The 72,089-nt window shown below is 36.3% G+C and overlaps 1 protein-coding gene across 3 annotated transcripts; it reads left to right on the top strand.

Annotated features, from left to right (window-relative positions):
- The first annotated feature begins 37,583 nt into the window (after window positions 1-37,583).
- Window positions 37,584-60,848, top strand: LGMN (legumain). 3 transcript variants are annotated; one of them, XM_051977354.1, is made up of 14 exons: window positions 37,584-37,752; window positions 41,056-41,212; window positions 43,252-43,349; window positions 45,368-45,449; window positions 48,258-48,343; window positions 49,373-49,448; window positions 50,194-50,256; window positions 54,448-54,514; window positions 55,059-55,177; window positions 55,268-55,357; window positions 57,024-57,224; window positions 58,774-58,944; window positions 59,330-59,397; window positions 60,237-60,848. In XM_051977354.1, the coding sequence occupies exons 2-14, from the start codon at window positions 41,075-41,077 to the stop codon at window positions 60,277-60,279; spliced, it is 1,302 nt and encodes a 433-aa protein (XP_051833314.1). In that variant the 5' UTR covers window positions 37,584-37,752; window positions 41,056-41,074; the 3' UTR covers window positions 60,280-60,848. The 3 variants fall into 3 exon arrangements, with proteins under 3 accessions (XP_051833314.1, XP_051833313.1, XP_051833315.1); XM_051977353.1 differs by lacking the exon at window positions 50,194-50,256 and adding an exon at window positions 52,356-52,418 and having other exon boundaries at window positions 37,585-37,752; XM_051977355.1 differs by lacking the exons at window positions 37,584-37,752; window positions 50,194-50,256 and adding exons at window positions 38,101-38,316; window positions 52,356-52,418.
- Window positions 60,849-72,089: the final 11,241 nt, after the last annotated feature.

The raw sequence follows: 72,089 nt of genomic DNA, 5'->3' as shown, positions 1-72,089 counted from the left end.
ATTCCCTTGAAATTCTTGACCTTTTATTCTTTCAGAAGAACTTTGTTATTATTTTTTCTAGGTCTGTAAAATAATTTTTGGGGACTGTGTGAATCAGAATGGTGAGTGACCACCATATAATAAAAAAAGCTGGAAATATCTCTAAGAGAAAAACAAAGATTTATTATATGTTCTTGCAAGAAACAGGGATCCCTCCAGTCCAGTAAGTAATCGAAAGAAGGAGGCACTTTTGGAGACAGGTCAGCAGTTTAAATATCCCCTAATGCAAATACCCTTCCCACCATAGATCCTCATTCTCATTGGCTGAGGGTCATAATTCTAAATGAGGGAACTATCCTGAAAATTGAATTTTGGCCAATAGGTACAAAGCTGCCCATATTTGATTGAAGTAGAAAGAAAATGTCATGGAAGAGTAGCAGGAAAGGGAAGTAGATATGTCCTTGGGTCAGTGCCCAAAGACTACCTTCAGGCCTACTACAGCTCTGGGATAGATGAAGCCTTACTCGATTTTCACAACTGTCTTCTTAGAGTTCTCACTCCATCTCGTTCAAGAATTTAATTGGCATGATACTAAATAAGTAGATTAATTTAGGTAGTGTCATTTTTTATTATATTCTTTCAGCCTACCCATAAGCACTTGATATTTTCCCAACTGATTAAAGCTGACTTTATTTATGTGGACAGTATTTTGTGCTTGTGTTCCTGACTTTCCCTTGGCAGAGAGATTCCCAAATATTTTATATTATCAACAGTTATTTTTAATGGAATTTCTCTTTGTATCTCTTGCTGCTGGACTTTGTTGTCAATATATAAAAATGCTAATGATTTAGGTGGATTTATTTTGTATCCTGCAACTTTACTAAGGTTGTGAATTGTTTCTAGTAGTTTTTAATTGATGCTCTAGGGTTCTTTAAGTATACCATTATATCATCTGCAAAGAGTGATAATTTAGTTTCCTCATGACCTACTCTAATTCCTTTAATCTCTTTTCTTCTCTTACTGTCAAAGCATTTCTAATACAATAATGAAAAATAATGGTTATAGGGGGCAACTTTGTTTCATCCCTGATCTTATTGGGAATGGTTCTAATTTGTCCCCATTACATATGATGCTTGCTGATGATTTTAAATAGATGCTACTAATCATTTTAAGGAAAAGTCCATTTATCCCTATATTCGCTAGTGTTTTTAATAGCAATAGATATTGGATTTCATCAAATGCATTTTCTGCATCTATTGAGATAATCATGATTTTTGATAGTCTGGTTATTGATATACTCAATTATGCTAATAGTTTTCTTAATATTGAATCAGACCTGCATTCCTGGTATAAATCCTACTTGGTAAAAGTTATCCTGAGGATGACTTTCTGTAATTGCTTTGCTAATATTTTATTTAAGATTTAGCAACAGTGATATCAATAAGAAGTCTATTATAATATTTTTAAATGTGCAAAAGAGAACAGAAGGAAGTTCACAAAGAAGCACACACAAACAGCACAGAATTGAAAGTAATGTAATATAATCTGTTACAGATTATATTAAAAAATCTTATAAAAAAATGAAATGTTGAAATTTATATGTGTAATTTGAAAAAATAAAATATTATTTACAAAAAGAAAAAGAAAGAGGGGCAGCTAGGTGGCGCACTAGCCCTGAAGTTAGGAGGACTTTCAAACATTTAACACTTCCTAGTTGTGACTGGGCAAGTCACTTAATCCCAATTGCCTCAGCAAAAAAAAAAAAAAGAAAGAAAGAAAGAAAAAAAGAAATATATTTTATATATTTATGAAAAGCATACTTTTAAAAAAAGTGAATAATATAAATGGGGATTCATAATTTCATAGAAACATCTTTTTGTGTTCTGCTTAAGTATATGGAGATGCTCTTTTTTGGAGTTTAAGTTTCAAATTTCACAAGGAAAATACCAAAAAAAAAAAAAAAGAAAGAAAGAAAGAAAGAAATAACTTCCCAATAACAGTCTCTTATGATTTTTCTAAAATGCTATGTAGTTCTGGCAGGTTCCTATTTCTGTGTGCAATTCTCCTTATATGACAGCAGATGGCATCCAATACTGTTAGATGCTTATTATTTTACCTTCAAATCCTATTTCAAGTAAGAGTCTGTCAGAGAACAGAAGCTTCTAATATGTATTTGAATTGATTTTATATAGTATTTTAAAAGATCCACAAGGATAACTTTTTAAGTTCTTAAATAGACTCATCTTAGATATCTTCTCATACACTTTGAATTATTTGAAGTTCAAAGAAATCTTTGCTTTTTCTGAGACATTCCTTTGAACTTTTGGCCATTGTTTTACTTATACTAGCTTCACACCATGCTCAGGAAAGGGGTCAATGTTCTCTTTATTTGACCTTTCCAGAATCGATTTCTGCTCTGGAAAGAAAAACACTGAACAATCTCTCCTACTCTGAGGTTTACTCCATCCATCTATATCCAAGCAGTCCAAGGATCCTTTTTGTCATTACCCGATCACCTGTTGGTTTACAAATCATTCTTTCTCCTTTCTTTTTTTTTTTTATAATAATTATAACTTTTGTTTATAAAACATATGCATGGGTAATTTTTCAACAATGACCCTTGCAAAACCTTTTGTTCCAAATTTTTCCCTCCTTCCCCCCACTCCCTCCCCAGATGGCAGGTATTCCAATACATGTTAAAATATATATATTAAATTCTTTCTCCTTTCTAAAAGTTAGGTCAAAACTTCTTCCTACTCCAATCCCTGCCTTTTGTATTTGGTGACTTCAATACTCATCTTGAAATTTCTCCAAAATAGCTTAGTTTCCCAATTCCTCAATCTCTTCAACTGCTATTGACGAGGGGAACCCAGAAACTCTTTTTCTTTCTCTTTGACTTTGGGGGTGAGCCATGAGGTAAAACACTTGAGAAGCTCCTTGAAGAAGAGATTCTCTTTGAACCCTGCCTCTGGGAAAGACCTACCCCAGGGAATCAAGCATTCTGTTATCTAGGTGGGACAGTTGAGTACCAAGCCAAGTTGGAGATTCTAACCTCATTGAATTGGAGATTAGTCCAGAGACACTCATTCAATTGCAAGATTTTCTATTCTGATTCCAGCCCAGGCTGCATCAGCCCCAATCAAGAATTGCCCCCAGCTTCTAGCCATAAAATAAGCCAACTTGGGGCTCAGTCCTTGCAGAGGACATACCAAGGAACTTTTCTCTCCCTGGCATAGCAGCAACCTCTGTCCACTGAAATGATATTCTTTTTCAGCATTACCCTCTCTTTTATCTCTTTCTCACCTATTTCCCTAATAAGACTTTATACTTCTCTGTCTAGATTTCTCTGCTAGAAACTCTCTCTGTCAGGACTCCTCCAGTAGAAACTTTACTTCTCTGTGGGACCTTGCCACCAAGGAATTCGATCTTTCTATTCATGCATAGCAAAGGCTGACTTCTCAATGCCAATAGTAAACTTTTTTTTACCCCTCTTGCTTTTTAGGTTAATAAATTCCTTTACGAAGGACCTCTGCATTGCCAGAAACGGGTTCCCACAAATCCCTGACATGCTCCAAATCCTGGGGGAATCTAGGTGACCCAAACCTCTCCATTTGGTTCCCTGAACCCCGAACCTGCTACTATCCTCATCATTTAACTCCCTGACCACCAGGAACCCTAACTTCATCATTTGGTTCCCTGACCAGGAACCCCGAAATCTGGACAAGGTTAAAAAAAAAAAAACATTGCTTGTTGCCTATTCTCTAGCTAGACACTCAAATTTTGAGTTGTCAGGAGCCCCAGAATCGAGCATAATTCTTTTATGGGGATTCCTGTGGTCTCTCTCTCTCTAGACTTATTGTCTACTCTATAGCTAGGACACTCAAACTTTGAGTCACCAGGAGTCCTAGGCTCAAGCAGCATTCAGATTCAAGAATGCCCGCATTCTCTGATACTTCTCCCTTGCTCAGGGAGCATTTTGTTGCTCTCCTTCTCTAGAGAAGGACAAGGAGCTGTAGAATCAGGGACACTCTGTCTAGAGTCAGACAAGGAGCTATTGAATCGAGAACACTAAAGCTTTTTTTTCCTAGAAAAAATGAGGCAGAAACCTAGGAATTCAGTCTTTCTAGTAAAAGCTGATTTCCCATTTGATAGCCCTCTGCTGGAATCCTGAGAGAGAACCTGGCCAACTGAGATAAGCCTCTTCCCCCTGTGATCCTTTCTATATTGGAGGGCAGCCAAAAAAAATTTGGATTGTCTGGGGCTCTATGCCCAAGTAGAATTTTTGCTTGAGGACACTCGGGACAGAAAACTCCTGTGAACTGACAAAAAAAAATTAAAGTTTTTGTCATATCTTTCTCTCTCTTAGGGATGCCTATAGAGAATGAAAAAGCTATAGAACTGGGAAAGCTTGGGGTCTGTGGCAAGAATGGGACAATTTATTTCTTCTATCCCTAAAGATTCACCTTTAGACTGTCTTTTAAAAAAGCAGACATTTGACTTGAGAAAAACCTCAAAGCTTGAAAGCTTAAGACACTGTTTAGATTAGTTGAAAGGGAATCAGACTCCCTCCAGCCGTTAGCCCTCTAGAGTAGAAGGAGCCTTTGCATCTCAATGCACTCCTAAGAAGTGCCTTTTTTCTCTCAAATCCTGGGACTGATTTTGACCTTTACCCTTGGGCAGAAGAGGCTGGCCCAGACACTGTTGAGAGAAAGTGCCTTTTCAAAGCTGGACCCTTATCAGCCTAAGGAGAAATCTGGCTATTCTGGGGACCCAACTTTTTCAGGGGTCCAATTTTGAGCCTTCATGTTTCTCCCACTTTGCTGTTACAAACAGTTCTTTAATTCTCACTTGAACTAAAATCTGAGACTCCCAGTTCTTTTCTTCTCCTCAGGGCAATTTCTATCTCCTGGGAAAGACACTTAGAGCAGAGGTGCCTCTTAAATGCAAATCCCTCCCAGACTGAGTCTGTGAACCCCAGAGGTTTGTGCTGTAGGGGTCATGGAAACTGTCGGAGGAGACCCCAGTCCCTGTCCTGAGTTTGAGCAGGAGGAGCACTAGAGGGACTGTCTTTCCAGCAAGACAATCAACACCTGGTGGCTGCTTGGTACAGGGGTCAAGCCACCCCTCTCCCCTCTGCCCTCTTCGACATCTTGCCTTCTGGCAGGAATATGGGGCCTGATCAACTTCCCCTTTGCTCCACCAGCTGGACACCTGGCAGCTGGTAAAATGGGTGGGGCTTCTCCTGCACTCTCCCTCTGGCACTCTGGTCTCTCCATTCCTCCCCCATAGAGTGGGGATGAGGGGGAAGGGGGGGCCAGGATCTTGAGATCTCTCCTCTGTCTAAGCCAGCTTGGTAATTTTATGGTGAGATTGAGGACCCTCTCTCTTCTCAGACTTTCAAAGGAATTTTTATTTTAAAGTACAAACTTTTAGACAATTAAGAGATTTGGAGAAGCTTAATTGCATTCTTATCTTGATGTGGCTTAGTAAGAAACCTAATAGCCATCAAAGCCTCCTACCTGACCTGACTGTCTGGGTCCATCACACCCTTAATCTCTCCACCTGCTCCCTGACTCCACCCCAGGAGAAATCAGCTTTCCTGAAAATGGAAAGAAAAGGTGGTTTACTCAGTGGTGGTTTTCAATGACACCCTAGACTCTGGGCTACTTAACACTTTTACTATAGAGAGAACTTTTTGCTCCTAGCATTTTCTCTCCTACTTTTCTTTGATTGGCTTCTATACCCCTGCCAGCAATTAACTCCTTAACTACCTTCAGCTGGGGAGCTCTGTGGCCGTGGGGGCATTCAGTGGTGTTAGGTGGGCTTTCGGCATTCTTAAGGCAGCCCACAGACGAGAGCTGATGCATTTCCTGCTAAAGGCCCCATTCTCAAAAGTCATTATCCCAACCCTGGAGGACACCCCACTTTCAATCTGCTCCTGACATCTCTTCTTTCTAGGCTTCAAGCTTCGGATTTTCAACTGTCCTTCAGCCTGAAAAATATGGGACGACTGACTGGGACAAACACCTCTTAAATAGCCTGCTGCCGGTTTCAGACCTCACACCTTCCCTCCTGGCATGAACCCCAAAGGAACTAGGAACATCTCTATGACCCTTGCTAGCTTGAAGCAGTTTTAGAAGAAGAGACCTTCGCCCTTTATCCTAAATGAATTTGGGGTGACTACTTGAGGGGAGAATGATGAGGGGAGCCTGAAACTAAAGGGAGACCCCAAAATTCTCTCTCTGAAACTCCTTCAAGAAGAAAGTCTCCTTGAATCCTGTCCTCGAGGGAAATAGGACAAACAGCTTCATTTTGTTATCCTGAGAGACGGGTACCTCCCCCACTGATAACACTCACTACTGATTAAGTTCACTACTGAAAATTAGCCCAGAGACACTCATTCAATTCCAAGATTTTCTCTGATTTCAGCTCAAACTGCACCCAGCCCCCATCAAGAACTGTTAGTCAAGGCTTCTATTATAAAATGAGCCAAGGACTCAGTCCTTGCAGAAAACCTAACCATAGAACCTCTCTCTCTCTCTCTCTCTCTCTCTCTCTCTCTCTCTCTCTCTCTCTTTCTCTCTCTCTCTCTCTCTCTCTCTCTCTCTCTCTCTCTCTCTCTCTCTCCTTGACATAAGCTGCAACCCTCTGCCCGCTGAAATGATATTCTTTTTCAGCGTTGCCCCCTCTTTATCTCTTTCTCACCTATTTCCTTAACAAGACTTTATACCTCTCTGTCAGGATTTCTCTGCTAGAAACTTTACTTCTCTGCTGGGATCTTGCCCCCAAGGAATTCAGTCTTTCTATTCATGCATAGCAAAGGCTGACTTCCCAATGCCAATAATAAAGTCCTTTTACCAGTCTAGCTTTTCAGGTTTGTAAATTCCTTTATGAAAAACCTCTGTGCTGCCAGAAGGGATCCCCACAACTCCCTGCACTGAGTCTTACGGGAATTGAGGGAACCCTGCATTGAACCTCTTCATTTGGTTCCTTGAATGCTGAACCTGACACTAACCTCATCACTATAACTCATTTTTAAAAAATAGTTTTGCTGATGCTCTTCTATTTTCTGTCATTTCCCAATGACCACTGTCTCCAATAAAATGCTTCCTTGTAATAAAGTAGAGTTAAACAAATCAACACATTGACCATATGTGATAAAACTGTCTCTTTCCACACTTGTTTACTATCTCTGTGGCAAAGGGCAAGTTTTACCATCAGCCCTTTGGAATTATTACTTGTCACTTTATGGATCAGAATCCTGAAACTTAGATTCAAGAATGTCTATTTTTTTGGTCTATTCAATAGTCAGTGGCTATAATAAAATGTCAGTGCGCCAATTTTATTTTGGGTGATAAAAATCTCAGGCTAAATGGAATCTCTTCTAAGAAAGTGACTTATAAATACAACAAAAGGCTCATCTGCTATAAGTATAATAAGAGAATTGTGTAGAGTCTGGATTCATTTACTTCTACTGTGCCTTGAGAAATGGAAAAAAATGAGAGAACTTAACAAACAATAATTTGAGGAGAATGGACTTTATCTAGGATGGTCTTGTTGTTTTTATACTTTCTTAGATAGCTTTTAACAATGTAATAGACATGTAAAAGGGATTTTCAGTCCAGATAGCAAAATGAGAAGTTTCAAAAGAGCCATGTGACATATGAAAAGTTCAAGAGATAATTTCTGAATAATTAATCACTTTATTAATTCTAGTTAGCAAATAATAAAAGGATAGTCATTTAATGATCTCTCTTGAACCAAAGACAAATCTATGCTTATATAATGTTGGAAGGGTTTTCTGAGAGATATCAATTAACTCTGATTGGTTAACAATGAAAAGAATGAATGTTATAATGATAGATGAGTTCATTCTAATGAGGGCCTGGGGATGAGATTTTGATTATGCCCCTCCTTTTACCAGATTACCCCTAGCTTTGGGCAATCTAAACAAAGGAATGACTTTCTACTCATCCTATCCCATCTCACCCAAACCTGAGGAGAATACAATATACTTTCCCAGTTGAGTGAGCTCTGAACAAAATTGAGGAGAATGTTAAAACTAACCTCATTATTGGCCCTATTCTTCCAAAGCTAATTTGATCTAATAGAGAATGAGAAAAAAAGGAAGAAAAAAAATCCTGAATGTCTCCAATATCAGCAATGATTATTAAGCAAGAAATAATTATTTCTCTCAGCCAGGTTCCTCATCTATCTTTCAAAATAATCAGCAAATGCCAAAGAGAAAGAAACAGACAAAAATATTTCAAACTCCAATGGAGGTTACAAACAAAACAAAGAGATAAAATAGGGACTAGAGAGCATATAGTTAGCAAGGAAAGAGGTTTTAACAATTTTTTTTGTTCTTTTTTAAATTAAATCTTTTTATTTTAAAAACATATAGATAATTTTCAACATTTATCCTTGTGATGAGGTTTGGCACAGGGCAGGTTGTTGCAGGAACCTCCTTCTAGTCAGTGCAGATCCTTTGTTATATGAATTTACAAACTCGAAAAGTTAGACTGGCAAAAAAAGAAGTTTATTGGCATTGGGAAGTCAGCTTTTTCTAGGAGGCTGACTTCCAAGTGACAAGATCCTGCAAAGAATAAAGGTCCTAACAGAGAAATCCTGACAGAAAGGTTAAGAGGGGTAAGGTCCTGTTAGGGAAATAGGTGACAGGGATAGAGAGGAGTTAATGCTGAAAAGAAAATGTCTTCTCAGCGGGCAGAGAGTCCTCGAAGGTAGCAAGGGAAGTTCCTTGGCCTGGCACGATTCCTGCTTTGGCCTCTGCAAGAAGTTGAGCCCAGTTGCCTCTTTTTATAATTGAAATTTTGGCTAGAGGCTGGGGCAGTTTGAGTTGAAATCAGACAGAGATCTTTGGGAATTGAATGAGTATGTCTAGACTAATTTTCAACTTAATAGAGGCGTGATCAGTAGTGAGTGTTTTCATTGGGGGTGTGATGATCTAACAGAATGAAGCTACTTATCTTGATTCCCTGGGACTGGTCTTTTGCAAAGGGAAGGGTTCCAGGAAAGTCTCATGCCCCACTGCCTCAAGTCAGGATTCCCTCATCATTTCCAAAACCTTGTGTTCCAAATCTTTCCCTCCCTTCTTCCTATCCCCTTCCCTAGGTGGCAAGTAATCCAATATATGTTAAACATGTGCAATTCTTCTATATATATTTCCAAAATTATCAGAGTTTCATCAATTAATGATAGAAAAGACAATTCCCTATTGGGACTCACCATTAACCTGGAGAAAGGGAATGCCCCGTGAGGCTGGAGTATGCCCTTACTTAAGTCTGTAGAGGAATCTAGCACCTTTAAAAAGTTAGTTAGCTATTAGGAGAAGGACTAGAGGTATGGTGGGGGAATAGAGAGAAACCATGTGGCATGGGGAAGGGAGGAGGAGAAAGACACCAGGTGGCAAAGGGAGGGGTATAATCCAAAGGGGTTCAGCAAAGATGGTGTGAGCCACGGAGAGATTTATAAGGGAAATGTAAGCTCGGGGTTTGACATAAATCGGATTTCTGACATAGCAATGTGGGGCTATCCACGGCTTCCACAGAGGCTACGAAACCAGACTGATCCCCATCAGTGCCCTTCCCTGCTTGCTCAGGGAGTAATTCAAGAGACTACTAGTCTTAGTCTACTACTTAACCACCTACACTTAGTTACTTAGGACCTCATCGACTGCATTAACAACCACTGATAAGAAAGTATACATTCCCCAGTTGGGTAGGAAAAAACACTCATATTTTCCAAAGGATCATGATCCCAGTGATATGGGTGTCCCTTATGGTCCTGATGGATATGCCTGTGTTTACAGGGACTCTCTGGCTCTCCATTCCTGAGGATCTGACAGAGGCAGAAGAGCTCAGATTTGAACTAGAGATTGCCACTCTTTTCAAGTCACGTCTTCCCTCCTCAGTCTACCGTCAGCTAGGCAGGGCCAGCTCTCCTTATCTCCTTATGGATGAAGATATACCTTATTTTCCCCTTCTACTTCTTTCCCCCTCTACTCTAAAATTCAGAAAACAAGAAAAACAAAATACCTATTACAAAAAATGCATAATCAAGCAAAACCAATTCTCATATCAGTTATATCTCAAAATATCATCTCCCCTGAAGCAGCTCCAGAAGATGGGATCTTTGTCTCTTTGCCCCAAATGAATCTGGGTCTCAATTGCTTAAGAGGCCTTAGAAATACTGTAGTTCCACTAACTATGCTGGCTGTCATATGACAATCTGTTGGCCAATAATAACAAAGTTTCTGAAAAAAATCCAAGTCATAGAATTCAATAATGGAGTGCATATCAGTGACATGAAGCACCTGATCTTTCTTTTCCCTAGAAACTTATCTACTTGCTCCTGGTTCTTTGCTAAATTCTTTTGGAACTTAGCCCGCTTTTATAGGCATACAATTATAATAAACTTTGCCTCTTGACTTGGAGATGGGTCTGAACCTGTAAATTCTTTTGAGACACTTCTCAACATCAGTCTGGAACCCCAAAAGAAAGAAGTATAATTATGAAACAAACTTTTAAAAAAGTGGTTTCTTTTCTCTTCCCTCAATTTCTGAAAGCCACCTATAAGTAACCTAGAAGTGGACTAGTTTGATTTCCCCCCCCCCCAAAAATGATTATCAAGATATAAAACTGTACATTTTTCTGTGTCTTCTTGAAAGAAGGTGCTAATTAGCAATTGCCTAGTTGTTACACTAATGTTCAAGTTTTAACAAAACAAAAATCTTTACTTTTTATTTTTATTTTTAAAATTATTATTATAGCTTTTTATTTACAAGAGATATGCATGGGTAACTTTTCAGAATTGACAAATGCAAAACCTTTTGTTCCAACTTTTCCCCTTTTTCCCCCCACCCCTTCCCCCAGATGGCAAGTTGACCAATACATGTTAAATATGTTAAAATATAAGCTAAATACAATATATGTATACATGTCCAAACAGTTATTTTGCTGTAGAAAAAGAGTCAGACTTTGAAATAGTGTACAATTAGCCTGTGAAGGAAATGAAAAACGCAGGTGGACAAAAATAGAGGGATTGGGAATTCTATGTAATGGTTCATAGTCATCTTCCAGAGTTCTTTCTCTGGATGTAGCTGGTTCAATTCATTACTGTTCTATTGGAACTGATTTGGTTCATCTCATTGTTGAAGATGGCCAGGTCCCTCAGAATTGATCATTATATAGTATTGTTGTTAAAATATATAATGATCTCCTGGTTCTGCTTGTTTCACTCAGCATCAGTTCATGTAAGTCTCTCCAAGCCTCTTTGTATTCATCCTGCTGGTCATTTCTTACAGAACAATAATATTCCATAACATTCATATACCACAATTTACCCAACCATTCTCCAATTGATGGGCCTCCATTCAATTTCCAGTTTCTAGCCACTACAAACAGGGCTGCCACGAACATTCTTGCATGTACAGGTCCCTTTCCCTCCTTTAAAATCTCTTTGGGATATAAGCCCAGTAGTAAACTGCTGGATCAAAGGGTATGCACAGTTTAATCTTTACTTTTTAAATGCAATGGGTTTTAAAAAATCAAAATGAAGCAAAGCAGCTTTATCCTTATATTAGGGAAATATCATCTTTAATTTCTGAAGCTGAAATGCAAGGCTTACATTACCTTACGCTTTACTTGTTAACAATCTTTTCTTTTAAAAACACTGAGTAAAGTTGAGTTTTGAGCACTATGTGGTTTTGCATTTAACCCTTGCGGTAGCATGCCTATGCCAATTTGTGTGTTTATTTAGCTCACTTTCTAACTTCATTTGAACTTACAAAACTTGCTTCCTCTGTTCTCTGAATTGCTGCTGCAACTCCTAGCAGGTTCCTTCCTTTAGCCAAGCAACTCAAAGACTTGTAGACAGCAACTAGATGAGAGATAAACCTGTCCTTTTTTTTTTTTTTTTTTAAAGCAATTTTTAAGTGACAACCACCAATCTCTCTCTCCTACTGGCTACTCTACTTCTGAATAAATTCAAGTGATTGATTATTATTGGTTAATAAATCTGAAACTGCCATTGTTTACAGTAGATGCAAATGCAGAAAATAGACAATGCAAAGAGGACTGGACTCTCCTCCAAGACAGCCAGGAGATGGATGAGAGTTATTTGGATTAACAGGAATCTGTTTTAGGATTTTTTTTTTAACTTCCTAATATCAATATTCCTCAGAAACTTTGAAACTTTTTTCTCATTTTAAAAATGATGGCATTTGGCATTATTTCTCATGGCAATTACCCTGCCGAGTATGAAGCATGATTTTGAGGATAAAGTTTTGTGCCTTATTGGTTCTCAGCTGTAGGAATAAAATCTCAGTGCCTGAAGGAATACTCCCATCAGCCCAAGATGACTAATTTTTTTCAGCTTTAATGTTCTCCCTACTCTACAAAAGTAAGTTCTGATATACCAGTATCTATTTATCAATGCTAGGGAGTGTATTCCATTCAATGTAAGAAGACAGATGCTGTATGAAATATACTGTGTAGTATTCTTTTACCAGGTTTCATTATTTGAGGTTGAAAATTAGGTATCAGTTATTTGCTAATAAATTACTCTTTTCAGGGTAAAAACAACAACAACCCAAAACAATATTAGCAAAATGTTTTTTATTTTTAAGATTTTCAACATTTACCATTACAAAACCTTGTGTTCCAAATTTTTCTCCCTTTCCTTCCCCCCTGTCCCCCCATTAGACAGCAAGTAATCCAATATATTTTTGTTGTGACACAAGAGCCACCTGACTTGCAGAATTGATCTCCTCTTATGAGAGGATGATACAAGGAGACTGAGAGGCTATTGCTGTTCTCTGACCTCTCTGACTGAGAGGTCATTGCATTATCTCTCCTCTTCCCTCTGCCTCCAAGTTATCTGTTCTCTGTGTCAGCAAAGACTGCCCTACAGTTCCTTCAGATGTTATGATCTATAGATGTGGAGGCTCCCAGAGAATTGACCTGCCCCTTAACAATAGGCTAAATATGGGCAATTCTTCTAAACATATTTTCACATTTATCATGCTGCACAAGAAAAATTAGATCAAAAGGGAAAAAATGAGAAAGAAAAAAACGCAAGCAAACAACAAAAAAAGGTGACAATACTATGTTGTAATTTACACTCAGTGCCCATAGTCCTCTTTTCTTGAGTAATTGCTTCTCTATACCTGGATATAGTATTTTCTCTATTAAGTTAGTAGCTCTGCATTGAAAACACATGGTAGATAGGGGTAGGAAACAGGAGAGAGAATTTTTCTGTTCTCCTCACCCGACAAAATTCCTTCTCAGGGGCCAACTTCTTCCTCCATTTCTGACTCTCAGTTTTGACTGCTCCAAATTGAAGAGTTGTCTTTTAAGGGTAGTTCATTTCCCACCAATGAGAAACTATCTCTCTTATTCTAAGATCGCTTGCTCACTAATAGTATCTTTTTTTATATAGCTTTTTATTTACAAGATATATGCATGGGTAATTTTTCAGCATTGACAATTGCCAAACCTTTTGTTCCAGTTTTTCCCCTCCTTCGCCCCATCCTCTCCCCCAGGTGGCAAGGTTGACGAATACATGTTAAATGTGTTAAAGTACAAATTAAACACAACATAAGTATACATGTCCAAACAGTTATTTTGCTGTTCAAAAAGAATCGGACTTTGAATAGTGTATAATTAGCCTATGAAGGAAATCAAAAATGCAGGTGGACAAAAATAGAGGGATTGGGAATTCTATATAGTGGTTCATAGTCATCTCCCAGAGTTCTTTCACTGGGTGTAGCTGGTTCAATTCATTACTGCTCTATTGGAACTGATTTAGTTCATCTCATTGTTGAAGAGGGGCCACGTCCATCAGAATTGATCATCATATAGTATTGTTGTTGAAGTATATAATGATCTCCTGGTCCTGCTCATTTCACTCAGCATCAGTTCATGTAAGTCTCTCCTTTCTGAAATCATCCTGCTGGTCATTTCTTACAGAACAATAGTATTCCATACCATAATATTTACATACCACAATTTATTCAGCCATTCTCCATTTGATGGGCATCTACTCAGTTTCCAGTTTCTGGCCCCTACAAACAGAGCTGCCACAAACATTTTGGCACATACAGGTCCCTTTCCCTTCTTTAGTATCTCTTTGGGGTATAAGCCCAGTAGAAACACTGCTGGATCAAAAGGTATGCACAGTTTGATAACTTTTTGAGCATAGTTCCAAATTGTTTTCCAGAATGGCTGGATGTGTTCACAATTCCACCAACAATGTATCAGTGTCCTTGTTTTCCCACATCCCCTCCAACATTCCGCATTATCTTTCCCTGTCATTCTAGCCAATCTGACAGGTGTGTAGTGGTATCTCAGAGTTGTCTTAACTTGCATTTCTCTGATTAATAATGACTTGGAGCATCTTTTTATATGGCTAGAAATAATTGATCATTTATCACTTGGAGAATGGCTTGATTTCTTATAAATTAGAGTCAATTCTCTATATATTTTGGAAATGAGGCCTTTATCAGAACCTTTGACTGTAAAAATGTTTTCCCAGTTTATGTTTCTCTTCTAATCTTGTCTGCATTAATTTTGTTTGTACAAAAACTTTTCAATTTGATATAATCAAAATTTTCTATTTTGTGGTCAATAATGATCTCTAGTTCTTCTTGTCATAAATTCCTTCCTCTTCCACAGGTCTGAGAGGTAAACTATCCTATGCTCTTCTAATTTATTTATAATCTCATTCTTTATGCCTAGGTCATGAACCCATTTTGACTTTATCTTGCTGTATAGTATTAAGTGTGGGTCAATGCCTAGTTACTGCCATACTAGTTTCCAATTTTCCCAGCAATTTTTGTCAAAAAGTGAGTTCTTATCCCCAAAACTGGGATCTTTGGGTTTGTCAAACACAAGATTTTTAAAGTTATTGGCTGTTTTGTCCTTTGAACCTAACCTAATCCACTGATCAACTAGTCTATTTCTTTCACTAATAGTATCTTATAATTACATCTTGGAATAGTACATCTTTCAAATTGTTTTTATGACTATATGAATAGCCAGGTGAGGATGGAGACACAAAATCTTTCATATGTCTCTACACACACACACAGACACACACACAAATATATATGTATTTATTTGTATGTATATAAAACTCTAACCCAAAAAGTTTCCAACTTACACCTCTAACTCTCACATGGGTGTGTGTGGATGCTACTCATTCTCTGGGATGGCTTGTTCATTCCAACCTACATCCCGTGACACTATGAGAGTGATTTCTTGTCTCGCACATGAATTGGATTTCAGTGGTGCAATACTATGCAACGCTATCACTCTCTCTTTCAGAGTGACCAAAATCCAGTTTCAAGACAAAAATCAAGATGACTGAAGATAGCCTGGGAGGACTGCAAAGCATAGCAAAGAACTCCTCCCAAAGCTTTCCCAGAGGTTTCTCCCAAACCTCCTAAAGGTTCCCAGACTACCCAGCTCTTCATTTCTCAAATAGCCATGCTCCTTAAAATGGACTCTACCATGCTCTCCCTTTCTCTTTCAGCTTCTTTTTGTATCTTGTTTTCTAAGTTCCTTGAGGGAAGGAACTCTATTTTCTTTTTTTTTTTAATTGTAGTAATTTTATTTATTTTTAATATACATTACTTTATGAATCATGTTGGGAAAGAAAAATCAGAGCAAAAGGGGAAAACCATTGGAGAGATTAAAAAAACAGAAAAAAGAAATGAACATTAACATGTGTTGATTTACCTTCAATCTTCTTAGTTCTTTCTCTGAATGCAGATGGCATTTTCTGTTCAAAGTCCATTGAGATTGTTTTGGATCACTGAATTATGAGAAAAACCAAGCCTTTCATAGTTGATCATCGCACATTCTAGCTCTTATTGTACAATGTTTTCCTGATTCTGCTTGTTTTGCTCAGCATCAGTTCATGTAAATCTTTCCAGGCCTTTCTAAAATCACTTTTCATCATTTTTTAATAGACTAATAATATTCCATTACTTTCATGTACTGCAACTTATTCAACCATTCCCTCAATGAGCATCTACTCAGTTTTCAATTCTTTACTACCATAAAAAGGGGTGCCACAAACATTTTTAAGGGTCCTTTCCCCTTCTTTATGATTTCCTTGGGATACAGACTCAGTAATGGCATTTCTGGGTACACACAGTTTGATAGCCCTGTGAGCACAGTTCCAGATTGCTCTCTAGAGTGGTTGGATCATTTCACAACTCCACCAACAATGCATTAGTAGTACTATATTTTCTTAATTGTATCCTCAGCACTTAGCACAATGCTGACTCATAATAGGTACTTAATAAATATTTATTGACTGATTTACTTATCATTAAGGCAAAAGAGATAATAATATGTTTAATAACATATTAAAGCATATAAAACATTAAAACACATAAGCCTGGATCACATTCTCCCCCCCATGTATTAAAGTATCCATGAGAAAGAGTGAGTACACAGAGAAACATCACAGGGAAGCATATGTAGGAGGAAAACCTATGTTTTCTGGGAAACCTCATGTGCTCAGATGACTCATAACTATGGCCTATAGACTTGGGCGTTCTTGGTTCACTCAGAAACCTACTCAAAACTGCTTCTCTCTGTAGGCCTTCCTCACTCCTCAGCTGAGCATATTTCTTCTCTTCTATTTTTAAATCCATATAGCATCTACAAGATTCTTCAACTTATAATCCCCTTAAAAATCCATTAGAGAAGTATTGCCCTATTAAACTGGCTAACAATTCCCTTTGAGCCACAGCACTTTAAAGTTCCACAAAACCTTTGAGTTTTACAGACCAACTACTCACTCACCAAGATGTTGCATCATTCAGTGAGAACTAAACCCACAGAACAACTGAGATGGACTTTTTGAATAAGGCAAATTAGTCCTGGCAGCTTTTCATTCACTACATTTTATCTAGATTTTAGCATCTCTTCTTAAGCTGCAAAAAAGTCACCCAAACCTTTTTGTTTTCCCTTCTTAAATCAGAGAGGGGGAAAAAAGTGAGTTCTGAGAAACTTCTTTCTTAAACTCTAGCTGATGCTATTGGGCAATAGCTGGTATTGACATTATTTTCCATTGACCTTAAACTTTATTTCGCCAATTAGAACTAAAAGCTGAAGTCTTCTTGTTAGCTGAGTACTCCTCCTAATTTCTTCAAATAGCTCCAACAAAGTTTTTTTTTTTTTTTTCAAGCCCCTGCTGAATCTTTTTCTGCCCATGTGTGTCCATGTGAGTCTTAGCCTTAGTCTCCTATAGATCCTCAATGGCTAAAATAAGACCATCTTGATATCTAGGGACTCCACTTTCACTTATTTGTTAAGAATTTCTCTTATACATTCAATAGTCCTTATTTAATCATCCTTCAGTTTCAAAAAAAAAAAAAGATTTTTTTTCATTTTTTTAGTTTTATCCTCAAAGTTTAAAATAGCTATGTGCAAATGAGCTGAGGAACCACTTTTAGCTTATATGTAAACACATGCATAAAGACATAAATATTTACATGTATAAACACACAAACATAAAAGAGGAATGTGAAAGTATTTGTTGATTGATTTAGAAGATCTTATTGAATTCTCTGTAGAATTTTTATCTATCTCTTCATCATTTGCAAAACATTTGGGACAAATTACAGTTATTTTTATAGAAGTCTTTTTGGAAATATTTATGATCCAAATACTAATACTACATGAGATAATTTCATGCTGACCTTGAACAAATGACAAAACATCTCCTAGGAGAACTTGTGAGTCATTTTCCCCTTTAGTTACAAGTTCCTTATTCTTTGAGTTTAATTTATAGAAAGATTGTTAAATTGATATGTCCAATGATATTCCACTATTGGTCATTTGACAAGGATCTCATATTTAAAATACTGATAGCCAATTTAGATAGATGGTCTAATAGCTGTGATTCTTAGCATTCTGTCTTGCTGTTGTCACTGCAGAAGACAGAAGATACACAGCTCTTAGGACTATTTTGTATTTTTCTTTACTTTTGGGCTGCCAAGACCAAAGAATTTAACAACAAGTATCTAGGCTGCTTCCCCCTATTTAGCTAGACCAGTTTTGGAAAGCAGATTCTATTTCTAAGCGTGATCTTGAAGCTTTTTTAGCATTGAAGAAACCCAGAATATCAAGGTCACTCCCATAACATAATAAGGCTTCAGAGTAAAATTTTCATGGAGAAGCACTAGAAGAATATTCATGATTAAAATACAGATGTGTCAGGGAATTGCTCAGCATTACTGAAAGCATTGTATAATTTCTAATATACTCTGCTACCATTTATTTTTCCCCACAAGATATAATGTGCTTTAGATTGGGATATCTAAAGAACTTTCCCCCTCTTTCCCTGGAATTTAAGCAACTTCGTTTTGGGACTTACTCTGAGGTATTACTATTAGGATTACAAGGTAACCAATTCAGTCTTCATCTCAGTTCTATAGAGTCAGTTCTAAATTCTCAAGTCATACTTCAATCTATGTAATCATCCACCGGGGCCTAGATCTGACCATCTTGTTATCTACCATGATTACCTGTGACTTACTTTATAATCACTGTGATTACCTAGGTCAGGGGCTCTTAAATAGATATCTGTGACCTTGTTTATAATTTTTTTTTAATATTTCACTGTAATTGCTTTTGTGTATAATTCGATATATTTTATTAATTTAATTTATCATTTGAATTATTTAAAATCTTAATAATTAAATTATTAATTATTTTGATAATGAGAACATAAAATCTATCAGACTGCCAAAGAGATTCATGACACAGAAAAGATGAAGGATCTGCACCTGGTCTAAAGCAATGTTCTCCTTCCTGATAACTATCTTAATATAAGTATAATATAATTTCTCCTTAGCTAAATGTAAACTCTTTAAATTCTCTAAACTTTCAAGTGAATTACAGATTCCTAATTTTATATTCTTATAACTCTGTTTCAAAACCTAAACACAAGTGCATATTGTATTCTTTATATCATTCAATCAATAGTATAACTGAAGAAGTAGTTTGATGTAGAAAAGAGTTTGTGAAGTTTTCTTGCTTTTTGCTCACATTATCTGTAAGAGACCATGCCATATGCCTTAGGGCCTTCTTCCTTCTTAGGCCATGTGGTCCTGAGAAATAGGCCTTTGTTCTTAAATTTTTTGTTTGTTCATTTCCATTCTAAAGGAAGCGAGGGGAGTCCTAGAGACTTGAGGGATCTGGAGGCATTCCTGGCTGGCTCTGCAGCCAGCATCAATGCCCTGAGTAGCAAAGAATAACCTTCTGGACCTATGTGGAGAAGCTGGGGGACTTCCAAAGCTGCCTTTGGATGTGTACTTGGTGGGACCAATGTTATATAAGAGCTGTTTTGAATTTAATCCTCCCCAGAGATTGAGTTTTTGTAGGGGAGATCATTTCCCTGAGATGTTGAGAAAAATATCCATATGTTTGTTCTTTCTATATTTTTGAAGCAAATATCTTTTATATAAGATAATTTATGCTAAGTAGTTAAAGGGAACTGAGGCATAAATTACTGGCCTCTAACAATGGGGGGAACACTATAGTTTGTGTATGTCTCTATCCTATTGTTGTAGGTTTGTGGCTCTAAACCCATTGCAATAGGATAGAGCTATAAACAAACTCTTTAGAGTAGTCTATGTTTGTGAGAAACAAACCCCAAAATATAAAATAGTTTTAGAAAGAAATTTATTAGGTTATTTGCTAAAGATAAGAACCTGGAAAGAAGGGATAGCTCCTTCTATAAGTTTTTGTGAGGTTATACTATATAGAGTTCTGACAAGGATATCTGAACATTTGCCTGACTGGCCTCCTGTAGACAGTAAGTAGTCTCCTAAAGAAGGGCAGTTTGAGATGTATATAAGCAGGTAAGTCAATCTAATTAACAGACCCCAAAACACAAGCGAAAACAAGCACTGGGTGAGAGCTGAGCATTTATTATAACCATTTAGTTTCTCTGGAGCTGTCTGACCTCCAGTAAGCTTTTAGGGATAAATTATTTTCTAGCCACATAAAACTAAATTCAAACAATATTAATAAATGATAAGTAATCCCTTTTTTGGACTTAAAGCCCAACAATCTTATACTACTGAAAATATAATTACAGAAGCAGAAAACTGGGTTATGGTGTTTTAAAGGGATTTCATTAAAATAACTAGAATCAATGGTATCCTCCTCACTATCTAGCTTATCTAGAACTTGATAGAATTCTTTAAGGATGAGTGGTAGCCATATTGGACACTAACTTTTATCAGTGTTTCTCAGTCAGAAGGATCAATCTTGAGTAAGTCTCAGAAGTAAGTCAAGATAAACCCAAAGATTCTAAATTTTGGGATAAGATTTCATTATTTGATAAAAACTGCTGGGATAACTGGAAATTAATATGGCAGAAATTAGGCAAGGACCCATACTTAACACCACATACCAAGATAAGATCAAAATGGGTCCATGACCTAGGCATAAAGAACGAGATTATAAATAAATTAGAGGAACATAGGATAGTTTATCTCTCAGACCTGTGGAGGAGAAAGAAATTTGTGACCAAAGATGAACTAGAGACCATTACCCATCACAAAATAGAAAGTTTTGATTATATCAAATTAAAAAGCCTTTGTACAAACAGAACGAATGCAAACAAGATTAGTAGGAAAGCAACAAACTGGGAAAACATCTTTACAATTAAAGGTTCTGATAAAGGCCTCATTTCCAAAATATATAGAGAACTGACTCAAATTTATAAAAAATCAAGCCATTCCCCAATTGATAAATGGTCAAAGGATATGAACAGACAATTTTCAGATGAAGAAATTGAAACTATTACCACTCACATGAAAGAGTGTTCCAAATCCCTATTGATCAGAGAAATGCAAATTAAGACAACTCTGAGATATCACTACACACCTGTCAGATTGGCTAAGATGACAGGAAAAAATAATGATGAATGTTGGAGGGGATGCGGGAAAACGGGGACACTGATGCATTGTTGGTGGAGTTGTGAACGAATCCAGCCATTCTGGAGAGCAATCTGGAATTATGCCCAAAAAGTTATCAAACTGTGCAGCAGTGTTTCTATTGGGCTTATACCCCAAAGAGATACTAAAAAAGGGAAAGGGACCTGTATGTGCCAAAATGTTTGTAGCAGCCCTGTTTGTAGTGGCTAGAAACTGGAAAATGAATGGATGCCCATCAATTGGAGAATGGCTGGGTAAACTGTAGTATATGAATGTTATGGAATATTATTGTTCTGTAAGAAATGACCAGCAGGATGAATACAGAGAGGCTTGGAGAGACCTACATGGACTGATGCTAAGTGAGATGAGCAGAACCAGGAGATCATTATACACTTCGACAACGATATTGTATGAGGATGTATTCTGAAGGAAGTGGATTTCTATGACAAAGAGACCTAACTGAGTTTCAGTGGATAAATGATGGACAGAAACAGCTACACCCAAAGAAGGAACACTGGGAAATGAATGTGAACTTGATTTTCTTCCCGGGTTATTTTTACCTTCTGAATCCAATTCTCCCTGTGCAACAAGATAACTGTTCGGTTCTGCAAATATGTATTGTATCTAGGATATACTGCAACCTATTTAACATATATAGGACTGCTTGCCATCTTGGGGGGGGTGGAGGGAGGGAGGGGAAAAAACGAAACATAAGCGAGTGCAAGGGATAATATTGTAAAAAAATTATCCTGGCATGGATTCTGTCAATACAAAGTTATTATTAAATAAAATAAAATTAAAAAAAAAAAAAAGAAGTAAGTCAAGAAACTTAATCTTGTACTAGGAAATGAGTACACTGTGGCCACGAATATAAAAGAAATCATTAACTCATGTTTCTTTCAATGTCACAAAATTTGAACAAACAGTAATAATCATACATCCCATTAAACAACAATCTTGGGAGGTAAGTGCCATTATTAATTCATTTTACAGATGAAGAAACTGAGGAAAGCAAAGGTTAATGTGACTTGCTCAAGATTACACAACTAGTAAGCATTCAAGACCATAGTTGAACTCAGATATACCTAAATCATGCAGTTTCCAAGCATATTACCTTTATGCCAAATAGCAATATATTTTGCATTATGTTCTGATTTACCACTATTATACTGATCGGAGAACACATCTTGCTTTAAAAAAGAGCAATTAAAACTTACTTTCAGCACAAATCTCAACCAAATTAAATCTGAATTTATAATAATAAATGATAACAGAAAAATCTCAGTTTTCCCTAGGCCATTAGCTGCCAGCACCTCAAATTATTGAACATGATGCTTTCAGTTAGTTCACTTTTAAAAATTCCTGGTGCTAATCTCATCTTTCCATCGCCCTTGTTTTGGATCCCATGATGTACCCAATAATTCTAAATAATCTTTCAGATGGAATTTTAAGATGTTGTACTCAACTAATTCCATGCTGTGAATTTATTTCTATAGTTTCCATTTAATACATTTTATAATTTGATAGAATATTGCCTGTATGAAATTGCTAAGAGGAATTTCTCCAAAAAAAGTTTCTGTTATCCTTCTTATCTCAATATGATCAAGTCAATGTAATAAAAAAAACCTTCTCCATTTTCTTTCCAAAGTTCCAAAGTCTTACTTCACATAAGTGAAGTGCAAAGGGGTTCCATCTTTCTTTAAAATTCTACCCATTCTTTTTTAATCTCTACTTTCTTAAACCTTCTCTGTTGCAGGGTTTTTATTTCTTATATAATACTAATTTATATGATACCAATTAATTCTTAAACTTTTAATTCTAGAGTTGTATAGATTACTTCAATTCAGGTGACTTTGCTATTTGTTTATTTAATTCAATTCTGTTCAGTCATTTTAAAGTAACTTCAGTTCAATTATTTCAATCATGTCTGATTTTTTGTGACCTCATTTGGAGTTTTGTTGGCAAAGACACTGGAGTAGTTTTCCATTGCCCTCTCCAGCTCATTTTGCAGATAAGAAAACTGAGGCAAACAAGATGAAGTGACTTGCCCAGAATCACACACAAAGTATCTAAGGTCAACTTTGAACTCAGTTCTTCCTGATTCCAGGCCTATTGCTCTTTTTATTTCCTATCAAAGGACGAAACCAGCCTAGTTTTAACCAGATTCTTTTTAGAAGCTACTTACCAAACCTTTGAGTGATCAAGTTAAGAGGATTAACTGTTGGAGGACCTTTGAAGTCAGCTTAACTTCTACATTAATCTTTTTTTTTTTTTTTAATTAAGGCTTTTTATTTACAAAACATATGCATAGGTAACTTTTCAACATTGATCTTTGCAAAGCCTTTTGTTCCCCTCCTTCCCCCCCACTCCCTCCCCTAGATGGCAGGGAGTCCAATACATGTTAAATATGTTAAAATATATGTTAAATGCAATGTATGCATACATATTTATACAGTTATCTTGCTGCACAAGAACAATCAGATCAAGAAGGAAGGAAAAGAAAAACTGAGAAAGAAGAGTCATAGATTTAGAACTAGAAGAGACCTGTCTGGAATTGTATACTATCCCCCAAACCCTTACATTTAAAAGACAGAGAAGATATAACTTCTCTTCTCACCCCAAACCTAACAGAACTTGTTCTGTAATGTTAGAAAGAATATTTGAACCCTGGCCTTTCTGATTGTAAACCCTGCACTTTAGTCCATTACCACACACTTTCTTCCTTGCTTTAAGAGCGGTTCTCTATCCATTACTCCTCCCAAGCCTCATGAGCTGTTATTATATATATATATATATATAAAATTTAATATTTATTATATATATAATTTAATATTTATTATATATATAATATAAAATTATAACTTCTAAATTAAACAATGTAAAGAAAGGTTAATAATCTTGGGGGCCCCTAGTGTTCATACAATAAAGGAACAGAGGATGTTTTCAATCTTAAAAGAAAAACTAGATTGCTGAATAGAGTCCCAGAATAATGCCATTTACCGTCATATCCTCTATAGAACTTTGGGGAAGTATTTACTCAGCAAATTCTGTTTCAGTGTTGTAAGCACTTTTTAAGTCACTTTGCACACATACTTTTTCTTTTTTTTTTTTAAACTAACCCATGACAGACTGAGGGGACTGATTTGTCATATGACTAGCTATATTTTCCTCTTTTATTGTTAGCATTAACTCTGCTGAGCCAAGTTCTTTCCTGGTGATTTTTTTTTTTTTTTAAATAATACCAAGTCTATCAACCATTTACCTGCCTGGAATGTCTTGTTTTACCTAAGAGCACTTATCTTGCCTGGACCTTCTTAATTAAATAGCTGACTCTTTTTTTTTCTCCTTTATTTTTAGGAAGGATAACTATGGCCCTAAATCTCAACAGATTAAAAAAAATTATACTATGGCTATACTCATTCTCTTTTATCTGACTCCAGTCAATTTTTATTGATATCCCAAAGGATGCTTATTGAATTAGATGAGATATTGTTTTGACTAATCACTCAACTTCTCTGTAAAAAGGTACTTCTAGTTACCCCAACTTAGGCCCTTCATTATTACCTGTCTGGAATTGTATACCCTCCCTCCAACCCTTACATTTAAAAGAGAGAGAAAATGAAACTTCTTCTTGCCCCATCCCTAATGCCAAATTTTTACTCTTTCTTACTTTTCTTTTAACCCCCTTTTACCTATACATCTAATTTAAAAAAAATGTCCTTACCCTTATAATTATGGTTGTGCCTCAGAATGACATTTATCTATTCTTTCTCTTAAACACCTTTTTCTCTCCCCCACCCTTGTCTCTATCTCTTCTATTTCTTTTTTGAGTTTGATATTTCCTTGTGTATTCATACTGAAATCTCTATATGTGAATGTGTGTGCTCAATATTCCTTTACTCAATTCAGATGAAAGTGAAGTTATGGGAAGTTACCTTATACACCTCTATTTTATAATAATGATTCCTCTCCCTTGTCTTCTCCTTTCTTCCCCAGTATTATTCTGCATCCCTACAATTTTCATCTTTTCCTAAGACCACCAAAACAACAAAATCACCTCCATTCTATCACTTTAATTTTTTTCTATGATGCTTGAAGCTTTTAGAGTTCTGAAAAAAACATTCATAATTCAACCTCTTATTAATATGTAAATAATTCATCTTCACATTTCCTTCCGATCAAACAAATATGTGTAGCTTTCTACGTCCCTTTTGACATCTGCCTTTTTATTTCAAAATGTCTACTCAGTTCTGACCTTTTCATTAGAAATCCTTAGAAATCTTCTGTTCGTTAAATATTTATATTTTCTATGAGGGATTATACAGTTTTGTGAAAGAGATTATCTAATATTCCTTTTTACCTTCATTTTCGTCCCTCTTCAAAGCATCTTTAACCTGCTGGAAAAGTAATATTTTTTAATGAATATGTAAAAGATCTGCTGATTCCATAGACCTGGGTACCCTCTCTCTCAAGTACTTCAGTTCTAGTCTCACATGTTTTCCTTGGGAAATATGAAATCTAAAGAGAGCTGTGAGGCTTTTTCTTGTTATCTCTGGCTAACTATACCTACACTTCAGAGTAGACTTCTGGGACCAATCTTTAAAAAAAAAAAAAAAAAGGCTTAAGCTTGGCTCATATCCAAACTCTTCCTCAAAAGTCGAAGTATGGTGTCTGGTACATAATAGGTGCTAAATAAATACTTATTTCTTTTTCTTCTCTTCCCTTCCCTTATGAAGTAGATCAATTATAGGACACTATAGATTATAGGACAATTGTTAATTTCTTCCATCACAAAAGAAATGCTTAAAACACACACAAACTCCCCCCACAAGTGTGAAATGACAAATCCTTAAATCATGATATAGTTAACTCCTAAGACCTATTATATTCTCCTGGGAGGTTTATCTTTAAAACATAAAACACTGCTGAACAGACTTTTCATCTTGTCTCTATATTTCCAGGCAGCTCTCTCACTGTATGTTCCAGTAATTCTGGGCATGGTTTCGGGCTCATCCTCCTGGAAGGGCTTCTCTGAGTTCTTCCAGGGATGACCTCTTTGTGGTCAATCAGGTATGCAACCAGACCTCCCCCTCATACACACAAGCCCCTCTCTGGGTTTTTCTGAGATCTGTGAGCAGGAAAACAAACACAAAGCGGGCCAAGCCAACAGAGCTTTGACGTCCAGGCTCAGGTTGTCTAGGCCAGACACATGTTCTCACTGCCACAGATAAATCATCATAGAGGGCTGGAGAGGGCCATGTGATCTCTGCCCTCCTCATGCTCTTGGTCTGAAGGAAAGGCTTAGAGAATACCAATACCCTCAACACATGGGAAGAGGGCAATACCAGAAGTAGACTCTCTTTTTAAAGTCTATTGAGGGAATGTGGTTCTTCCTGACTAACTGTCAATTACTTCTGATAAAGTTCCTTTATCCCATTATGTGTGTAGGGAAAAGGGGCCCGTGGGGACAGTGAGAAATGAGATCTCTGGAAAGGAGAGGTTCCGGGTCTCTCAGTGGGGCTCAGGGCACATGTAGACCTGGAAGGGAAATAGTTCCCCAGAAAGATTGGCCACTTCTTGTTGTTCAGTTGTTTAAGTCATGTCCGACTCTTCCTGACCATATTCGGGGTTCTCTGGCAAAGATACTGGAGTTATTTGCCATTTTCTTTTACAAATCATTTTACAGATGAAGAAACTAAGGCAAAGGTGGTTAAGTGAATTACCTAGGGTCACACAGCTAGTGTCTAAGGCCAGATTTGAACTCACACATAAGTAAGTCTTCCTGACTTGAAGTCTAGCATTCTATCTTACTACCTATTACAACATAAATCTGGTCCTGTCACTCATTCTCCTCAAATTATTAAATGGCTCCCTACTGCTTAATGAGTGAAATTTCAATTCCTCTGCCTGGCATTCATGTCTCTCCCCAATCTGTCACCAGTCTCATGACAGTTTTATCTCATAATACTCTTTTCCATGCCCTATTCTTTATGCTTCCAAATACTTCCTATACATTCTTGCTTCACCTTTACTATGCTATTTCCTATGTTTGTAGTGCAGTGCCTTTTTTCCCCTTCTTTGTCTGTTGAATTCTTACCCATATTTAAAGCCTAACCCAAATACTACATTCTCCATGAGGCTTTCCTTGGTCCTCATCAATTAATCTTCCTTCACATAAAACCTCATATAATGTTTTGTTTAGTACTGGAGAAGTAGAATTATTTTTTCATGTTGAGTGTTATATTTGTCCATAACTATATCCTATATTTTAATTCTCGGTTGTGGCTGTGTAACTGTAGGTATGTTCACTCACTCCCATGTGCCAAAAAACGGCAGCTCACAGCTGAAGTCAAATCTCTTGACTTCATTTTCTTCATTAGACCTGGGATTCTTTTTTTTTTTTTTTTTTTTTTACATTTTTAATTATAGTTTTTTATATACAAAACATATGCATGGGTAATTTTTCAACACTGACCCTTGCAAAAACTTTTGTTTCAATTTTTCCTCTCTTTCTCCCCACTCCTCTCCTAGATGGCAGGTAGTCCCATACATGTTAAATATGTTAAAATATACGGTAAATACTATATATACATATATATGTGTGTGTGTGTGTGTGTGTGTGTGTGTGTGTATACACACACATAGTTATACAGTTATCTTGCTGCACAAGAAAGATAGGATTTAGAAAGAAGGTAAAAATAACTTGGGAAGAAAAAACAAAAATTTAAGCAAACAATACAGAAAGAGTGTAAATGATATGTTGTGGTCCATACTCATTTCCCAGTATTCTTTCTCTAGGTGTAGCTGGTTCTGTTCATTACAGAACAATTGGAACTGATTTGGACCCTCTCATTGTTGAAGATAGCCACTTCCATCAGAATTGATCCTCATATAGTCTTGTTGTTTCTGTGTATAATGATCTCCTGGTCCTGCTCATTTCACTTAGCATTAGTTTATGTAAGTCTCGCCAGTCCCCTCTGTATTCATCCTGCTGGGTTTCTTATAGAACAATAATATTCCATAACATTCATATACCATAATTTATTCAGCCATTCTTCAATTGATGGGAATCCACTCAGTTTCCAATTCTAGCCACTACAAAAAGGGCTGCCACAAACATCTGCACATGTGGGTTCCTTTCCCTTCTTTAGTATCTCTTTGGGGTATAAGCCCAGTAGAAACTCTGCTGGATCAAAGGATATGCACATTTTGATAACTTTTTGAGCGTAATTCCAAATTGCTCTCCAGAATGGCTGGATGTGTTCACAATTCCATCAACAATGTATCAGTGTCCCTGTTTTCCCACATCTCCTCCAACATTAGTCATTATCTTTTCCTGTCATCTTAGCCAATCTGACAGGTATGTAGAGGTATCTCAGAGTTGTCTTAATTTGCACTTCTCTGATCAATTATGATTTGGAACATCTCAATTTCTTCATCTGAAAATTGTCTGTTTATATCCTTTGACCATTTATCAAGTGGAGAATGGCTTGATTTCTTATAAATTAGAGTCAGTTCTCTCTATATTTTGGAGATGAGGCCTTTATCAGAACCTTTAGCTGTAAAAATGTTTTCCCAGTTTATTGGTTCCCTTCTAATCCTGTCCACATTAGTTTTGTTTATACAAAAGCTTTTTAATATAATTGAAATTTTCTAATTTGTGATTAATAATGATCTCTAGTTCTTCTTTGATCACAAATTCCTTCCTCCTCCACAGATGTTAGAGATAAACTATCTTATGTTCTTCCAATTTGTTTATTATCTCATTCTTTATGCTGAGATCATGAGCCCATTTTGATCTTATCTTGGTGTACAAGATAATGTGGGTCAATGCCTACTTTCTGCCATACTAATTTCCAATTTTCCCAGCAGTTTTTGTCAAATAATGAATTCTTATCCCAAAAGCTGGGGTCTTTGGGTTTGTCAAACACTAGATTGCTATTCTTATTGACTATTTGTCCTGTGAACCTTATTCCACTGATCAACTAGTCTATTTCTTAGCCAGTACCAAGTGGTTTTGGTGACCACTGCTTTATAATATAGTTTTAGATGTGGTATATAGCTAGGCCACCTTCATTTGGTTTTTTCCCCCTTGAAATTCTTGGCCTTTTGTTTTTCCAGATGAATTTTGGTGTTATTATTTCTAGGTCAGTAAAATAGTTTCTTGGGAGCCTGACTGGTATAGCACTAAATAAGTAGATTAGTTTAGGTAGTTGTTGTGAGCTTTTTCTTCTTAAGACGCAGCCAGGTGATAAAAGTTCAGATCTTTTATTATCTCCAATATAGCCCGGTTAGCTTAGAGGCCTATCTCTCTGCTTGGTTCCAAGAGCTCTCTCCAAATGTCTTTAAATCCAAAGGTCTGGTCCTTCAGCCTCTGCCTCTGCTTTCTTCAGCCTCCAGCCAGCTCCAGTCTTCATGTCATTCTGGTGAAATCTCGACTTGTAGCGTCTTCCTCTGAAGAACTTCTTCGACTGGCCCATTGGCCTATTTATGCTCCTTCCAGAGAGAGGGATTATGGGTTTCTCTCTGGCCCAAAGCTTCAAGGGAGGTGTGAACTCATTGAACTCCAATGAGTAAAGGTGTGAACACAAGCCTTGTATTAATTAGTTCTACTTAGTACTTTGTTTCAGGTTCTGCCCAAAACATCTTCTTGTAAGATTAGATCAACTCTAATCAGTTAGCAGTTAGTAAGGATTCCAACAGGTAGTGTTGTCATCTTTATTATATTTGCTTGACCTATCCAAGAACACTTGATATTTTTCCACTTGTTTAGATCTGATTTTATTTGTGTGGAAAGTGTTTTGTAGTGTTGCTCATATAGTTCCTAACTTTCCCTTGGCAGAGAGATTCCCAAATATTTTCTACTATTGACAGTTATTTTAAATTAAAGTTTTCTTTGTATCTCTTGGTGCTGGGTTTTGTTAGTGATGTATAAAAATGCTGATGATTTATGGGGATTTATTTTGTATCCTGCAATTTTGCTAAAGTTCTGGATTATTTCTAATAGTTTTTCAATTGATTCTCTATGGTTCTCTAAGTATACCATCATATCATCAACAAAGAGTGGTAATTTGGTTTCTTCATTACCAGTCTAATTCCTTTAATTTCTTTTTCATTTCTTATTGCTGAAGCTTGTGTTTCTATTACAATATTGAATAGTAATGGTGATAGTGGGAAATCTTGTTTCACTCCTGATTTTTTTGGGAATGGTTGCAGTTTGCCACCATTATATATGATGCTTACTAATGGTTTCAAATAGATACTACTGACCATTTTAAGGAAAAGTCCATTTATTCCTATACTCTCTAATGTTTTTAATAGGAATGGGTGTTGGATTTTATCAAATGCTTTTTCTAGACCTGAGATTTTTAACTCTTCAGATGACTTTTTTGGCAATCTAATGAAGCTTATAAATTCCTCAAACTTTTAAAAATGCATAACATGAAACATAGGATTACAATGTAAATAAATTATATTAAAAATAGTTTTAAAAATATGCACATTTTAAAAAGTTCATGAACACAAAGTTAAGAACCTTTGATTTGACCATAAAGCACTTGAACATGGGGATATCTCCTTTTTGTTGTTGTTGAGGCAATTGGGGTTAAGTGACTTGTCCAGGGTCACACAGTTAGGAAGTATTAAATGTTTGAGACCAGATTTGAACTCAGGTTCTCCTGACTTCAGAGCTGGTGCTCTATCCACTGCCCCACCTAGCTGCCCTGGGGATATCTTCTTTTTCCCCAAAATGCCTTACATAGTTCTGAGCACACTAGGCACTTATTAAATGCATGTTGAATGATTGAAAATCTTTTGAAATAAACGAAGAAATATTCATTGCTTCACAATCTCCTTGACCTTCATCTAACTTAATTACTCCCTTCTTCCTTATCCACTTTTAATTATAGTCTCTATTTACCATAGTATAATATTCATACCTGATATGAATTCTACAAAAAATTTGTGGTGTGCCATTCCAGTCAAATCCCATAATGTGTCATTTCTTATGAAAATTCTGTCCCTAGGAGACAGCTTAACACTTAACATTTCCTAACTGTGTGATCCTGGGCAAGTCACTTAACTCCAATTGCCTCAGCAAACAAACAAACCAAAAAATATGTACCTAATACTTAGTACTTCTAGGTAGGCACTTATTCTTCTCATTAGAACAGTCAATGTCATTTTATCACCCCCTGTTGCTCTTTCATTCTTGGGGGTGGAATAACTATTAAGTCTCTTCCTCATTTTCCTGTGTTCTGAATTTTCTTTTTAAAAATTATTGGTTTTGAGTACTTCTTTTTTTTCTCAATAGTATTTTATTTTTTTTAAATATAGGTAAAGATAGTTTTCAACATTCATTTTTGTAAGATTTTGTATTACAAAAATTTTTCCCTCCCTTCTTTACTTTCATTCTCCCCAAGACAGCAAGCAATCTCCATAGAGATTATACATAAACAATACTTTTAAATACATTTCCATATTTGTCATGTTATACAAGAAACATCAGACCAAAAGGGAAAAAACATGAGAAAGAAAAAGCAAACAAATAAACAAAAGGTGAAAATACTATGCTTCAATCCACATTCAATCTCCATAGTTCTCTGGATACAGATAGCATTTTCTATCGCAAGTATATTGGAATTGTCTTGGATCAACACATTGCAGAGAAGATCTAAGTCTATCATAGTTAATAATCACATAATCTTTCCCATTACTATGTTCAATGTTCTCTTGGTTCTATTCACTTCACTTAAGATCAATTCATGTAAGTCTCTCCAGGCCTTTCTGAAATCATCCTGCTGATTGTTTCTTATAGAACAAAAATATTCCATTACAGTCATATACCATAACTTATTCAGCCACTCTTCAATTGATTGGCATCCATTCAGTTTCCAGTTTCTTGACATCACAAAAAGGGCTGCCATGAACATTTTTGCACATGTGGGTCCTTTTCCCTTTTTTAATGATCTCTTTGGGATACAAATCCAGTAGAGACACTGTTGGATCAAAGGGTATTTTATAGCCTTTGAAGCATAGTTCCAAATTGCTCTCCAGAATGGTTGGATCAGTTCACAACTCCAGTTGTATCAATGTCCCAGTTTTCCCACATATCCTCCAACATTCATCATTATCTTTTTCTGTCATCTTAGCCAATCTGAGAGGCATGAAGTGGTACCTCAGAATTATCTTATTTTGCTTTTCTCTAATGCTCTCTGAATTTTTTTTATCTCTAGCCTTTTCCTTTTTTGACAGGCATATTCTAGAGGTCAGAGACAGTGAACTGTCTTCCTATTTACATATAAAGATCATAGCCAATTATAGAGAAATGAAGGCATACTATAGACAAAAATAGCAACTTTTGAATCTTTGGTCTTTTGGCCCTAATTAGACCTGAGTTTTCTGAAGAGGAAGATTCTCTATTTAGGATTTTTATAGGAAACATAGAGAAACTGAGGACCAAATTAGGAGCAGTGACTTGCCCAGGCTCACTATGATCATCTAGTCGGAAGAACTCTGACTAGAACCTAGGATTCTTTAGACCAAAATTGAATGTACCATTCACTATACAACCCCCAACGTATTCCCTCTGACCATATCTCCCCTATTATGCTTCCTCCTCCACCAAGCCTCATGTACAGATAAAATTATTAAAATTAAATGAATAAAATATTTTAAAATATTTTTAAAATCAATCAATCAATCAATCAACAAACATGTGTTAATTGCCTGTTATGTGTAAGACAAAAAAACCAAAAGAGTTGGCTTCTCACAAAGATGCAAATTCAAGTTCCTTCTTTGATACCTATGGACTTTGTAATCTTAGATTAGCAAACCACTTCTTCTTTCAGTAACACAGACAACTTTAAAACTAAATGGTAGAAGATCTGTATTTGTGGGAGATTTTTCCTTCATGGACTGTTTTTTTACATTGAAGAAATTTTAGATCACTCACTCAGAGCCCCAGGCAACAACCAAGAGTTTCTAACCTGGGGACTGCAAACTTATGTTTTTTTTTTTTTTTTTTTTTTGTTTTTTTTTAGTAACTGTATTTTAATATAATTGGTTTCTTTTGTAATCTTACATATTTAGGATCCTCTCTTTCTAAGCTTACCAGTACTAGGCTCCTATATTTCTCCACAGGGTTTCTAAGAAGGTAAAATGTTTTTTCTCAAATGCCATCAGCTTGAGCCAACAGAAACTATATTTCCTCCATTTTTAGGGACTTATAATTAGCATTCCAGTTTCATTTTAGGGATTTATTTAGGAATTTCAATTTAGGAAATTCAACTTACCTTGAATTAGATTTTTCAAAGAGATATTTACTTCAAAGATATAGCAAGGAAAAAACCATAAACACTTCTCCTTAATATTTCTAGAGGACATCTTGTATATATTACCTTGGTCTCTAAGAGAGTAGGTTCAAACTTAGCTCAGTTTCTGCATTGTACTGGTTCCACCAAGTTTATGTCCAAATGGGGCATGATGTCCTCTGAAATTAAAAGATCCAATCTTTGCTCTTTAGGGCATTGATATTATTTTAAATGTAAAACCTTACATTCACTCCAACTCCTGTATTCCTGAGGTTGAATTTCCTGATCTTTGAAATCTGATATCAGAGACTTCTTTGAGTCTTTCACCTAAAATGAAAAAGAATAAATGAAAAGACCTAGGACTTAAGGTTCATTTCTTGGGGAAATTATTGCCTACAAGGAGCGAACGACTTGAAACATTTTCCCTTATAAAGATGAGTTAAATTAACTTTGTATTGGATAGAGCCAATAGAAAAAGAATCCTGCAAACCATATGCTGAGTCAACAGAAACCAGTTACAGAAAGTCTACATACCGTCTACAGTATCTCCAATGACACTATCATAGTGCCTCAATACATCCGCAATCCTGTCTGAATCACCTACTGTGTGGGCAAAAACTGTTAGATGCTGGAAGAGATGAAAAGTCTAGATAAGTCACAGTTTTTCTGTTATGGTATTTACAAAAAATAGATTGGGAGAGGAACCAGCCCTGTGATTTCCCTGGTAAAAGAAACTCCCAGATGAGGAAACTCCCAGATGAAGGGTTATCTCCAACAAGTTTCTATGATATCCAGGCACATTTATATGGGTAGAGAACAGGAGAGGTAAGAAGTACTATAAACAGGTCTTGGAGTCTAAATTTGAAGGCTGCCTTTAACCCATCCTAAAAAATTTTTTCTCAATTTAAAAGTCATCCCATAGATATAATTTCATGTAACCTAATCAAGAATTTCTTTGAATCTCTTCATAGTTAGACAATCCACTTTCTCTGCTGTACTCCATCAACGTGAAATTAATTGTTCATCCTGAGACTGAAGAAAATTTGGTGTTATGGAGAAGATGCCAGGTATAAAGATAAGAGATCCAGTTTGAGTCCTGGTTCTCACAATAGGAAAGTCTTAAGTGATGGCAACCGAGTTTACACCCAGAGAGTCTTTAGAAGTTCAGGACTCTGTTGTGCTGAAAAGCAATCAGATGGGAGAAAGGGATTACAATTGGAGAAAATATGAGCTTTTTAACCAGACAGAAGGGCAGTGTCCAGCAGGAGCAGCTGTACTATCTTTAGATAATCGCCAGGTCATGTGGAGAGATCCAGAAAGTGATGAATGGAAAGAATCAGATAGGTTAACTGCCTGGGGCTCAGGCTAGCTCTCTTGGGGCCCTTCATACGGGCCTTCGTCTCAGTGGACGGACGGGCCAGCCACCATGAGGCTGATGAAGATGGAAAGAATTTGGCTCCTTGGCTCCAAGAGCTTGAGCTCCCACCTCCAGTCTTCTTGTCTTCTCTGGCTCTGATCCTGAGTTTGTTCTAATTACATTATCATAGGTATGAATCTTTAGTACTATACTAAGTACTAAATACATGTAATGAACTAGAGAACTATTAATCACCATGCTAAACTAGATCACCATTGTCTTACCAATTCCATTGAGTTAGTATCTTGTAAGAATCCTTGTTTCAAATACAGAGTTCTGGCCCATAATATTTAACCTCATTTAGCTTCAGTTTTCCCTTCTGCAAAATGGGAATGTATAATTTGCATCACATCAGGTTAAAGAGGTTTTGCATAAATAATGTAATTGAGATTAGAAGCTTCTAACTTCTGAGAGAAAAAAAAAATTACAGGACATTTCTTTGAAGAAGCCTCATTTTTCAAATATATAGAGGATTGAATCCAATTTATAAGTATATAAGTCATTTCCCAAATGGTAATGTTATGCTACAGTTCTCTTTAACTGTTCTGACTCAGTTTCTCTGCACTAGTTTCCCTTGTCTCTTTATCTGTTATCTCTCTTATCTGTTCTGTGTCAATCCCCTAAACTGTAAACTCCCCTCTGGTCCATTAAGACTGAGGACCATTTGCTCTAAGGTTATAAATTGTTAGCAAGATAAACAAGAGAGTAGACCTCTTGACTCTTTTCTGTCCTCAAGAATTTACAATATCCCTCTAAAATATTCCAAGATACTTCAGTGACATCTTTATCTCTGTATATTCAGACATCCTGTTTTTGGGTTTTTAGGATTTATGGCCTCCCCCATCCTGACAGAAGTTTTCCGACACTTCTTACCCCTTCCTTTGTTTAGAGAAAAGGTATTTAAGAAGTTGGGGTTCCTCCATTCATTGTTGGAGGCTGGCAGCTGGATGCTGGATGCTGGATGCTGGATGCTGGATTCTTTTGAGATGACAGTCTCCTCCAGTCCTGGGACCAACAGGGATTCCTTGGTTCCAGTATATCTTTATCTCTGTCTGACTGGATAATTTGAGACAAGAGTCCTGTCCAGTCAATTTTACTCTCCCATTAATAAAATATTAAAAAACTCTCTAATCTCTCTCCTGCCTCAGTTTCCCTGGCATTACAGTAAATGGTCAAACGATATGAACAGGCAATGTTCAGAAGAAGAAACCAAAGCTATCAGGAGTCACCTGAAAAAATGCTCTAAATCACTATTGTTCAGAGAAATACAAATTAAAATAACTTTGAGATACTACCTCACATCTATCAGATTGGCTAATGTAAAAGAAAAAAAAAGAAATGTTAGAGAGGATGTGAAAAAATTGGGACATTAATTCACTGTTGGTGGAGTTGTAAACTGATCCAAACATTTTTTTTTAATAACTTTTTATTGATAGAACCCATGCCAGGGTAATTTTTTACAGCATTATCCCTTGCACTCACTTCTGTTCCGATTTTTCCCTCTCTCCCTCCACCCCCTCCCCCAGATGGCAAGCAGTCTTTTACATGCCAAACATTCTTCAGAGCAATTTGGAACTATAACTAAAGAACTTTAAAATTATGCTTACTCTTTGACCCAGAAATACCATTACTAAGTCTGTATCTCCCAAAAAGATCAGTTAAATTTAAAAAAGGGAAAAAAAGGAAAATTAAAAAAAAAAGGAATGCCCAATATGTACAAAAATATATAACAGCACTCAGACTCTCACATGATCAAACTGTTGACCAATCTTGTCATTTCTACCTTTGTAATATTTCTCGCGCATACCTTCTTTCCATTCACATTCACTTATAAGATATTCTCAGGCTTGGAAACTTCGATGGGCAGTTGTCTCTTCTGACTTATCTCTCCATATTCCATATCATCATCCTGCATTGGACTGGGATATGTCGAGTAAGAGATAGACTGGGATATGTCGAGTGAGAGATAGACTGGGATATGTCAAGTGAGAGATAACTGAACTCAGGACGGTAGATGAGATATTAAGAGAAAGGCTAAGAGAAAGAAAAGTGCCCAGGACAGAGTATTAGGGTACAGTATGATTGGGAATTGAGAGATGGCTAGTCATCCAGCAAAGGAAACGGAGGATAGTCAGATAGAGGAGAGGCTGGATCAAAACAAGAGGAGCACTGCCCTGGCTGGGCCGACAGCAGGCTCAGCTCTCACACCCCAGCCTTCCCTAGAGAATTTATACCCGTACACCGACAAAGAGTCGTTCAGGTTGATCAGGCATGAATGGGCTGTGATCCACATCCTGGGAGGAAATGGCCATGTGAACCTTGCTGGCTGCAAACATCAAAAATTTTTTTTCATTTCATTAATAGTAAGCAATATAATACATATTCAATATCAAAATAGGGATAATAATAGCAGCCAGAGCTGTGTGTGTGTGTGTGGGGGGGGGGGGTCAAATAAGTTAATGATTGTAGAGCACTTATCATAGCGTCCGGTACATAGGAAGCACTACATGAAATATTAGCTGTTATTGCTGTCATCTTCATCATTAACTTCACCATCACTAAGAGTAGTTGGCTTTTATTTTTTCAATCTCCGTTAGGAAGTGTTTATGAGGGTCCGTAATAGAGTTAAATTATCAAATTGTACCAAATCTCTCCAACTCCCACACAGCCTACTACTCTCCCTAGGGTCTCCTGGCTAGCACGTGGCCCACCCAGAACTCTCCACATACCCCGTTGTATCCCGGGATTTATAGTCTCTAGGCCTAGCTACTCCTATACGCCTTGCTATCATTGGCTTTCTTAGACCCCGCCCTTTCGTCGTGTTTCGCCAATCATCTCCGAAGGTGGGCGTTGGGGTTGGGAGAGGAACCTGGAGCCTTCTTAAAGTCCCATGCTTTGACTGCTGTTCGAGTCCAAGGAACGCTCAATCACTGCTGAGAGGAAATCCGGCGCGCGACTAAGTGGACTCGGGGTGCGGATTCTTACCGCTGCGGCCTCTGATTTTTCTCAGGGTCTGCTGCTGACGGACGCCACGCCTCCTCCGCAGCCGCCGTAGCTAGCAGGTAACCAATCTCGTTTTGTTTGGCTCCGGCAGGACTGGCTCACTCGTGACTGCAGGCTGGGAGGGACGGGGTTAGCCGGGGTCTTCCTCCCTCCCCCCACTCGCTGCTTTCCTGGGGCGTCCCCGGGGATTTTAATTTGTTGCCCTTTCCGTGAGACTTTCGTTCTTATTCGGAAGTTTTCTGAGACTCATCTTCCCCTGGAGAATCCCGGCCCGGAGGATCTTAGTTTGTGGGGAGGGGAGGGACTTTTGGGCCCGAGATCCTATTTTACAAATAGGTAAACTAAGGCGCGGGGAGAAGAAGCGACTCGCCGAGTCGGGAGTAGCGAGAAGAGCTTGGGTTTGAGCGAGGGTGCTTTTGACCCTAGGGGCTTTTCTCGATAAATAAGCATTTTCTTGTCTTTCCGCGCCTTCAAAATTGTAAAAACGAATCCGAGCAAAACCAATTCGCACACCGGCCTCATCCGCCCTAAAGACAAAAATCAAGTATTTCTCATTCTCCATTTTAACTACCACATCAAGTGGGTGGTGAACTTCCTTTAGCCCTCGCATTAATCAGTTATGGGTAAGTCTTCCAAAGTTTGTTTTTGCAACGTTGTTATTATCTTATGGCTTTTCCTTTGGTGCCATAGCTTTCGAATTGACCTTCCTGCTATCACTGTCCACACTCCTGTCAAAATAACAGCTAACGTTTATAAGGCGCCTACTGTGTACCGGCTTTGTGCTCAGCGTTTTACAATGATCTCATTGGCTCTTCATAACCTGAGGGATAGGTGCTTTTTATTCCCATTTTACAGATGAGGAAACTGAGGCAAACGGCTGAAGTGACTTGCCCCGAGACACATAGCTCATAAATACGGATTTTTGAATTAGGGTCTCCCTGACTCCAGACTTAGGAACTATATTCACTGGTTCTTCTATCTTTGCCCCCTCCCTTTTTCAGAAACTCTTTTAAGTGCCTCCACATTGCTACAAAGCTCTTTAGTCTGACATAAGGCTGGCTCCTGTGCTCTCCTGCAGTCTTATTTTATATGACTCTCTTCACGGGCTTTTTTTTTGTACAGCAAAACTGGAACTGTTAGCTATTATCTAAACTTGAATCTCATTTCCCACCCCTGAGTTTACCAAGGCCTGAAATCTTATATCACCCTGGCCTTCCTTTGGTGTATTTGAAATAGCTGTGAGTTGGGTGTCAGTAGAGTAATGTGAAAACTCTGTTTTTGGAAAAGTGACTCGAGTAGGGAGAGGGGTTCAGATGCCAAGGCTGTTGTAGAAATAACAAGCTGGATATAGAATGCAGGAGTTAGATTTCCTTCATCTTTTCCAAACCAAAAGATAACTATTAGTCTAAACAAAGCTATGATAACCTTGCTTGACTTTGCTAATTTAAATGCCATTTCCTCCTAACTTGGGTGGATTTATAAATTTAAAAGGTAAATTAAAAGTGGTTTTGAAGAAGCTGGTTAGTATGAAACATTTTTGTAGTTAAAGCCTTTGAGCTAAAGAATTCTTTATTCACTTCTCATTTTTGTACTTGCTTCTAGTTTCTTTTACTGTGCATCCAACTTGAGGCTGTCTGCTGCTAACTTGCAGTTAAAGTGATCTGAGTTTGATCTGGTAGGAATATCAAATTGTGCAAATGCTAGAGATGAAAGCAAATGTTCGCCATGGATAACCACTGTTGACCTAAAAATAGAGGGTTTTGGATATGGTTTCTCATTGAATTAAAAAAACAAAACACCTCAGTAACTTGTTCAGTCTAGAGTAAATCACACTTAACTCCTCTACAGGTTTCCTTTAGAAGGTTTCCTTTAAATTGGGCTCAGAACCCCTTCATTTCCCACTAGATGAGACTACTGGGTTTAGACTCTACTCTTACCATGTTCCCTTTGCTCATGTTCCATCTCTTATTTTTCTAGTTTATTATCTTAAAGAGAGGCTTTGGGAGGAGTCTTTTGCTCAGTTCCAAAACTATTGGAGTGCTCATAAGGGTGTTAGTATCAAAACAGAAGTAATCTCTTAAAGTAGTGATGAGGAAGGAGGAGGAATGGTTTCCAGGAAATAAGCTTTTCCCAGGCACCAGCACATAGAGAATCATAAAATAACATTATATTTTAATTTACTTTGTTAAAACATTTTCCAGTTACATTTTTTGGAAACTCATAAATCAGCATTTATTATTTAAGTTCAAGAAGAATTTATGAAGGAGATAGTTGGGAGTGGGAGTGGGAAGACAGACATTTAGAACAAGAGTCAAAGATGAGCCCTAAGGGGAGGGAGAGGAAGGGAAGAGGTAAGAGTCCAGAGATTCCCACCTGTATCTCCTCTAGCCTGGGTGGATTTTTGATCCAATCAAAGATGGGGCTGGGATTCTCCTTGGATCTGAAGTACCCCTTTTATGGAATTGAAGACTAGACAATTCAGTTTCAGCCTACACATTTTAGTACTTATGAAACATTCTTGTAATTAAAGCCTTTGATCTAAAGAATTCTTTATTCACCCCTCCAGTATGTGTTTTGCTTCTAGTTTCTTTGAATATTATCCAACTTGAGGCTGCCTGCTCTAGAGCTGCTACTCTTCAGTTAAAGTGATCTGATTCAAATAAGGCTGAAGTGCATATTTCTGTTAAAACTCCTTTAAGTTTCTTCTTATGCTTACTGCAATCTTTGACTTCTACATACTTTTAATCTAGTCAGTTTGTCATATTTTTCAGAACCTTATAGTCTTTATTGGTGGCTGTCAGGTAGGAGACAATTTTAAAGAACATATCCTTGCCACAGCCCTGAGATGTCCACCTTGGCAGACTCCCAGGCTTCCTTGGCTCTTTCCACCACTGCATCTTTTAGGCCTGAGAAGAGAGGAAGGAAAAAGAATGAAAGGAATGATGGGGGAAAGAAAGATAAGGGAGAGAGGAAAGGGAAAAAAGAGGTGAGAAGGGCTCCAATTACATTTTTAATCTAAGTCCTAGTGTTAGTGAGTTAGAATCTGCCTTATGCCCTTGAAGTCCTGACTTAAAGGTATGATTCAAGTGTTGTAAACTGTAAATGGGACATTATTTCAGATGTGCTACTGAAAGTTACTTGTTAAATGCAAAATTATTTTCTGATAGTTTAGTTTGGTAAAGTTTGAGTAAAGTGAATCGACTCCTGAACGTCAATCCAAGTGAGTAGATTGTAATTACATCAAATGTAGAGTTTGAGATACTTCTCTATTCCATTGAGCATTCCATTCTATTGAGGTTGGAAAAGTACATTTGTTAATTTTTTAACTTTAGTCTTTTTTTTTTTTTCCCTCATCTCTGCAGTCTGAGTCCAAAGGACAGAATGATTTTGAAGGCAATTGTATTGTTGGCTCTGGTCCTAGGAATTAATACTTTACCTTTTGAGGATCCTGAGGATGGAGGCAAGCACTGGGTTGTTATTGTTGCAGGTTCATCTGGGTGGATAAATTACAGACACCAGGTAAGAAAAGATTTATCTTTATTACCATATTTGGAAAATGAAAGTAGTCATTAAAATTGGAGTATTAAATGATTAAGCTATTTAAATTAAATTAAATTTTAAAAAAATCTAAAATTCTCAGGAATAAAACATTGGTTAGACAAACCATCGGATCTTCCAATCCTCCCCAAATAGAGAAATCATAGAGAGGATGGCATGATTTGACATAAAGAGTATAAGACTCGACTAAGAAATCTAGGGCTAGACTCTTCCCTGGTATTGACTAAAGCAAGCTTCTTTTTTTCTCCTTAATAAAATGAGGTTCAGACAAGGTGAACTCTTAAGGTCTCTTCCAGATCTAATATTATGAGTTAAGATAAATTTTTAACATGTGCTTCTTAGTAGCTATCTCCCTCACCCCCAATCCACTATTATGATAAAAGTACAATTCAGCAAATTCTGATAGGAACAAAGACAAGCAACAAATATCTTGTTAAATGTTAGACTTCATAAAAATTAATTGCTTGTATGGTAGAGAATTTTTTTTTTTTAGCACTCAATTCCACATTTGATATTTGCTTATTTTGCACAACTCCTTTTAAACATTTAAAATGTTTTATTCATGCTTTAAAAAAAATCAAGACTTGATCTCCTTTTTGGCAAACTACACAAACTTTAAAAACACACAGAGAAAGAAATCAACACACTGGTCCCTCTCTCTCCCCTCCCAACATCTGACTAAACCTGTTTTCTTCAACACCTATAAATCCAACTCTTCTTTCACCATCACTCCTGAAATTACATTTGGTTACCTCATTGATTAGAGTTCTGGTGTTCATTAATATTTTTCGCCTTTTACCTTAATTTGGTCATTGTGTTTTCTTGGCTTTGCTTACTTCTCTCAGCTGAGCTGTTTGAGCCGTTTACCAATGTTCCCTTTTCAGTAAAAAGGGGATAATAAAACCTATCTCCTTATGTTTTTGTGAAGATAAAATGAAGTATTTGTAAACTGCTTTGCAAATCTTAAAAGTTCTATAGAAATGCTAGTTATTAGACCATAATCATTCATACTGGACTTGCTTTTCATCTAAAGATCTATATTAGATCTATGATTTAATAACCATTCAATGCTGGATCTGTCCTGAAAGATCATTGAATTAAGACTGTTACTCACTTTTTATAAAAACTTGGAGATATTACACAAGTCCATATTCTTAGAATTGAGTATGTGGTTTCCTGACCTGAAAAAATCAACAGATTGTTCTGAAAGATTTCTTAGACTAAATTTTAAATCGTTTGAACCTAGGTGGTTAGCCTACTATTTGCCCAACATTATGCTTAATCCTCCAAAGCACACAGTAGACCTTTGTCACTGTTCAGGTGCGAGTAATATGAGCAATGAGAGTTCAATTACAAAGATACAACTGGAAGGTGGTGCCTTTCACACTCTTGGATACAGAATTATTTTTATTGATGCCTTTTTTGTCTTTACATTTCCCAGTTTATCCTTCTTCCCTTCCCAATCCAGTGAGGTATTCTTTATAATAAAGAAAAGAGTGGATGAAAGCAGTTCTGCAATTACTTCAATTATTTAATCATATAGTGTTTCTCTGTGTGACTATGACTGTATGTAGATATGTGTGTATAGATACAAGTGCTCTGAATTTAAATTCTTAGACAATCACATTCGGAAGTTTTTAGCTTTGCAGAATAAGGTATTGGTTATAAGCATGTCTTTTGCCTTTTGTAATATTGTATTCCAAGATCTTTTTTTATATGTTTTTACCTATGGTTCCTTGGTACTTAGATTGCAGCTTTCTAGATGCTTCTAATATTTTTTTTTAATATTATAAGAGCTGGATTTTATACTATAGTGTTGATGTTCCAACCACAGATGGCCACCTACTTTTTATACCTCATAAATAACCTTCCCTGCTTCAATGTCTTTTTCCAAAGAGGCTTTACCTTTTATTGGTATTCTCCCGAAATTACTTAATATGCATTTTGTATTTAGTTGAATGTAGGAAGTATTGTGAGACTGTAAATTTATTCTTTTCTAGGCTGATGCCTGCCATGCATACCAGATTGTTCACCGAAATGGGATCCCTGATGAACAAATAATTGTCATGATGTATGATGACATTGCAAACAATACAGAGTGAGTATGATCTGCATAGAACTTGGTAGAAAAAAAAAGATTTAAGGATGTTTTCACACTAATTGTAAAAATGGTACATAAAGTCATTTTGGTTGAGAATTTATAATACGTAACATTTCACTTATTCTGATTTTAGCCTTAAAATTCAGGAACATCATAAAAACAGATCCTGAGCTTCCAAACTGATTAACACAGTTAATACAATTTTTATGTTAGAGTAAAATACTCTTAGATAATTCTAACAGGTATTATGTTTTCTCAATTTAAATCTAATTAGAAAAAGTAAACAGGAGAGAAAGGGTGGCTATTACTAAATTCAGACACAATATAAAAAAATAACTGATAGTCCCAAATAAGGATGGAGACCAAAAAAAAAACCACTTGAGAAACATACATTTAGAAACACAATTAGTGTTCAACTAATGAGACCATTAGTTGAACAATTTAGCTGGGACCATTTAGTACATGGAAGTCAAACATCTTAAATAGTGTTTAAATTGATGTTCTTAATTTCTCAGCCTTCAAGAAAAGATTAATAAAAACTATATTTTCAGAATATTTTTTCAGAAATATTAAGATGTTTAGGTGCTCATGGATAATTTCAGTACTATGAAAAATTTATTCATGGAATGTTTTGTTTCTGATGATAAATGAAGGGACAACTGTGTACTATGCTGCAACTGTACTCAGTAGAGTATTTTGCTTGGACCTATTCGCTACCTATATAGCTATAAAGAAAGCTTAATGCCTAAAAATTTTTTGCAAATATATTAACATAGCCATGACCATTATAATATTATGTGTTTATTATTATATATTATTACATATGTATATGTGTAATATTTCATCATTTCGTTCAATCTATTCATGATCTGTTTATATGTATTTGAATTGGTCTTTGGAAAACAGTCTTTCCTGAATTGATGGAACCTTTCCTGAATGAGTCAGAACTTCTATTATTAGAGACTTTGGGAAACTCAATCTCCACTGCAAAGGTCTGTAAATAATATGACCTACTTGTGCATTAAAAAACGGCATGAATATATAATAGGAAAAGAAGGTAGGCTAATTACATAGGAAAGAGAAGCATATAAAATATCTGAGAGCCATAGTTTTTGATTAGTCTGCAGCCCCAAATGAAACTTGGCTAAATTTTCAGATTTTAGTGCTGTATCAAACTGCTGTTTTATAATAAAGCTAAACAAAAAAAACAAAAACCCTTATTTTTGAATAGCAAAGAGGCCAAGATATAATAGCGGGGAAATGAAGAGGGAATAGAGCTTTATCTAAAATTTTATGTGGCAATGATAAGTAAAGCCATTTGCTGCTTGTTTAAAAAAAAAAAAATAGACCAGTGGACTAGACTATACCAACTAAAAACAGTTTGGTAATCCTGAAAACAAACTAATTAGGGAAAGGGGTAACCTCTGGATTGAAGAATTACTAGGGAAACTGAAAAGAGGTTGGCAGAAAATAGGTTAGTTTAGCATTTTATACCATTTATCCAGTTCTGAATAGATACTTGGCATAATATAATATAGCCACATTCTCTAAAATTAGAGGAAAATAGTGGAAATATTTCATGACAGTGTCTGAGGAGAATTCCTAATAGAAGAGTTCACACATGGTAAAAGTAAATAATTTTAATTACTTGAAATTGAAAAGCTAGGGTAAGAATTAATGGTGGAAGACCAAAGTTGCTGTTATTAGTCATTTGTATTTGTGACAATGAATAATCATTTCAGATGTTTAATATATCTCTGACCATACGTTATAACAATATTTGTTATTGCAAAATTAAATACTTCATGTTACTATATTGTATCCTGCTCGTCAAAATTAGGTCTTTTGTTTAAAGATTGTCTTATCTAAAATGCAGACCCCCCTCCCCCATGGTATTATGTCATAAAGAGGTATTAAGACATTTCTTTTAAATTATATTTGGGTTCTTTGTTCATTATTTTATTTACGTTATGGACTCTATTCTTAAACCTATTCTCTCATTTAATTTTTTTCAGAAATCCTACAAAAGGTATTATCATCAACAGACCCAATGGTACTGATGTATATAAAGGGGTCCCAAAAGATTATACACAAGAGGTAAGTTTATTTATTCAATCATTGGTTACAGCTAGATGTCTTATTTCTTGTATGTTAATGGTTTTCTTTTTTTCATGTATATCAAAATATCAAACTAATTTATTGCCAGTATTTACTATCTTATAGGAACTTAATGTCAATAGTACAGACCTTGAGAGCTTAAAATTCTTAGTTCACATTTTAAAGGCCTGTGCTTGATGGTTATGCAACTACTGTACTTCTTTTAGGAATTAGGAATGAAATTCTGTTCATATAACTTTGTAACCTTATTCAACTAAACATTGCCATGTAATTTCTGAATTAATTTGAATGTTTGGCTTTTAAATCTATTCGTTTGTCCAGCACAGATTCTTTTTTCCTTTCTCACACCTTTCTCCATATTGGCCATGTGGCCAATTTGTGGAACCAATGTTTATTCAAGCAATACATGTCTTTTGACTAAGTCAATCCACTTTGGTGATTCAGAGTCAGATTAGAATGAATTAAGACATTTGTAGACCAAATTAGCTAGATAAAAATCCAATAATAAAGAAATTGCATGGCCTCCATTCTCATTACAGTGATGATTCTTATGGCATGAGGAGTAATTTCCTTGTAGACTGGCCTCTTTTGACATAGGAATAAATGAATGAAAGCATTTACTCATTGCTTACTATGAAAAAAAATTAGACTAAATTCTGGATGTTCAGAAACAATCACAATTTAATATATTATATGAGGTTTTAGCCACAAGTCAGATGGCTCTAGTCTTATCCTTCTTGGCCAATCAAATCTCAGGTATAGCTTCCTTGCCTTTTAGAGGGAAAAATCCCAGCCTAGTCCAATGCAGGAACATTCATTGGCAGATACTGTTCCTATGTGCCATGATTAAATAACAAACTTGTCTCATGTTCCTTATAATGACTTATATATTGGTTCTAAAAGTAGAGCTTTCTAGTGTATTAGAACTTTGAAGCAATGGAGAATGAATGGGCACTTAGAACTAACCAATAGGGATCCCCAGACCAAATTTTAAAATCACATATCTCATGCACTTCTATTTGTATACATACTTGTATGTAAATGTGTGTGTGTGTGTGTGTACTAATTATTATATTAAAGACACTAAAGAATGGACATGTTAAAAGGATGAGATAAACTGTACCACTAGAATTCATAGAATATGATAGGAGTTTTGTGTTTTTCTTAATAGCTTTTTATTTTTCAAGTACATGCAAAAATAGTTTTCAACATTCACCCTTGTAAAACCTTGTATTCCAACAAGTTTTCTCCCTCCCTTCTCCCTGTTCCCTTAGACAGCAAATAATCCAATATAAATTAAACATGCAATTCTAATATAAACATATTCCCACATTTATTATGCTGCACAAGAAAAATTAGATTAAAAGGGAGGGAAAGAAAGCAAATAAAAAGATGAACCCTCACTTCCCACAGTCCTTTCTCTGGATGCAGATGGCTTTATCACAAAACCATTGGAAAGGCCTGAATCTCATTGTTGGAAAGTCATATCCATCAGAATTGATCATTGTATAATCTTGCTTGTTACTGTGCCTAATGGTCTCCTTGTTCTGACCATTTCACTTAGCGTCAGTTCATGTAAGTCTCGCCAATCCTCTCTGTATTCATCCTGCCAGTCATTTCTTACAGAACAATAATATTCCATAACATTCATATATCATGACTTATTCAGCCATTGTCCAATTGATGGGCATCCACTCAGTTTCCAGTTTCTGGCCACTACAAAGAGGTCTGCCACAAACATTTTTGCACATGTGGGTCCCTTTTCCTCCTTTTTTGGATCTCTTTTGGGATCCAGTAGAAACACTGCTGGTTCAAAGGATATGCACAATATGATAGCCCTTTGACCATAGTTCCAAATTGCTCTCCAGAATGTTTGGATCAGTTCACAACTCCACCAACAGTGTATTAGTGTCCCCAATTTTCCACATCTCCTCTAACATTCATTATTATTTTCTCCTGTCATCTTGGGCAATCTGAGAAGTGTATAAAGTTGTTACAATTTGCATTTCTCTAATAGTGATTTAGAGCATTTTTTTTCATGTAACTAGAAATGGCTTTAATTTTTCTGACTTTGAGTGAGGGGACTAAATGGCAACCTTTTGGAGGATAGTTTTGGAGAAGGAAGAGACTTGAGGAAAGGGGTGCAACAAGGAAAGTATTGATTCAAATGAGAGGATTTGAACAAGGGTATCTGAGCAAAAAGAAGTGGACAGGTGGGTGAGGTTTGTGGAGGCAGAAACATTTGTCTCCACAATTCTTTGAAATGTGGAATGAAAAAAAAACAAAAGAGGATGATGCCATGCTTCTGATTTGAGTAACTTGAGGAGGGTAGTACCCTCGGTAATAGTAGGGAAATTGAGAGAGGGTCAAGTTTAGAGGAAGAGAGAATCAAGTCTCTCCAGTATAGTTTGAAATGCTTTGGGGAGGTCATAGTCAGGGTGTGTAGGGCAGTAGTAATGCATAATGGTGGTCTGGAGAGAGGATACTATAGGTCTATTAGATGAAATAACTGAACCTGAGGAAACGGATTCTTCAGTGAGAAAAAAGAAGGCAGCCAGTGCACCGCTTTACAAGAACAGGACTTGAAAGCAAAACTAAGGAAGCTGGCTAGTGGGAGAATATGGCTGAATTGGATACTGTTCTCACCATCCCCCATTTCTGGGAGTATCAGATGTGGCCTTTCCATGGGGGAGGGGGGGGGGTCAGTTCAGCACCTTTTGTGGGGCCACAGGCAATAAAAACATTTACCTTTGGCTCAGAATGATATTTGTATCTCTTTTTACCCAGAATGTCACTCCAGAAAACTTCCTTGCAGTGTTGAAAGGGGATGCTGAAGCGGTGAAGAATAAAGGATCAGGGAAGGTTTTGAAAAGGTAATGATTGTTTTATGGAAATCAATGAGCATTTATTAATTAAAAACTAAGTTCTTGTCTTAGGAGAGCTGTTTTGTAATCCTGAGAAAGTCACTTATGCCATATCTGCCTCATCTGTAAAATGGGGACACACATTGGGGAAAGAAATGACAAACTATACCAGTATCTTTGCCAAACCCCATGGAAACGTGGGGTCATATAGAGCTGGGCACAACTGAACAAAAGTACATGGAGCTAGAGATTATAAAACATGTAGACTCTTTTGACATAGTAAGTATATCTCATCACATCTGAATACTCCCAGGTGTGTAGATTGAATCCCAAATATATCTTTTGGTCTTGATCATCTTTTCTTCATATCTTCCTCTAGATCCTATATAGGAGGTTCACTTGGTTGATGACAGAACAAGCCACTGGTGCCATGATTTTGATGGTGCCATTAGTTAAATCAGCATAGATTTAATATTCTTTTCTGGGTGTCTTAAATCCTTTGCTCTCAATATGTGTATTCAGGTCACTTGGGTCACAATGTTGTTCCTGTGGCTTGTAACTTTACCCACTGCCCTGGAATCTTGTTAATCACTGTAAAAGATTATTTCTGTTCTGATTTGGTGACTTTGGCTGACCAGCCATTGACCCCTTAAATGTCAGCTTTGCTAATAAGGTGCATAACTTTACTGTCTTTTCCTTCCTCACTCTTCAGTTTATCCTTATTCCATTTGGCACCAAGGCACTTACTAAATGTTTCTTGAATGAGTCTTCTGACTCTTTGTGCTATGATCTTTGCCATTATATATTTCATTCCCAGACTCTTGTTCCAGAATTTTGAATTAGAAGAAAGACTATCCTATCATTCAGAATAGCACCTGTATGAAGGAAGAAACTGAGCTGGCTGTGGCTTTATTGTTGCCATATTTTAACTGTTTTCTTTATGAAGTTAACCTTAAAATGGAAGGGAAAAATATTTCAGGATGTCATAATTTAGTACTTTAGCCAACTTTTATAAGAAGGGCTGATTTCTTTTGACAGTGGCCCCAAGGATCATGTGTTTGTTTACTTCACCGATCATGGAAGTACTGCAATCTTGGCTTTTCCTGATGATGATGTAAGTTTTTTTAGAGTCTTTTAACGTTTACATTAAACAAAAAAAGAAACAATCACTCAGGCTGGCATTCAGATTAAATGCATACATGTACTCTGAATGTCTTTATAGTTATAAGGGATCAAGTGAGCTTAGATAAGAGAAACAAGTTTTAAGTTGTAAAAATCATAGAATTATCCCTCTTTCCTCATTCATCTTAGGGAATATCTTATTCCAGTAGAAAGAAGAATAGAATGATGTCCAAGAAAGTAGTGTAATTGGGAGCAAATTTATAAAAAGTTCTTTCTTCCACATGGTAAAAAAAAAAATGAAGTAGGAACTGTGATTTATTGGTTTAAGAAACTTCTGGTGAGTAAATTCCCTTATCTAAACCAAGATCAAACTGAAAGTGTTTCAAGAGTTATTTGGGGCATCAGCGAGTAAAGGACTTGTTGAAGGACACACACAGCTAGGAAAGAGACCATGTTAGACCCAGTTCTCCTAGAGAGAGGCAAACATAGCCTCTCTATAAACAACATTTTGCTCTCTTTGTTTTTTCTCTACCTTAAACAAATGAGGTTGCCTGCAACCTCATCTTAAAATCAAGATATCAGTGTTACTCATTCCGTGGTTCTGTGATGTTTAAAAATATTTCTTTGCTGAGATAATTTAGAGACTTGATACTAGAAAATTATGTTGTATTGACATTATATAAACAGAAGTTTGTTATTCTAATATTGAACTGAATTATGTAATATTTGTCTTTCAGCTTCATGCAGAGGATTTGACTGAGACTATCCATTATATGCACCAGAATAAAAAATACAAAAAGGTAAATTCATTGTTGACAGAAAATTTTTTTGTGGGTTGTAAGGATAAGGGAGTGAGTAAGAGTATTGGAAGTGATAGAAAAATATATAGCTAAATCCTGTTGAACACATGTTGAACATTATGCATTTCCAAGGCAGGTTTAGATTGATATTGGTCAAGCCAAATTAAACTCATAGTATGTATAAAGGGAGATACATTGTATAAGGAAAAAAATAAGTATTAACAAAATTAGTGTTCCATAGTAATTTTTTTTAATCTAGTATTCATGTATTCCTGACTTCTGTTGTAAAATAGAAAATTGAAAGGAATTATGAGAGTTCAGAGCCAAGGATGTAGAGGTTTCTAGAGGCTTCCTGGAAGAGATTAGAAATATTTGAATTGGATTGTGAAGGATGCTTAGAATTTCATTATGTAGAGATGGTTGGGGGAAAAGCATAAAAGGAGAGGGAAAAAAAAAGAGAATGGGGAAATAGGAATATCTCCATTGGAACTCATTCACTTATAAAGCCCCTTGAATGCCAGGCTGGGAAGTGGGCTGCTGAAGGTTTTTGAGCTTTGCATGTAAAAAGTTGAATCTTTGAACTACTGGTTTTGCTGAAAATGCTTTTTTTCTCTGTGGTTTCCTGGGTAGAGAAGGGATTGAAATGGATAAATGAAAAAGCATTTATTTAGCATTTTTACTATACCAAATATTGTGATAAACCAATGGGGGAAAGAGAGATAGGGTGCAAATACATAGACAAAGACAGCTCACTACCTCAGAGCTTAAGATTATAATGGTTGAGAACAAAACTTGCAGAATAGTGGTAATTGGGGAGGGTAGTGGTTTGGCCAAGAAAAGTCACCTGATTGGTGCAGTGACCATGTCAGTGCAATTTGTAATTCTAGAACTCCAGATGGGCCAGAGAAAAGGGATAATGATCGCTCTTGGAGAGTGGACCTTGTCTCTGGTGTGAGCAAGGGAGCAATTGGCAAGGATATGAAATGAAGGTGTTGTAAATAAATTTTAAAAATATATGCTAAACTAGTATGGATCGTTTAAAAATATTTGTTTTGTTTTGTTTGTTTTTGTTTCATGTTAAGTTCCCAATTGTCTCCCTCCCTTTAACCTATTATGCTATTTTTATTTATCAGTTCTTTGGAGGTGTGTAGCATCTTTCTTCATAAATCCTTTGTAGTTGATAGGATTATAGAAATTGTTCAGTTTCTCCTTGAATAGTATTGCATCTATAGGTGCACCTATTGCACCTGTAAGCCACTTACATTCATATACCATAATGATCTCCTGGTTCTGCTTATTTCATTTTCTATCAGTTCATCTAAGTCCATGTTTTTCTAAAATCAATCAGATCATCATTTCTTACAACATACTAGTATTTCACCTTATTTAGCTATTCCTCAATTGAAGGGCATCCCCTCTTTTTCTGTTATATTTTAGAACATGTAGGTTCTTTTCCTTTTTTCCTCGATTACCCTGTGAAACAGACTTAATAGTTCAATTGCTGCATCAAAGGCTATACAGTTTTATATATGTGTATATTACATATGTGTGTGTGTGTGTGTGTGTATCTATAGTTTCCCCTTCTATCTAAGCCAGTCTGTGAGATATCTCAATATTTAATATGCATTTCTCTAATCATTAATTATTTAGAACATATCTCCTTTTATATCAAAATATTAAGAGACCTTTTGGTAACCTAGGAATAATTTACTATTTCAATTTCAATAAAGTGACCGTTTTTAAATGTTCATGCTTTGATAAATCAACACTTGATTTCCTTCCTTAGTCATTCTTTGAGAATTAAGGCACAGTTGTAATTTTCTACTAATGTAGTTTCATTTTTTAAGAAAAACCCTAAAATTTCTTCTGTTCTTGTTATCCCCAACTGTTTACTGGGAAGTAGTGGTACATGTTTTAAATGGATTCACTCTAAATTGACTTGCTTTTGAAGTTTTCCTTTTAAGGAAAATACATAAATATCTAGTTAGCAATTGAGATTTCTTTAAGTAAGAATTCATTATGTTGTATTGACATTATATAAACAGAAGTTTATGTTATTCTAACCTATTGAACTGAATTATGTAATATTTGTCTTTCAGCTTCATGCAGAGGATTTGAATGAGACTATCCATTATATGCACCAGAATAAAAAATACAAAAAGGTAAATTCATTGTTGACAGAAAATTTTTTTGTGGGTTGTGAGGACAAGGGAGTGAGTAGGAATATTGGAAGTGATAGAAAAATATATAGCTAAATCCTGTTGAACACATGTTGAACATTATGCATTTCCAAGGCAGGTTTAGATTGATACTGGTCAAGCCAAATTAAACTCATAGTATGTATAAAGGGAGATACATTGTATAAGGAAAAAAATAAGTATTAACAAAATTCGTGTTCCATAGTAATTTTTTTTTTAAATCTAGTATTCATGTATTCCTGACTTCTGTTGTAAAATAGAAAATTGAAAGGAATTATGAGAGTTCAGAGCCAAGGATGTAGAGGTTTCTAGAGGCTTCCTGGAAGAGATTAGAAATATTTGAATTGGATTGTGAAGGATGCTTAGAATTTCATTATGTAGAGATGGTTGGGGGAAAAGCATAAAAGGAGAGGGAAAAAAAAGAGAATGGGGAAATAGGAATATCTCCATTGGAACTCATTCACTTATAAAGCCCCTTGAATGCCAGGCTGGGAAGTGCGCTGCTGAAGGTTTTTGAGCTTTGCATGTAAAAAGTTGAATCTTTGAACTACTGGTTTTGCTGAAAATGCTTTTTTTTCTCTGTGGTTTCCTGGGTAGAGAAGGGATTGAAATGGATAAATGAAAAAGCATTTATTTAGCATTTTTACTATACCAAATATTGTGATAAACCAATGGGGGAAAGAGAGATAGGGTGCAAATACATAGACAAAGACAGCTCACTACCTCAGAGCTTAACATTATAATGGTTGAGAACAAAACTTGCAGAATAGTGGTAATTGGGGAGAGGTAGTGGTTTGGCCAAGAAAAGTCACCTGATTGGTGCAGTGACCATGTCAGTGCAATTTGTAATTCTAGAACTCCAGATGGGCCAGAGAAAAGGGATAATGATCGCTCTTGGAGAGTGGACCTTGTCTCTGGTGTGAGCAAGGGAGTAATTGGCAAGGATATGAAATGAAGGTGTTGTAAATAAATTTTAAAAATATATGCTAAATTAGTTTGGATCGTTTAAAAATATTTGTTTTGTTTTGTTTGTTTTTGTTTCATGTTAAGTTCCCAATTGTCTCCCTCCCTTTAACCTATTATGCTATTTTTATTTATCAGTTCTTTAGAGGTGTGTAGCATCTTTCTTCATAAATCCTTTGTAGTTGATAGGATTATAGAAATTGTTCAGTTTCTCCCTGAATAGTATTGCATCTATAGGTGCACCTATTGTACCTGTAAGCCACTTACAGTCATATACCATAATGATCTCCTGGTTCTGCTTATTTCATTTTCTATCAGTTCATCTAAGTCCGTGTTTTTCTAAAATCAATCAGATCATCATTTCTTACAACATACTAGTATTTCACCTTATTTAGCTATTCCTCAATTGAAGGGCATCCCCTCTTTTTCTGTTACATTTTAGAACATGTAGGTTCTTTTCCTTTTTTCCTCGATTACCCTGTGAAACAGACTTAATAGTGCAATTGCTGCATCAAAGGCTATACAGTTTTATATATGTGTATATTACATATATATGTGTGTGTGTGTGTGTATAGTTTCCCCTTCTAAGCCAGTCTGTGAGATATCTCAATATTTAATATGCATTTCTCTAATCATTAATTATTTAGAATATATCTCCTTTTATATCAAAATATTAAGAGACCTTTTGGTAACCTAGGAATAATTTACTATTTCAATTTCAATAAAGTGACCGTTTTTAAATGTTCATGCTTTGATAAATCAACACTTGATTTCCTTCCTTAGTCATTCTTTGAGAATTAAGGCACAGTTGTAATTTTCTACTAATGTAGTTTCATTTTTTAAGAAAAACCCTAAAATTTCTTCTGTTCTTGTTATCCCCAACTGTTTACTGGGAAGTAGTGGTACATGTTTTAAATGGATTCACTCTAAATTGACTTGCTTTTTAAGTTTTCCTTTTAAGGAAAATACATAAATATCTAGTTAGCAATTGAGATTTCTTTAAGTAAGAATTCATTATTTTATTTTGCAGATGGTATTTTATATTGAAGCATGTGAATCTGGCTCAATTATGGAACACCTGCCTGATGATATTGATGGTAATTATTATGAAAACTTTAACTAATTTTAGATTTTATTTAAATTTAATTAGCTTTCGTAGTTTTCTTTATATACATTGTCATGTCACTTATTTTTCTTTTCCAACAAGGGATGGGAGGGAAAGGAAATAGATTTTTTTTCTATTAAAAAAAAAAATTGTCACTCTGCACAAGCCCTTTAAGGTGTGGATATAAACTTTCCCTAAGCTAATTAATATGAGGAAATGCAGACTTGAAGGATAAAGATTTGGTCAAGGAACATAGTACAAATGAAAACTCCCTACACTTTTGGGCTCTTGATTCTTTTATTGAAGTGAATTATGTCTACATGTGCCATAAAACCAATTTTTTTTCATGTAAGAGTATTCTGTTCAGAAAGCATTGCTGTTCCATGTTTGAATATAAAGTAGTTCAATGATTTATCAAAAAATATTTTATTGCATAAATAGTAGTTATTCAAGAAATCTCTTGAAGTTGTAATTTGGATATTTTGTTCCAAGTGTTTCTAGTGGCAACATGCATAAAAGAATTTAATTTTTTGTAGTTTATGCAACTACTGCTGCCAATCCTTCCGAGTCTTCTTATGCCTGTTACTATGATGAGCTGAGAGAAACTTTCCTGGGTGATTGGTATAGTGTCAACTGGATGGAAGATTCAGATGTGGTAAGTTCTTCACCTGAATCAAGTAGTTCATCCAAATACTTAAAATTATATTTAGATATTAAGAAATATAATTTTGTCTTCTTGTTGTAGGAAGATTTGACAAAAGAGACTCTGCATTACCAATTTCAGTTAGTGAAAAAGAACACCAATACCAGCCATGTCATGCAGTATGGAAACAAGGTAGTACTAGCATCATTAATTTTTTTTTTTTTTTTTTTTTTTTTGGCAAACCCCTCTCTGGATCCCTTTTCCCTTCTATCATTTCCCTTTCCAAAGAAAAAATTGGAGCTAAGGAGCAAGAAGAGAACGAAAAGCAAAGCTTCTATCTATTAGGAAATGCCTAACATGACTAACTCTGACTCATTGTATTAGAGTTCTTCAGGTTTTTCTCTTCATTGTTTTGCAAATTGTTAGCTTTGCTGACTATATGTTTGCTTTGATTCTGTACAAGACCTGAGCTTTCTCTGAAACTTGCCATTTTTTTATAAAGCCACTTACAGTCATATGCCATAATTTGTTTATTCTGTCCCTTGTGGACCATAGTTTCTAGTTCTTTGTTATCTATAACCCATTAGTTTCCAGTTCCTTCCAGTATTAAAAATAAAGGAGGTTCTTTAAATATTTGCACACATAGGTTCTTTTTAAAATCTTAAGAATTTAAGAACCTGCGGTAGGAGAGTGGTTCCAGGTTGCTTTCCAGAACACCATGAACTTTTTGTTCCACATTTTGTTAGTATTGCTCCTAGTGCCACTTAATATCCCCCTTCTCCTATGGAATAGTTGCCCATTCCTTAAGGTGTTGTTTGCTAATCTCCCAATCAACAATCCTGTCCATGTACACTGCATTCTCTCCTCTCCCCTCCCCAGCCCTTGTCCTCACATTTTGTTTTCTCTTCACTACTTACATATAATTGTGAATTAGGGTTATGTCTGTGTCATAACTCCCAACTAGACTGTAAGCTCTAGAAATATATGAAGTGATTCATATATTTTTTTACCCACTGCACTCCTATGAGTCATCTGCTCATGTCACACTGGAGAAACGAACTCAAGTGGCACATGTCTAAGCCACATTGTTTTAGTGGTCAGTAATAATTCCAGTACCCAGAATCTTACTTGGTAGATTTGAACTTTTTGGATGTTGTGTGTCTAAGGAAGCTTCTTTGCAACTTAGTTCTTCATTTCTGAAATGGAGATACTTGTTCTTGTACTACCAATTTCCTGAAGTTGTTATATGGAAAGCAGTTTGTAAAAAGTTAAGTGCAATAGATACATATACACTCATACATACATAACCTGTTATTTCACCATTTTCCACCATGAAGTTTAATGAAAATTAGTATAGACCTAGCATGGCTCTGAAGGAGTGAGCAAAAAAGTTTTGAGGGACAGGATAATAGATATGAATATGAATGGTCAGCCAGGGGCTCAATATAAGGGTATCAATACCTAAAGGACAATTATAGAAATGGCAAACTTTACAACTCTGTCTCTTGGGAACAATTTCAGAGTTCACGCTGGGTTTTACAGTAGGATCAATAGCTTCCCTTTGATTCCCTCTTATGAAGAGCAACTGCTTTCCTCCCCTTAATTATTTGAAACATGCCAAGAAGAACAGTAGTTTGCCATTTTTAGAGCTTAAAATTGCTCACACATTTTAACTTAAATGCTAAATTTATATTTCTGTTTCCATTTGAAGGGTGATTGCTTGTTTTTGAGGACTATAACCTGAGTTTCCCAAATGTAGGATGAATTGGAAAGTTACTTCTAAAGAGGCTGGGTTCAGGCTAGAAATGAGATATGGCTGCTATTCTAAGGAAAAGTAATTCCATTTCTTTTTGTATAGACGATCTCCCACATGAAAGTGATGCAGTTTCAGGGAATGAAACACCAATCTAGTTCTCCCATCTCTCTGCCACCTGTGAAACACTATGACCTCACTCCAAGTCCTGATGTGCCTATTACAATCCTGAAAAGGAAATTAATGGCCACTAATGATGCAAATGAATCTAAGGAAATTGTTGATAAGTTGCACACACAGCTACAGGTAAGCACATGTAAGCTTTTCAAGTGCCTTTTCTAAGATGTCTCTGAGCAGAACATCTGTAAATACATACAACTTCAATCTCATTTTGAGAAGTGTCATGTTTGGTACTTTCTAATTGAGTGGCTTAGTGAGAAGTGGCTGGCTACAATTTTGCTAAGTAGATTGATTTTAAACACTTGGTAGGAGTGAGTAGGGGTACAGAAAAGAAGCTAGAAGTTTTCCACAGTCCTTCAATGTGTCCAGTACAACAAGGATACTTTATTGTATAGCTGATTCACATTTTTTGCATAGCACTAATTGATTTGCTTTTCTCTCATTTATTGATCAATTAGTGTTTAACCATAGTTAAATTTTTCATTTTAAATTTCTTTGAAAGAAATCTGATCTTCTCAAGAATTGCCAATAAACATCCAAGCCCTTCCTTATTCTCCAAACTAAAAGTGAGTAGTTGCTTAGGAGCACTAGATTAGTTTTCACTAGCCCACCAATACCAACAGAATTAGCAAAATAACTTTTCAAATTTGACTTTGTTGCCAAAAGAGCCCCAAGAGAGCGACTTATGTGAATGTTGGATGATGGAATTTGCTGTGCTTTTAAAAAGCCCAACATATACTAACCCACACACCATCAACTTCATGATAAATAATGCATTTAAAGTGGGGAAAAAGCCTGAAATGCCTTCCCAATTTTAAAGAATATAATTGTGAGATTAGGATAGAGTTTTATCATTATGTTTTGTTTGGATGCTTTTCCCCCCCAAATGCAGTGACCCCTCTTAAAGTGTGGATAACTCCTCATCCTTAATTTTCATAGGTACACTGGTATTTATCTTCGTTGCAACTAAAGAAATGCCATCTTGCTAGGAGCTTAGAATATCAGAAAGGAGAATTAAGTTATATGAGTTGTTCATGCCCTAACTTTAGTAAGGCCTTTTCCTTATTTATGACTTTATTTTCATTTGCTAAAATAAGATCGAGTCTCAAAGTTGCCAATTCAAAACATTGTCTGTCTCTTTTCCCTGAGCAATTTCATTTGGTTTCATTCTCTGTCCAAAAAAGAAGTTTAGTTAGAGGGGGCAATGGGTGGCACAGTGGATAGAGCACCAGCCCTGAAGTCAGGACTTGAGTTCAATGTGACCTTAGATACATAACACTTACTAGCTGTGTGATCCTGAGCAAGTCACAACCCCAATTGCCTCAGCAAAACAAAACAAACAAAAAATAGAAGTTATTGTATTAGTACATTACTTTAGAGTGGACTGCTTTACGATAGACTCTAGGAATTCCTGGAGGATAAAGCAAAACCAGTTTGTACTTAGCTTATTTAGAATTTGTACATTTTTATTATGCTGACAGATAAAACAATTTTCCCCAAACTTCTATAAGTATGTCAGAATCCTTGAAGCTTTAATTCTGTTCTTGAAAGCATCTATTTAATACCTGTTTCTCTTGATATATATATATTAGGTTCTGTTAAAAAAAAATGACAAACTTATAGTCTAAAGGTCTCTTAGTAAGGCTGTATCCGACAAATAACAATTTCTTCACAGATTAGAACCATTATTCAGAAGACTGTGCAACAAATTGCATCCGTAGTGACTGCATCTGATGATCACACTGAGAAAATACTCTCTAAGAGATGGACACTCAGAGCCCATGGTTGCTACAAAGCAGCTGTGACTTATTTCAAGACCCGCTGTTTTAACTGGCATTCCCCCTTGGTAAGTCCCATTTAAGATGTTAAGTTCAAATCAAGTCAATTCAATAAGTACCTCTGGAAGATTCATCCTATTAAAAATGTGGAATGTTTTTATTTTGTTTTTTTAACTTGAGAAAAAGAACATGTCAGAAAGGGAAAAGAAAGCTTTGTAAAGAGCTTTATATTGATTTGGACTGTGAAATAGTGACATTGTTTTCCAACTACTACCCTCATTCAATTTTGTGTCTAACAGTAGACACAAGTAAAAGGTAGATGTACCATAATATTACTTTAGATAAAAATGGTTATTCAATGAAATGTTGATTCGTTACATAGTTAAGAACTAATCTGTATATAAAATAATTCTGAATCTTGCTTTTTAAAAAGAAAACTCTGCTTTATTTCAGTATGAGTATGCTCTTCGACACTTATATGTGTTTGTCAATCTTTGTGAAGAAGGTCATCAACTTGACAGGTAAATATACTGTATTTGGAGGAATAATATCATTCAGTGGCTTCCTCACTAGGAAGAAATCTTTGGGTAATCAGCTGAGAGTTAATAAAGTTAGCTAGAAGAATTTACATCATCCATTGCATCCCTATGCTGTTTTGGGCATGGAAGTGATCTCGAGTTCATGAAAGTTGTGCCAGCAGAGTTTAAGCTCTGCCATTTTTTGCTATGTGTACTCCAAGTTGCTAGGGTTGTAATTATAGGTCACAAGGGTGATTGCTTGCCCTTGTTCTCTCAGAATCAACCTGGTGCAGAAAGGTAGAATGAATTTACTTATTTTTGGAACATAACTGTTTTAAGTCTAGGTTTTTCTGAAAACATCCAGCTTGTCATTTCTTAGCAGTATTATTACATTCATCCTCAGTTTTCAATTCTACTGCCACAAAAAAGTTGTTAGACATTTTTGTACATGTAGGCCTTTTTCCTTTTAGTTTGGACCTGGTGATATTATTGAGGCAAGGGATATGCATAGGTTTAGTTCCATATTATTCTTGAGAGTGGTTGGAATGTGCCATAGCAACTGTTGAAGATGATTGGTTAAATTGTGGAGAGGTGACCATATATATTAGTAGATAAAACACTATTACAAAATAATTATGTTTTGTAGCTAAGAAAAAGGAAGTTACAGAAGGGTTTAATCAACACATTTGGGCACATAGTAAGGCAGTGACAAGAGACAAAATTAGGACTTGGGTCTCTTGGTCAGCAGTTATTTTTTTAATCCGTTTTCCATCTCAAGAGTAGGGGTTGAGAAAGGAAAAAGTTGATATGCCGTATTTAATTTATATTTTTATCTCTTATAGCATAAAGCAGGCCATGGACAAAGTGTGCTTGGGCTACTACTAAAGTCTGCCTTCCCAGTGATTTCCAAGAACAAATGTGAAATTTATATTGATGGAAGACTGCGACTACAGCTTTATAGCAGTAAAGAGGCTGACATGTTTGTACTCTTATGAATGCTGCTAAACCGTTCAGAAGGTTTGCCTATGGGCTTTTCTCCAGAAAGCTTCCCAAAGAAAGCTTCTGTTGCTTACCTTCTCCCTCTTTTCCCTTACTCTCAATTTTATGAGTTCTTGCTGAAAATGGTGTCAGTTTCGATGACCAGAGCATTGTATTGGTTGAAATATTTCTGATCTTTACATGTAAAATTTTCCCATTTTGAAACCAGTAGCTTAACAAGGAGAGCTCACTTTGTTTCTTTAATAGTAACTTCAGTATACTTGACATGTGTAATGACTCTTGCTGAAGTTCAACAAACTGTAATAAGACTTGTACTTAGGGAAATTGTAAACATGGACTAGCAAGTTATTTTTTAGAAAATTTACTTCGTGATCATGTTTCTTCAAGATTAATGTGTATATGCGTTGAATATATTATGATTTCAGTGCCTAAAAATAAAGATTTATACTTTGTTACTTCTTTTTTTATACTTTTTTTTTAATACTTTATCCTTGTGAGCAGGCACTCCTTAATCCTCTGCTTTCCATCTCTTCCTACCACTGCTTTCTGTGTACTTTATATTCCAGTCATGTTAGACTAAGCCTAGCATTTGCCTTTGTTCTGGACTTACATAGATTCCTCCCTTTGTGGGCCAGAGTCCCTTTCTTCAAGGAGTGGTGAGGTGTCTTCCTTTGCCTAGCACAGGGAATCTTTCCTTCCTAAAAGGCATTAGCATTTTGCTTGTATCTCTCTCTTTTGAATTTCTCTCACTTTGACTTCTCTCTTATTGCCTCTTCCAGGGAGTTGAAGCTTCTTGATTTCAGGAACTTTTATTTTCTTTTTTTTTCTTTTCAGTACCTAACCCTTTCAGTAGCCCAGTAAATAAGAGTGCCAGGCCTAGAGTCAAGGAGACTTATCTTCCTGAGTTCAAATCTGACCTCAGACACTTATTAGCTGTGTGATCCTGGACAAATCACTTTATTCCATTCACTTCAATTTCCTCATCTGTAAAATGAGCTAAAGAAGCAAATGACAGACCCCTCCAGCATATTTGCTAAGAAAACTAAAACTGGGATCACAAAAAGCTGGATCCAACTGAACAATTGTTTTTGTTGCTCTGGCCTACCTAAGCCTACTCAGTCTTTGGTCAGAAATTACTGTTTGAAGGTCCTCCAGTGTCTGCAAAAAAGGATAAACAAAACAACAAAGGAAATACAAATGGTCTTCAAACAAGACAAGCCTGCCTTTTTGCTTAGAATACTAACACCATCAGACTTCATCATTTTGCATGGTATCAGGGTGGGGGAAATCTAAACTGCTTGAAGATGCCTTCAAGTTAACTTGGGAGTGAATTGAAAAAAATGGGCACTAACTTCTGGGAAAAGAATTCATTATTTGATAAAAACTGCTGGGATAATTGGAAATTAGTATGGCAGAAATTAGGCATGGACCCACACTTAACACCATATACCAAGATAAGATCAAAATGGGTCTATGACCTAGGCATAAAGAACGAGATTATAAATAAATTAGAGGAACATAGAATAGTTTATCTCTCAGACTTGTGGAGGAGAAAGAAATTTGTGACTAAGATGAACTAGAGACCATTACTGATCACAGAACAGAAAATTTCGATTACATCAAATTAAAAAGCCTTTGTACAAATAAAACTAATGCAAACAAGATTAGAAGGGAAGCAACAAACTGGGAAAACATTTTCACAGTTAAAGGTTCTGATAAAGGCCTCATTTCCAAAATATATAGAGAACTGACTCAAATTTATAAGAAATCAAGCCATTCTCCAATTGATAAATGGTCAAAGGATATGAACAGACAATTTTCAGAGGATGAGATTGAAACTATTACCACTCATATGAAAGAGTGTTCCAAATCATTATTGATCAGAGAAATGCAAATTAAGACAACTCTGAGATATCACTACACACCTGTCAGATTGGCTAAGATGACAGGAAAAAATAATGATGAATGTTGGAGGGGATGCGGGAAAACTGGGACACTAATGCATTGTTGGTGGAGTTGTGAACGAATCCAACCATTCTGGAGAGCAATCTGGAATTATGCCCAAAAAATTATCAAAATGTGCATATCCTTTGATCCAGCAGTGTTTCTATTGGGCTTATATCCCAAAGAAATACTAAAGAAGGGAAAGGGACCTGTATGTGCCAAAATGTTTGTAGCAGCCCTGTTTGTAGTGGCTAGAAATTGGAAAATGAATGGATGCCCATCAATTGGAGAATGGCTGGGTAAATTGTGGTATATGAATGTTATGGAATATTATTGTTCTGTAAGAAATGACCAGCAGGATGAATACAGAGAGGCTTGGAGAGACCTACATGAACTGATGCTAAGTGAAATGAGCAGAACCAGGAGATCATTATACACTTCGACAACGATATTGTATGAGGACATATTTTGATGGAAGTGGATTTCTTTGACAAAGAGACCTGAGTTTCAATTGATAAATGATGGACAAAAGCAGCTACACCCAAAGAAAGAACACTGGGAAACGAATGTGAACTATCTGCATCTTTGTTTTTCTTCCCGGATTATTTATACCTTCTGAATCCAATTCTCCCTACGCAACAAGAGAACTGTTCGGTTCTGCAAACATATATTGTATCTAGGATATACTGCAACATATCCAACATATAAAGGACTGCTTGCCATCTAGGGGAGGGGGTGGAGGGAGGGAGGGGAAAAAAAAATCGGAACAGAAATGAGTGTCAATATAATGTAATTATTAAATAAAAAATTTAAAAAAAATATATATATAAAAAAAAAAAAAAAAAAAAAAAAAAGAGAATATCCCCTTGCGAGAGATCTACTTTCTTTTGGCTTAATTTGGTTACCTTGTTCCCACTGGAGAGTTCATTTACTCTGAATTGTCTGGTATGTATATACTTCTTCTGATTTGGTTTTGATGCCAATTTGAATAAATGGATTTTCTTTAATAAAAAAAAAAAAAAGAAAAAAAAAAAAAAGAAAAAAATGGGCAGTTAGTCTGGAACAAATAAACATTTGTGATCAATAGAGAATTAAGGAAGTGCTAAGCAGTGAGATTCAAAAAACCCAACAGAAAATTAAATAATCCCTGCTCTAAATTAAATTTTTAGTTCCAAGTTTTCTCCTCCTCTTTCATAAGGCAAGCGATTTTATATACATTGTACTTGCGCAGTCAAGTAAAACATTTGTACATTAGCCATGATAGCAAAAAAAAGTAGACTCAAAAAAAAAAAAACCTTCGAAGAATATAATAGTTTTTAAAAACTTTAGCATTCTGTTTTGAATGATTCTTAAAAATTACTTTTAATGCCTACTATTTGCTGGACATAGTGCTAATCAATGTGATTTGAGATTGCTCAGATCAGAAAGTAACATCAGTTTTGAACTTTTAATGATAGAAAATGAACAGAATAGATGGCATGTAACTAGTCACTACATATTTTGATTTTTGTGTCCGTCTAAACTTATATTCTTTTTTTGTATTTTTGATATAGTTGATAATTGTTTCAGTGTTAATATCATTATTTCTCTTTCCCACTGTCTCCCCACCACCAAAAAACTAAAAGGCCTCATAAAAAATGTAATCTCATAAAAAAGAAATCCACACATTCTCTGAAAATCTAATATTGCACCTCTAACTCACTGCCTTGCCAAGAGATGGGAAACATGGCACATCATCAGTTATCTGGTGTCCTTACTGACCATATCTTTCATAAGTCTGAATTTTGGGGGGTACCAGGCATGTGTTGCCTCTGAAATAATTCAGGACTGCTGGCATCTCCAAGGAAATCGTATTTATTACATTTTATTTTATTAATTTATTGAAATCAAGGAAAGGTAATTGATTGTGCAGTCAGCAGGCCATCCTCCATGCTGGAAGGAGTTGGCAGCAAAGCAAGTGCACAGATAAGCTCTAGATGGGTTCTGTTGGGAGAAAAGCCCTAGCAGGAAGGGGATGGGGAAGACTCCATAGAAGTCGAAGTTCTAGAGGGAGGCTGAGAGAACACAGCAGAGAATGCCTAAAAGAAAGGGGCTGGGCTGGCCAGGAAGATTCCCGACTCCCTACCCCACAGGCATGCGATGAAAGAAAATTAAGTTTGTCCAGAATGCCTGAACAGTCCACTCTGTTCAATTAGAATTGTCCCCGCATGGCTGAAGAATGTGAGAAATTGGATTGTGCTTAGGCATATTTAACCTCAATTTGGAAGGAATTCTAAGATCTTGTCAATTATATACTATATAAGATGAAGGAAGGAACATGGAAAGAATGGAGAAGCCATTGGCCAAGACACAATGTATCTTGGTGACTGGACAATCTGGTCTTGGGAATTGTAGTTATTCTTTTTCACAACGTTGTGCTTTTTCCCAATTCTTACAAAATTGACTTTGTATTAGGTCTTAAAAGATCCCTCAAATTTCTTTGAAGCCATCCTTTTTAAAGTACCATATAAAATTCCAAATATTCCATTACATCAGTATGCCATAATTTGTTCAGCTGATAATTCCCTTCCAGTTTTTTTTTTGTACAGCAAATAGACTAAGAATATTTTTGTAGATATAGGTTCTTTTAATTTCTTTGTTCCCAGCAGTTTGTTCCTGGTTTTAGAGCTATCTCAAAGTGAAATGTGTTGATTTAAAAGGTAGTGGGTTCACCTCGGTGATAATACTAGGCTGAAGTTCCTAATTGCTTTCCAAAATGGTGGGATCACTGCCCTGAGTGCAGCAGCCCTCCCAATCTCTTCGGTAATTTTGCTGTGGTCAGGCTTTGTCACTGACTTGGTGCAGGCAGGGAGATTAGATGTCAGCCTTTTGTAGTGGTCCATTCATGAACCAATGAGAACCAACAGTGAGGAGAGAAGGTTGCATATGTGACAGCTGTTATAAGGTAGAAAAAATAGGACTTGGCAAATGATTGAATGGAGTAGAGAGCCTAAAGCCAAGAAGATCTGACATTAAAACTGGCCTCAGATATTTCACAGCTGTGTGACCTCGGCCCAATCATTTAATCTCTGCCTCAGGTTCCTCAGCCTTATTATGGGCATAATAACAAGCCCCTATCTGTCTAGCATTATGCTAAATAGGTGCTATACAAATGCTCATTTCTTCTCTCTGTATCAGTCCTTCCCTTATCTGCAGTCAATGAAATGTTGAACTTCTGATAAATCTGGCCACCAGGTCACCATTACCTAGGTATTCAAGGAAGGATTTTTAGAAGCAGAGGTCTTTTTAGGTTGTGGACAGGTAAAAGCTTTTAGTTTTCCCAAATTCTTGCAGCGGCTCTCGTGTGTCTAGATTCCCTGCAGAATAGGGAAAGAAAAAAAAAAGGTCTTTTACTTTGTCTGAAGTTTCAGGATTTCAGAGAATGCACATAGTATTCTCTCTGGGAGAATACTGCTCCAACAGCTCAAAATCCAATGTGGTTTTGAGTGTCCAGAATTTTGGGGTTCCATTCGGTCGCCAAATGATGTCTATTTTTTTTGGATTCTGTTTGGTCAGGGAACCAAATGATAAGGTTTAGATTTAGGGAACCAAAATGAGATTAGGGTTTCTGGTGGTCAGGGAGTTAAATGATAAGGTCTAGTGGTAGGTTTGGGGTTCAGGGAACCAAATGGAGAATTTTGGCTCCCCTGCACCCTCTTGGGATTCGGCACAAGGATAGGGAGTTTTGGGGACTCCCTTCTGGCGGCACATGGGTTCTCTATAAAGGAATTTGCAAACCCAGAAACCTAGATTGATAAAAGAAGTTTAATTGTAGGGATTGGGAAGTAAGGTTAGAAATCCTGACAGAGAGGCAAAAAGTCGGGTTAGGGAAATAGATTATGGTAGAAAGGATAACACTGGAAAAGAATATTCCAGTGCCCAAGGCTCCTTGGCATAGCAAGCATGGCATAGCTGGCATATTTGGAACCTCTGCAAAAAGAAAATTTTAGATTGGCTCTTTTTGTAGTAGGAGCTTTAGCTACTGAAAGGGGCTTCTTGCGTGGAGTTCTACAATCTGGGATTCAGGTTGAGCTGAATTTGAATAGAATTCAATGAGTTTCCTCAATTCTATAGGATTGGAATTCCTTTGCTAGATAATACAATGGAACTGTCTTGTTTGCTTTAACCTCGGGTGGGGTCCCTCACTGAGGCAGAGTTGAAGATTTTTTCCTTCAAGGATTTTTAGAGTTTTGGGGTCCCCTCTTAAATTTCATAAGCTCCATCTGGAAATAATTTATTTTTGTGTAGTCATTCTAGATTCATCTATCTTTTATTATGTAGAGATCCAGCATTCTTTCAAAGATTAAATGCCAATTCTCTTGAGAGCCATTTATGTGACTGGCCTTGGGTTATCCTTGGCTTATGTTGGGGGATCTTGTTATGCCACAGTTCTCTTTAACTGTCCTGACTCAGTTTCCCTGTACGAGTTTCCCTTATCTCAGTTTTTTTTAACTGTTCTGTCTCAATCCCCTAAACTGTAAAACTTCTCTTCTGGTCCATTACCATTTGCTCTCAGGTTATAAATTAGCAAGATAAACAAGAGAATAGACCTCCTGACTCTTTTCTGCCCTCAAGAATTTACAATATCCCTCTAAAATATCTCACTGATATTTTTATTTCTGTGTATTCAGACATCCTGTCTCTGGGTTTTTAGGATTTATGGCCTCCCCCATCCTGACAGAAGTTTTCCTGCGCTTCTCACCCCTTCCTTTGTTTAGAGAAAAGGTATTTATTAAGTTGGGGTTCCTCCATTCATTGTTGGAGGCTGGTGGCTGTATGTTGGATGCTGGATTCTTTGAGATGACAGTCTCCTCCAGCCCTGGGACCAACATGGATTCCTTGGTCCCAGTATATCTTTATCTCTGTCTGACTGGATAATTTGAGACGAGAGTCCTGTCCAGTCAATTTTACTCTCCCATTAATAAAATATTAAAAACTCTCTAATCTCTCTCCTGCCTCAGTTTCTCCGGCATTACATTTTGGAGGTCCCCCCGAGATAATAGAAACTGACAACTGGATTAGAGATTAGAGACCTCTCGGTCTCCACCTAGGCCTGAGGAAGCTCAGGACCTGGGTCTATTCCTTGGTAAAAGACCAGCACTCTGGCTACCCCCAGAACCTCCAGGGAAAAGGAAGCAGTTCTTCAGCTTCAGTCGGGCCTACAGTGGACAACGAAATCGATTCGGCATTTGGGAGAGTGAGTCTTTCTGGGTACCTTTTGGGGTACCATCTGGTTCTGGTTCTGGTTCTGGTTATTCTCTTTCTGGTCTGGTCTGTTGCTAGCAACCTGTGGTCTCAGAGTAAATACCGACAGGTTTAAAAGTTCTGAGACGGGTATTTTCTGGGATGCTGGGAAATATCCTCTGGGTATGTGTTATATGTTTGTTTAATGTTGTAACTGTGTGTTCTGTGTTCTGTGTGATTTGTCTGTCTATTCCGTTGGTTGAAAATTTTTTAAGAACAATGTTGCAACTGTGCTTAGTAAAATGGAGCTCCAAGTGTGTCTGTGTGTGTCTGTGTTAAAAGTTAGCAAGCTTGTAAGAGATAAGAATTCAGCCTTTATGTTGCAGGCTTAGAAAATATCAAGAAGTTTGAAAACTCTTTCTCTCTTCTGTCTCTGGCTGACTGTAGCAGTCTTGTGGGGGAAAAGGGAAAAAAGGGAGAGAAGGGAAGAAATAAAAAAAAAAAAAAGAAATAAAAAAATAGATTGAAAGGGATTTGAAAGTTTGGACTAAAGTAAAGAGCAATAAAATTCAAGCTTAGCCTGGCCTGGGCAATAAAAAGCTCTGTAGATAAGATGCTAATAGCTGTTAGAAGAAAGGTGGCGGAAAAGAAAAGAAAGAAAAAAAAATTTAAAAACAGCTGTATTTAGTTTGATTCAGTTTGTTACCTTCTGAAATATTTTGAGTTATTTGTCAACATAAGTTATACTTTAAATCCAGCTCTGCTGTTCATGTGTGAGTTTTATGGAGGTTTGGGCTATTCACTATAGTGTGAATCTTACAGGTTTTTGAAGGAAAAAGGAAAGAGGAATGCAGTGATTTAGGAAGGACTGATTTGTAGGAACAATTAGAGGTTTGCATGGTTTTAGGAAGGTGAAAGAAAGACTTTTGGGAGTAGGTGAGGAGGTAGGGGAGGGAGCCACCCAACCCCACTGTCTTCTGCTACTTTACCAAAGGAGCATCTGGTAGTAAAATTCTTTAAGGAGATTGTTCAAGTATGTAGTCAGGGAGAAAGAGAAAGTTGGAAATGGGTGGATTTGGGAAGAAACCTGATGTTGGGAAACTGATGGGCTAAATCTTGAAAAGGATCCCCATGTAGGAAATTGAGTGGGGAACCTGAGGGAAGTTTTTTTTTCCTAGGGGGTCAGGAGTGGAGGAAGGGTGGCCACGTGGAATCCCCTCACCCCTCTGAGTATGTTCCTGCCGTTTTTTTTTTGTTTTGTTTTTTTTCTTATCTGATTATGGCCAGTGCAGCAAACTGTGATCTTTAAGGACATGCTAACTTTTAGATTAATTGATTGAATATTTGTTTCTTGATACATAAATGTTTTCTTGATTAAGGAATATGGTCATAAATGTGATCCCTACATTGGTAGGAATATTTCTAAAAGTTTAATTGCTATTTAAAAAAAAAAAACTTCTTGAATTCTTTTATGTGGAATTGGGTCTTTTGTATAAGTTTAAATTGATTATATTGGGTCATCCTGAGGTTATTTAAAGGGCCTCTGAACATAATAGTTTTTTCTTTGTCCTTTTGGAAATGTTTCTGTTATGGACAATATGCAATTTGGGATGTTTTTCTATGTATTGGGTATTTTAAAGCAAAATGATTTGTATGTATAATGTTCACTCATGTAACATCTACCTAGATATGATAATTGTTCTAAGTTGTGAACTTACTGAGACACAATTTCTTTCTGTTATTACTATAAGGTTAGGGTAAATCTTTGTTTAGGAGTTATCAGAAATTTGATTAATGGAATTTGTTATTGGGGATAAAATTTCTTGGGCTTATAGTTAATTAGTTAATGCTATTTGGGAGTTTTAAAGCTCCACACTTTCAGTTACTGAGACAATTGATTGGAATGAAACTGGGTTAAAGCTATTTTATTCTATATGTGCTGAAGGTTGGGTTTTAACTGCTTATGTGATGTTAGTTATGTTCTTGCATTTTTCCTTCTATAACTGATCTCTATGATCAGAGCAATGGTCAATAGAAACTGTTAATGCAATTCAATTATGTCATGCCTTGCTATTTTCAGTCTGGTTATATGTAATCATTGTATCTTAAATGCTTAGGCAACTGAGTATTTCGCCTGGTCATCCATCTGTTACTGGATATTTGTGTTTTGTTTCTTTAAGGTTTCTATATGATAAGAGAACAATTAACAGAGGTCTGTGAGACCTCACTGATGTTGCAACTTGGGACTGCAGCCATTTGCTTGGCCTGTAAAGCAAACTTATCTCTTCTGCTGGCCAATTTATTTTGGCCTCCTCATATTTTGCAACTCAGTTCACTTTCTATCTGAGTCTTTCTATCTGAGGCTGATCTAATCTTTATTTGTTAGATTTGTGTTTTTTGTTCTAGATTTTGGTCAAATTACAGATATTGGCTTGCTTCTGGAATCTGGATCAGCTTTGATTGTCAGCATGATACACCCACTGTAATGCCGGAGAAACTGAGGCAGGAGAGAGATTAGAGAGTTTTAATATTTTTATTAATGGGAGAGTAAGATTGACTGGACAGGACTCTCGTCTCAGATTATCCAGTCAGACAGAGATAAGTATACTGGGACCAAGGAATCCATATTGGTCCCAGGGCTGGAGGATCCAAAGAATCCAGCGTCCAGCATCCAGCTGCCAGATGCCATTCTCCAGCCATGAATGGAAGAACCCCAACTTCTTAAATACCTTTTTGGAGATAAAGAAGAAAAAGGGGGGAAAGTTTTTATCAGGGAGGGGAAGCCATAAAACCCTAAAAAATCCAGAGACAAAGAAGTAAAGATATCGTGGGTTATCTTGGAATATTCTAAAGAAATATTGTAAATCCTTGAGGACACAAAACAGTCAGGAATCTACTCTCTTATCTTGCTAATTTATAAGAGATTGAGACAGAACAGTTAAGGAAACTGAGTCAGGACAGTTAAAGAGAACTGTGGCATAACATTCCACACTCTCTCCTAAATATTCAAATCTTTGGATCTTAGCACCTTCCTCTAGGTATCCAGGAGGTCTTTGACCCACCATATGTAAAGCAAACGAGCAAAAATAAAACTAGAAAAAATGTAAGGACTCATATGGCAAGAGCAAGTCTCTCCTTGATAACCCCAGAGTTAACAGCTGTACAAAGGCTCCCTTGTTGCAAGCATGTCAGGTCCTCTATAGTTCTGGAGCACCACCTCAGCCAGAGAATCCAGTTTTAGATGGACAGTTAGGTCTGTGGTCATTTGTGCACTTAACTCAGTCTCTGCTTACAGAGCAGCAGGGTCCAAGGCCCATTCAGAGAGGCAGCCCTCTCCATGGGGGAAGGATGAGGCTTGTAGTAGCTGCAGTCTTACAGACCCCTGTTAATTGTCCATTTATCATGGAGAAACCTTAAAGGAACAAAACACAAATATCCAGTAACAGACAGATGATCAGGCAAAATACTTAGTTGCCCAAGCATTTAGGACACAATCATTACATATAACCAGACTGAAAATAGCAAGGCTTGACATAATTGAATTGCATTAGCAGTTCTATTGACCATTGCTCTGATCAGAGAGATCAGTTACAGAAGGAAAAATGCAAGAACATAACTATAACATAACATAAGCAGTTGAGTTTTAACTGCTTATCAATTTTCCCAGTAACTTTCAGAGGGTGGAGCTTTTAAAACTCCCAAATAGCATTAACTAATTAACTCTAAGCCCAAAAAATTTTACCCCCAATAACAGATGTCATTAATCAAATTTCTGATAAATCTTAAACAAAGATTTATCATAACTTTACAGTAATAACAGAAAGAAATTTTGTCTCAGTAAGTTCACAACTTAGAACAATTATCATATCAAGGTAGATGTTACATGAGTGAACATTATACATACCAATTATTTTGCTTTTAAAATACCCAATACATAGAAAAATATCCCAAATTGCATATTGTCCATAACAAAAACATTTTCAAAAGGACAAAGAAAAAACTATTATGTTCAGAGGCCCTTTAAATAACCTCAGGATGACCCAATACAATCAATTTAAACTTTTAAAGACCCAATTCCACATAAAAGAATTCAAGAAGGTTTTTAACATAGCAATTAAACTTTTAGAAATATTCGTACCAAAGTATGGATCACATTTATGACCATATCTCTTAACCAAGAAAACCTTTATCTATCAAAAAAAACAAACATTCAATCATTTAACCTAAAAGTACGCATGTCCTTAAAAATCACAGTTTGCTGCACTGCCGCAATCAGATAAGAAAAAAGCGGCAGGAACATACTTAGAGAGGAGAGGGGAGGAGAGGATTCCACGTGGCCACCCTTCCTCCACTCCTGACCCCCTAGGAAAAAAAAAACTTCCCTCAGGTTCCCCACTCAATTTCCTACATGGGGATCCTTTTCAAGATTTAGCCCATCAGTTTCCCAACATCAGGTTTCTTCCCAAATCCACCCATTTCCAACTTTCTCTTTCTCCCTGACTACATACTTGAACAATCTCCTTAAAGAA

This window comes from Antechinus flavipes, chromosome 2 (assembly GCF_016432865.1).
Source record: "Antechinus flavipes isolate AdamAnt ecotype Samford, QLD, Australia chromosome 2, AdamAnt_v2, whole genome shotgun sequence".
In the NCBI taxonomy this organism is placed as follows: Eukaryota; Metazoa; Chordata; class Mammalia; order Dasyuromorphia; family Dasyuridae; genus Antechinus; species Antechinus flavipes.
This window is presented reverse-complemented; position numbering and strand designations above follow the sequence as displayed.

What these genes read in the sequence shown, in the direction of transcription:
- LGMN (XM_051977354.1), top strand. Translation starts at nt 41,075, where the DNA reads ATGATTTTGAAGGCAATTGTATTGTTGGCTCTGGTCCTAGGAATTAAT. An exon ending in TGGCTTTTCCTGATGATGAT is followed by an intron (nt 49,449 to 50,193) that starts GTAAGTTTTTTT and finishes TTTGTCTTTCAG; the next exon opens with CTTCATGCAGAGGATTTGAC. An exon ending in AGAATAAAAAATACAAAAAG is followed by an intron (nt 50,257 to 54,447) that starts GTAAATTCATTG and finishes TTTATTTTGCAG; the next exon opens with ATGGTATTTTATATTGAAGC.